The sequence below is a fragment of the Silene latifolia genome, chromosome Y, assembly GCF_048544455.1.
Source record: "Silene latifolia isolate original U9 population chromosome Y, ASM4854445v1, whole genome shotgun sequence".
Classification (NCBI taxonomy): Eukaryota; Viridiplantae; Streptophyta; class Magnoliopsida; order Caryophyllales; family Caryophyllaceae; genus Silene; species Silene latifolia.
The window spans coordinates 366,642,301-366,714,389 of NC_133538.1; the positions used below are offsets into that span (position 1 = coordinate 366,642,301).

General features: G+C 37.4%; 3 protein-coding genes across 3 annotated transcripts; 1 reads left to right on the forward strand and 2 right to left on the reverse strand.

Annotated features, from left to right (window-relative positions):
* Positions 1-17,594: 17,594 nt before the first annotated feature.
* Positions 17,595-18,056, reverse strand: LOC141631790 (uncharacterized). Its single transcript, XM_074444413.1, has one exon. The coding sequence runs from the start codon at positions 18,054-18,056 to the stop codon at positions 17,595-17,597; it is 462 nt and encodes a 153-aa protein (XP_074300514.1).
* Positions 18,057-18,081: 25 nt separating this feature from the next.
* On the reverse strand, positions 18,082-18,693 carry LOC141631791 (putative mitochondrial protein AtMg00860). The gene has a single exon (XM_074444415.1). The coding sequence runs from the start codon at positions 18,691-18,693 to the stop codon at positions 18,082-18,084; it is 612 nt and encodes a 203-aa protein (XP_074300516.1).
* A 19,874-nt stretch (positions 18,694-38,567) lies between these two features.
* Positions 38,568-42,846, forward strand: LOC141627255 (histone-lysine N-methyltransferase ATXR2-like). The gene is made up of 6 exons (XM_074440616.1): positions 38,568-38,757; positions 38,882-38,960; positions 39,423-39,508; positions 39,605-39,933; positions 42,607-42,719; positions 42,800-42,846. Exons 1-6 carry the CDS (start codon positions 38,674-38,676, stop codon positions 42,844-42,846), a joined length of 738 nt encoding a protein of 245 aa, XP_074296717.1. The 5' UTR covers positions 38,568-38,673.
* The last annotated feature ends 29,243 nt before the right edge of the window (positions 42,847-72,089 follow it).

Here is a 72,089-nt window from a genome sequence, read left to right on the forward strand (position 1 = left end):
AGCCGTCTTCTTGTACAATTGCCCGTCATCGGTCTTGATGAATTGGGCGGATAACATTCGCAGAGCGCCCTTCCTACGCATGTTAAGGTCGGGAGGATACTCTCCTGTTTCCTTGAAATACAAAATGGTTGTGTACCAGGGTTCCGTTTCACCTTCCTCGGCATCATCGATTGCGTTCACATAGGCAGGTGACGATCTTCTTTCGACACATATTGGCATACTGTCTACGTGGTCAGGAATGTTGATCAAGGCAGCTGATACGTCTGTCGTGTAACTATCAAAAATAAACTAACTAAACTAACTATATTGCTAGGGAAGTCAGGTCGATCTCCTCAGGGAGGCAAGATATCTGTAGAAGTCTGTCTATTTGGTCACAAATGGGGGGGTTGTTTGAATTGTTTTCTAAAATACAAAGTTTAAAGGAAGAGGAGTAGAGAGAAGAGCAGTAAGGCAAGAAAATAGGATTAAACTATCAGATAGATAAGGGACATGTCGGGAATTCGGTTCACTACGGTAGTCCAGTGACTCAGCTGTAAACAACTCAGACGAATTAATGCAAGACGGATGTGGAAAGGTCCTTTCGGTCCACTTTCTATCCTAAAATACCACTAACTTAACTTTCATTCTCGTCAGGGTAGTCTACTGTTCATAGCAGGCCTATTTAGTCCAATCTTTCGATCTAGGATTAATTTTAGCCAGATTAAAGAGGTGACTCAGAAGCGTGCACTCAACTAAGTCGAAAAATACAATTAAATTGCTATGGTGACAGAATCTCACAATTAATTCATCTATTTCATTTACTACATTGTCACATTCCTACCGCAGATCCCCTAATCCCAACATGCATTAAATTTAGCTACTCATATCGCTATCAATATCAAAACTAATAACAAATGACGAATTAACAATAAACATAATGAAATAAATAATAAAATGCATAAAAGATAATTAGGGCAAAGGAATAAATCAAGTAAACAAGGAATTAAAACAAACAAACGATTGATTATTATTATTAAGAGAAGAGAAAGGAATTACAATCGTGCGAATCCGGCGTAAAGAACAATCGAATCCGAGCAAAGTAAATCCCAAAGTAAAGTTACAGTGAAGAGGAATGTAGAACGCGGTAAAGTTTGATAGATAAAAGCTAAGTAAAATGATAGATAATGAATGATTCGATACCTCATAACCTAGTAAATGCGTGCTTAAATAGAAAAACAACATAGTTTAGCGAAATAAAACAACTCACGGGCTAATTAAAGCCCACGCCAGCAGAAACCACTCGATCGAGTGGAATAAAACCACTTGATCGAGCAAACCTCAGCACAATCTACTCGATCGAGTAGAATAGTTACTCGATCGAGTAACTCTCTTTTCAGCACCTGTTGATCGAGCATAGTAACCACTCGATTGACCAACTGGGACTCTGAAAACCACTCGATCGAGTGGTAAAACTACTCGATCGAGTCTTCTGTCTTCAATTCAGCTCAAGTCCACGTCCGACTGCCTCGTTATCTGTGCCTTGACGCACTCCAATGCAGTATCTCACTCTGGAAAATCTCGTCTCCTCTAAATGCATGCTAAAAGGACGAAAAAGGGTACGATTCCACTACTTTCGCGTTCATTTCTACAAAAAGGACAAAACGAACCAAAGCAGCCAATTCGGGGCAAAATACTATAAAAACAATATAAAAATGCATAGAAATACGTGCTGAAATAGGCTAAAAAGACTATACATTAGGCACGTATCAAATATCCCCAAACCGAACCTTTACTCGTTGATGCGGTCGTTCTACACCAAAAATAAAATACCTAGATTACTGCTAACAGAAGTCAGCGGCAAGTAGGGTCGATCTCCACAGGGAGGCGGTGTACTATCTATTTGTCTATTCTATCCGTCTAAATGTCACAATTGGGGGTTTTGAATTGATTTAACTAACTAGAGACTAAAGCGAGGGAAAAAGATGAGAGAAATTAACAATAAGAGAAAGGGAGTATGCTAGGAGTCGGTCCACCGTGGCAGCTATCAGATCTTATATTATCAAGAATACTAAGGCGATTAGACTATTGATAAGAAGAGCTATGGTCGTCACCTTTCGGTCCTTAAACCGCCCTAGAGCGTAAACAGCTTAACTTTCGTCCTCACTGCAATACCCTATTGTAATTAAGCAAGCCTTCCCTTCCAATCTTTCGATCTAGGTCGGGGTTAACTAAATTTATGGTCTCCTGCATGCATTCATTCGACCGGATAACAGTTAAATTGCCTAATACAATTCCTATCGCAAGACTAATCTATTTAATACAATTAAAGCATCGCTACCACGGCTTCCCTAATCCTAACATACCAGGGGATTTAGCTAGACATGGAATAAGTAAGAACAAGAATTAAAGCAAGAATAATAAGCATTAAATAATAATTAAAAAAGAAAAGAGAAGAAAGAATTACTGAATTAAGTCCGGAAATGAAGAAATAAAAGTAACAGTGAAAGTGACAGAAGAAAAGTAGCGAAGTGGAGTGTGTGAGAGAGTTTACAATGACAAACTGACTTCCTATTTATAAGAAAATAGGATTAGCTAAACCTAATTAACGAATTAAAGCTTAAAAGCCCAACCCGTCAGTAAAGCCACTCGATCGAGTAACTAAATCACTCGATCGAGCAAAAGCATAAAAGGAACTGGTCGATCGAAAGGAAAATTAGTCGATCGAATACTTATTCATCCTAAAACCACTCGATCGAGAAGAAGTGTCCCTCGATCGAGCAAATGGGCTCTCGATCAAACAGAAATAGTTCTCGATCGAGCACCTCTCAGCGCGTAATTCCTGCTTCGCGCACTGAACTTCAAACGGCTGCCATTTCTTCGTTACTTGGGCAAATAGGGCGTGGTTGGTGGCGTTGGAAAGCTAAGAGGATAAGCTTTCACCTCCAACTGGAATCACCTTAATAGCTATTGTAGAACTCGAGATATGGCTCTTACAAGCAGGAACTAGCAAATTGAAGCGCTCTCTTGGCTCGCCTAACTTCCTTACTCCAATGCGCATCTCAAAATAGTACTTTCCAAGCTCCGACTCAACTCATCTCCTAAATGCATGCGTAGGGACATGTTTTAGGCTTGTTTTCACTCCTTTCGGGTTCATTCCTGCAAATAAGACAAAATAACCCAAAGTAGCATATTCGGGGCATTTCGTAGCATAAAACCACGATAAAAGCATAGAAATACGTGCATAAAATAGGCTAAAAAGACTATATAAAATGCACGTATCAAATCTCCCCAAACCAAACCTTTACTCGTCCCCGAGTAAACTAAAATGCAACTAAAGGAACGGAAAAAGATAACTCAGAGCCAGCTATAAATGCCCACTTAAGCCAATTTAATGCAAGCAAACTAACACTTATAGCAGACAGTCAAATGCAAACGAGTTATAGGATGTTTATAAATAAAGCTGAACCGTCAACCTTGCAAGACCTTTAATAATGGACTCTCACGGATCACTCTTTCTCTCATGAAGCAAAGGGTGAACATATATATGTAAGAGAGAAAGGAAAATAGTCGCTCACCTAGACTACGACTCACATAACATGCATGCAACTAATATGATAGACAATTCTAACTACCGTACATACATTCCAACCAAACAAGGTCCGTCACAGCCGAGGGCTTACAAAAATATGGTAAAGTGAGGCAATGGGTAAGAAAAGGCAAAACAATTATGGGAATGTGGAGGTATAGGTGATCAAGCTAGTACCTAAACAAAACCATATATCAACATCCGATTCTTAAGCAATTATGGGATTAAGCACATGCCCTTCATTTGGCATAAAATCTCACCAAACCAAACTAGAAACACTCCTCATATGATATAGAATAGAACATAGGAGCAGAAACCGTCAACTAACAACTTCTTTTTTTTTTTCGAATTCTTTTTTTTTTTTCAACTTCTTTTTCACGTCTTTTTTCAACTCTTTTGTTTTCTATTTTCCTCCTTTTCTTCATAAATTACCAACTCCAAAACAATAGATATGAGCCAAACTTGATACAATGGACAGTATACCGCAAAAACAATCTAAACTAGCTTGACAAGGCAGGCTAAATTTGGATGTAGCTAAGGGTCAACTGGCAAATTTGGCTAATGTGGAGTTTATGGGTAAAAATGAAAGAAAGGGAAAATGTAAGCACCTCCATGCATGTGACACCAACCACTAACCCGAATGTATGACGGCAAAAAGCAATTGAATTTCATATATGTGCAAATTGATGAACATGTTATGCAAGGAGTAACTACTCACAATCCTACATGAAACTGGTCATAAATGACACCAGTTTATAAGGCTCTAATCCTTAGAAATTATAAGTAGGTTGCCAAAATTTCAGGTCAAGTCTATTCGTTCAGCTAAATTTAAACATAAACTCGTAGATATGCAATAAGACAATGCTAAAAGATAACAGTTTAATGCAAGGCTTAAGCGAAAAGACAAATGCAAAGTGCAATTTCATCACGGAAATCGACCGTTCCGACTCAACCTATATGCTAAAATAAACGTGAATTTTTTTTGAATTTTAACAATTTTTTTTAATTTTTTATGGAATTTGATTTTTTTTGAAATAAAAAACAATGCAAACAGAAAATTAAACGTGATAACTGAAATGCAAATAAAAACAATATGCAGACACAGATATGGGTGCATAACCTCCCCAAACCAAACCGTACAATGCCCCCATTGTACCAAAACATGGAAAGGAAATGCAAACCAAGGAGAAAAAGAGTAAATGCGGAAAACTCACAAGATTGCGCGAATAAGGGGACCTCCCCAAACCGACCATGAAATGGGAGGTTGCTAAAGGCCCGGAAAACCGTCTCAGGAGGCTAATCCAAGTCAAATACACTCGATGTCCGTCCAACAGTGGTCGATCGAGTGGTTGGGCATCCCAAAAACCGCTCGATCGAAGAGGGTACCACGATCGATCGAGTGGTTCTGTTCTGCAGTGGTCGATCGAGTGGATCTCAGCGTGTTCCTGCAAAATGCAATAAAAACAGCCCGCAAACTAACAAGACAAGCATACTGATAAAGTTTTATGGTACGAAGACCATTTATTACAACTGAAATTAAACTAAAAAAGCAAAATAAAATCGCCGGGTTGCCTCCCGGTAGCGCTAGCTTCGGACAGTCCCGGCTCGACCTTCTTTTTCTTCGAGCCACTATAATTAGTTACAATCAAAGCAACTCAAAGCGCGCAACTTTGTCAAATAGCTGCGCATGTGCTACACAACAAAGATAAGTAGCACCAAAGTGGAATACAGAAATAGGAAATGAAATTATGTAAGCATTTAAGTCTAACAAATTTCCTATGTGAGCTCCTAAATTTATCCACAAAATAAAGGAGCGCGGGAGCAATTGTCAATATATGGGGGTTCCGATTCGATTAACGTTTTGAGATGATAAGGACGGTGAAAATTCTTTAAATTGATCGACCATATGAGAGGAGGTATAACTTTAAAAGAAACAACGAGTCAAATGAGGCAAAATACTATTAGAACAAACAATAATAAAATTATCGTTTACTACCTCAGATCGGTCGCTCTCAATGACGGAATCATAGGTAAAAGAGCTTATTACCTCTTCCGTGCTAGGAGCAATTACCGTCTCAATCGCTTCTTCATCAACCTCCTCGGTGGAATCCATCCCGTAAATCGCACTTCAAGTGTATCCGACTCGGCCGTGAATAGGGAGGTTTACCGTAACCTTCATCATCGTCAGACTCGTCATCCAAATCAAACCAAAATGACGAACCAAAGCTCCCAATGGCCATTTCGATCGATCGAGCGGAATAATCACTCGATCGACCAACTTCCTCCCGCATCTCACTCGATCGAGTAACAACATCACTCGATCGAGAACTATCCTCCTGCATGTCACTCGATCGAGAAGGGATATTACTCGATCGAGGACTGTCTTCTGGAAATTCACTCGATCGACCATTATAAGTCACTCGATCGAGTGATTCTTCCTGCATAGAGCTGAAATCTTCACGTGGGGCAGTGAAATATGAAAGGAACTCGTCGTCCGAGTCATAGAAGTTATCCTCATCATTGGGCAACACGGTTTCCTCGGAGAAAAACCGCTCTCGGAAGGTAAACCTCTTCTTCTTGCATCTCACCGCTAACCGAGCTATTTGTGACTCCAGTTCAGGGATTCGAGCGTCCATATACCTATCACTCTCTTGCATTTGTGATACAAGCATTCTCATTAAATATGTCACTCATGACTTCTTCTCTCTCCATCTCAGCTGCTAATTGAGCAACTGCAGACTCGAGCTCATCAAATCGCGAGACATATTCTTGCACTTGGAATGCCAGTGCCTCCATCAAGGATTTCAGCTCCGCAATGTCTTCTTCTTGTATATCAGGGGAATCTTGTTGCGGTGGCCATTGATAGGGCGGATGTGGCGGCACAATTACAGCTGCATTGTGCTCAGCAGAACCACATCTCCGTAGAGATCACCTACTGTTCCATATAATGGGACATCGGTGATGGGTCAAAGGTACTCAAGCCTTCCCTTTGTCTGTCTTTCACCTAGAACTGTCTAGGTAGTACCTGTAAGGCCTATCAAAACAAAGACTAAACAAAAGATTAAAACGGCCTCAAGGGAAAAATCCCCGAGGCTAAAAAAAAAAGATAAAATTTAACAAATAAATAAATAGATTGCCTCCCCGGCAACGGCGCCAAAATTTGATGCGGTCGTTCTACACCAAAAATAAAATACCTAGATTACTGCTAACAGAAGTCAGCGGCAAGTAGGGTCGATCTCCACAGGGAGGCGGTGTACTATCTATTTGTCTATTCTATCCGTCTAAATGTCACAATTGGGGGTTTTGAATTGATTTAACTAACTAGAGACTAAAGCGAGGGAAAAAGATGAGAGAAATTAACAATAAGAGAAAGGGAGTATGCTAGGAGTCGGTCCACCGTGGCAGCTATCAGATCTTATATTATCAAGAATACTAAGGCGATTAGACTATTGATAAGAAGAGCTATGGTCGTCACCTTTCGGTCCTTAAACCGCCCTAGAGCGTAAAATGCCTTTAACTTTCGTCCTCACTGCAATACCCTATTGTAATTAAGCAAGCCTTCCCTTCCAATCTTTCGATCTAGGTCGGGGTTAACTAAATTTATGGTCTCCTGCATGCATTCATTCGACCGGATAACGATTAAATTGCCTAATACAATTCCTATCGCAAGACTAATCTATTTAATACAATTAAAGCATCGCTACCACGGCTTCCCTAATCCTAACATACCAGGGGATTTAGCTAGACATGGAATAAGTAAGAACAAGAATTAAAGCAAGAATAATAAGCATTAAATAATAATTAAAAAAGAAAAGAGAAGAAAGAATTACTTGAATTAAGTCCTAAATGAAGAAATAAAAGTAACATGAAAGTGACAAAGAAAAGTAGCGAAGTGGAGTGTGTGAGAGAGTTTACAATGACAAACTGACTTCCTATTTATAAGAAAATAGGATTAGCTACACCTAATTAACGAATTAAAGCTTAAAAGCCCAACCCGTCAAGAAAGCCACTCGATCGAGTAACTAAATCACTCGATCGAGCAAAAGCATAAAAGGAACTGGTCGATCGAAAGGAAAATTAGTCGATCGAATACTTATTCATCCTAAAACCACTCGATCGAGAAGAAGTGTCCCTCGATCGAGCAAATGGGCTCTCGATCAAACAGAAATAGTTCTCGATCGAGCACCTCTCAGCGCGTAATTCCTGCTTCGCGCACTGAACTTCAAACGGCTGCCATTTCTTCGTTACTTGGGCAAATAGGGCGTGGTTGGTGGCGTTGGAAAGCTAAGAGGATAAGCTTTCACCTCCAACTGGAATCACCTTAATAGCTATTGTAGAACTCGAGATATGGCTCTTACAAGCAGGAACTAGCAAATTGAAGCGCTCTCTTGGCTCGCCTAACTTCCTTACTCCAATGCGCATCTCAAAATAGTACTTTCCAAGCTCCGACTCAACTCATCTCCTAAATGCATGCGTAGGGACATGTTTTAGGCTTGTTTTCACTCCTTTCGGGTTCATTCCTGCAAATAAGACAAAATAACCCAAAGTAGCATATTCGGGGCATTTCGTAGCATAAAACCACGATAAAAGCATAGAAATACGTGCATAAAATAGGCTAAAAAGACTATATAAAATGCACGTATTACTCGTCCTCAAGTAAACTAAAATGCAACTAATGGAACGGAAATGAAAACTCGGAGCTAGCTTAACTTGTCTACTTGAACCAGTTTAATGCAACAAAAACTAACAGTTAAAGCTAAGCGATCGAGACGCAAAACGAGTTATAAGTCGTTCGAAATATAGCCAACCTATCGACCTTGCAAGACCAACAAAATCGGACTCTCTCGTGGTCACTCTTCTCTCATGAAGCAAAGGGTAAATGTTATATGTAAAAGAGAGAAGAAAAGACAGACACTCACCTAACTGCGACCTACATAGCATGCATGCAACAAAAATGAAAGACAATTCAAGTACTAATGCACACACTCCAACCAATAATGTCCGTCACAGCCGAGGGCTTACAAATAATATGGGAATAGTGAGGTTCAGGTGAGAAAAGGCAAAACAAGTTATGGAAATATGGAGGTAAAAGCGTCAAGCTAGTTCCTAACAGGACCATAATAAACCATCTGAATCTCAACTGACTGAAAAACTAGGTACAAGTGCCCTTCATTTGGCACACAACTCACTAAACTCAAACACAATCTCCTCAAAAATATAGAATAAGAATGGAGGATTCAGACGGTCACAAACTTCCTTTTTTTAACACCGTCTGAATGAATCACAACAAACAAATCAACACTTTTTTTTCTCAAACTTCTTTTTTCTTCTATTTCACGTGAACTCTTTCTTTTTTTTCTTCATTTTTCATTTTTTTTTTCTTTTTCTTTCTCTTTCACGTTTTCCTCTTTTTTTTCTTTTTCAATTCTTTTTTTTTCCTTCCTTAATTTCCACCAACTCCATACAAAAGATACGGGCCAAACTGCAGACGAAAAATTATACCACAAAAGACATACTAAACTAGCTTGACTAGGCAGGCTTAATTTGGGATGTAGCTAATGGGTCAAAAAGGCAAGTTTTGGCTTATGTGGAGCTAAATGGGTGAAAAAAATATAAGGAAAAGGGAAAATTTGCAAGCACCTCCCTGCATGTGTCACCAACCACAAACCCGAATATGTGCATTTGACAAGAAATTGAATGTCATAAAAGTGCAAAAATGATGAACATGCTATGCAGGGAGTACTACTCTCAATTCCTAATGAACTGGTCATGAATGTCACCAGTTATGGGCTCTAAAACTCAGAATTTATCAAGTAGTTTGCCAATTCATCAGGTCAACTCTAAACAGTCAGCTATATTTGAACAGAAACTCGTAGACTATGCGTATGACAAAGCTAATAACTATAAAAAAAAGTGCAAGGCTCAAGTGAAATGACAAGTTATAGTGCATTATCATCACGGAAATCTACCATTCCGACTTAACCTATATGCAAAAATAAACGTGAAATTTTTGGATTTTTGAAATTTTTCTAATTTTTTGGAATTTTTTTTTGTATTTTAAAGAAATAAAAAACAATGCAAAGCTGAAAAATAAACGTGAATGCAAAACAAATGCAAATGCAGACTCAAAAGGATGCAATACCCTCCCCAAACCAAAACGGACAACGTCCTCGTTGTCCTCCAGCATACACCAGCAGATTTATACAGGGGAACGGGAATATACAACCAATAAATAAATAAAAACAAGAAATAGAAAGGAGACAAAATAAAAGAGAAAGAGATACATACCAAATGCGAACTTCCCCAAACCAGCCAGAAAACTGAGGAAGTGATTAGACCAGTAGCTACTCATCGGCGTCGTCGTCCACCATCGTGAACTTCGGATCAGCCTCCTCCTCTCTCCTCCTCCGCTCCTCAACTCGAGCTCTCTCCACTGCCACCTCTGGGTCCTCGTCCTCCTCCTCCTCAGCAGACTCCGGGTACCCCTCAGCTGGGTACCGGTAGAAGGAAGGGTGTGGTCAGCCCTCTGAGATCGGACGGTATCGCCTCAAGTGGTACTCGTACAGAGGGTGTAAGGTAAGAGCTAAGTCCCTCTCCATACGATCCTGTCGCTCTACAATCTCAAGCAACAAACCGTCACGGCGCCCTTGGTCCATGACCGCGGACGCCACAAAGGGCGGAGGTGGTACGAAAGTAGCCGGAAAAACCGGCTGAGCCTGTGTCTGGTCGGTGGGAGTGGGAGTAGGAGTAGGGGTCGGGATGGGAGTAGCCGTGGAAGGCTGGGTACTCCCTGAAGGTGTGGACCCCTCTCCAGTCTCAACTCTACGCCGCTTCTTGGCGGCGGGTACAGTGGGAGGTGGTCGGAGTGGAAGGTGGAAAGCAGGTGGAGGTGGCAGTCGGGCACCCCTAGCAACAGTAGGCAAGGGGTCTAGACGGGGGGGAGTGTCACAAGGTAAGTCCACAGACAAGGAACCGTCTATCTTCCATGTCCGGTAGTCTGGGGTCAGCCAATGCTGAGAAAGCATGGCATCCAAACTCAGTAACCTCTCTCCCTCAAGGTACTGAAAGTCACGAGGCCCGACGGGGAAGAGGAAACGAGCAAGAATGGTGGCTATGCCACCGCAAGCAATAGATCCCGTCTCCTTCAGCCCCTGGGAATGAAAGTACTGGGCGGTCAAGTAAGCTATGTTGAGGGTAAAAGGACCTTCACAGTAAACGTTCAGGTAACCGCCCAGGATGGAGAGCTCGGTGTTTGTGATGTTGTTCGGCTTCGTTCGGCCGAAGATGGTGCTCGCCATCAACCTAAGAGAATAATGGGCAGGGGGAAGGTGGACCTGGGCGAGCTTTCGCTCGGTAAAAGTGGTCTGGGCCAGGGTCCGCCAAAGCTGAAGAATGACCCTCCTAGGGGCGGTAGTGTCGCCCGTAGAGGAGAGGCCAAGTCTCCTACCAAACTCTTCTAAAGTCATCTGAAAAGTCCGGTTAAACAACTGGAAAGACACTAAAGAACTAGCGGGGTCAGTATCGTATGCCCCGGAGGAGAAGGTGAAGAAGCTGAGGAACTTAAGACTCAGCTCCAGAAAGGTACGACCGCTCATAGTAATGAGGCCAGTCATCCCCATGCCCCGTAGTAAATCACAAACCGACTCGTAAAAACCGAGTCTCTCAAGTGCAGGTTTATCTAAAAACCGGGAAGGTACAAACTCGCAGCCTAGGAGGTGATAAAACCTCTTACGATGAAAGGCGTTAACAAAAATTACCTGCGTATAGTCTGGGTGAGAGTCGAGGGATGTGTCCCCTCGAACAATAACCGTGCCAGAAGTAGAAGGAGCAGCTGAAGTAGAAGGTACAACAGAATTAGAGGTAGCAGGGGCTGATGTAAAACGGTAACGTCCACGACCTCGTCCCCGGCCCCTAGAACCCAAAGTAGAAGCCCGCTCAGTGATGGTGCGAGGGACTAGGGCCGCTCTAAAGGCAGCTGCAATTGCCGGCGAGTCTGCCACAAATGTGAAAATGGCGGCTGGAGTAGTAGTAGTGGCTGTTGTGGCCACCACTGACGAAGAAAGGCTAGCAGTGGTGGTGGCCGTAACGGAAGTGGCAGTCGAAACCGAGCTAGCAGCAGAGCTAGCTGGGGTGAAAACGGTACCGGCGGCTGAAACTAGGAAAACAGGAGCTGCGGTACTAACTAAAGCGGAGGCAATGGCAACAGCAGGGGCCACCGTCTCAGACAGGGATGGACTAGAAGACGAGCTGGTGGAAGGCAGTGAGCTAGAATCCATCCTGTATATAAGGGGGCAGGGGACATGATAAGATAACAGTAGCTAACAGCAAGAAAAACCAGCATGTGACAGCATGACAGTCCCCATATAGTCGAAAAATTTTGACTTCAGCCCAAAAAATTCCCAAATTCCTCAAAATTTTCGAATGGCAGCATGCAAACGGCGATAAGGGCTGGATAGCAGGTATTAACAGCAGCAATTAAACAACAACTGAGGCGAATTAAGCATGAAATCATGAAGACTCAGTATGACAGTCGAAAACCCAGTATGACAGTCGAAAAATTCAACTGAAATAGCCCTAATCGCGAATTTCGCGCAAAGTCCGAATTAAACATGCAACAAACAGCGAGGAAACGGGAATGATCATCAAGTAAGATAAGTAAGGGCAAACAATGTCAATTAAAGTCGAAAAATTCGACTAAACAGAGAATTTCGAAACCTTAATTTCAAATTACCTCATAAAAATGCAAAATTAATTAAATTGAAATGCAATGAGGTAAAGAAATCACTTACTTGATGAGAAGAAACCTAAAAATTGCAATTAATCTTCAATAACAAGCAAAGATGGCGATTTTTGTTCGAAAAAACGCAAACCCTAAACCCGCTATAAAACCGTGTAAACTAGCACAAATCAAGGGGGAAATAGAGGGCTTTGAAAGATTAATTAGCAAGCAAGAGAATGTAGGTGACGGATTTGGTATTTAGAGCAATTAAAATGGGGATTTGGGGATTTTTTGTCGTAATTAGGGGAAGAGGGACGAAATAATTGGGGTTAAATGAAATTAGAATAAAAAACAAAGAAGTTAAGGAAGAAACTCCCTGCGTCCTTTCCCAATCTACTCGATCGAGTGGTTTATAACCGCTCGATCGAGCACTTTGATTATTCATTTACTCGATCGAGTAAAAATCTACTCGATCGAGAATTCCTCATAAGTGCTTTACTCGATCGACTGAACAGGAACCACTCAATCGTCCACTTTTCACTCGATCGAGTACAAAAAGTACTCGATCGAGCTCTTTTCTCGCGTAAGCTCTTTAATTTCGTCTTTCTTCCTTTGAACTTGCGTAAAAATTCCCTAAACCTGCATAAAAAAACGTGCAAAGATATCCCAAAATACCAAATAAGCATAGTAACAGTCTATAGTCTTAAATCTACGCTAAAAAAAATGTCTAAAAATCTAATTGTCCTAATTAAAAGCAATAAAAGAAATTCAACGGAAAATTCAAAAATTGGTTTTTACAAGGTGTTACACGGGGCATTTCCCCGCTCACTTCCCAATGCAATTCAGTAGCCCCTTGGAGGTCTCCTGACTGAAGGACGTTATCTCAGCAACATTGAATGTCCTCTTCAGCTTCCATGAGCATGAATTTGAATCATTTAATTCTTTAGGAGGGGAATAGTTCACATCCACATATGCACGAACTTTCCTCATCCTTGCTCCTTTATCACCGGCTTTAGCATCGTCATTCCCAATTTGATTGACCTTAATTGCACAATGCCATTTGACCGCCCCTACCTGAAAAGTCAACGTCTTACCCCCGACGTCTATTACTGCACGGGCAGTAGACAAAAATGGTCTCCCTAAAATAATAGGGGTGTGTGCATCTTCGGAGATGTCTAAAACAACGAAGTCAACGGGAATAAAGAACCTCCCGATCTTAACAGGTACATCTTCTATTACACCTAGTGGCCGTGATATACTACGATCGGCCATCTGGACAGTCATGTTGGTGCAATTAAACTTTGTCAAACCAAGTCTCTTAACCAGAGACAACGGTAAGATACTCACGCTAGCGCCTAGATCGCATAGCGCGTTATCAATCAAATGGGTACCGATATGACACGAAATTGAGAAACTACCCGGATCTGACTGTTTTGGAGGTAACTTATTTGAACTAGGGCCGTCCCTACCTCAGTCAAAGCTACTGTCTCATTATCACTAATATTCCTCTTACGTGTTAAAATTTCTTTCATAAACTTAAGGTAAGAGGGTACCTCTGTCAGCAGTTCGGCGAATGGTACAGTGACCTGCAAGCTTCTCAAGATTTTGGCAAATTTGCCAAATTGTTGGTTAGCTTTAGTATTTTGTAGACGCCTCGGGAAGGGAACCGTGATGGGTATCTCGAGTCCCTTGTTTCTCTCTTCTAATGTGTCTGCCGGAGCAAGCTCTGTATCCTTTGGACGATTCTTTCCTCTTGAACGAGGTCTTTCAGGTGATTTATCGCTTAATTGAGCACTAACAGGCTCTCGACTAAGCTGCCCGTCATCCAAACTACTCGATAGAACAAAATTCCCATTCGATCGAGTAGTTTCTTCAAAAATATCACTCGATTGAGCAGTTGCCTTTTCCTGTTCACTCGATCGAGTAGAAAATCCACTCGATCGAGTACTTTGACCATCAAAACTGCTCGATCGACCTCCAGAAACCAGTCGATCGAGCACTTTCTTAGCCGTCAGCTCATTTCCTTCGCCAGAACACTGTTCATCAGCAGTTATAGCCTTCCTTGGGTTTGATTTTTGCATTTCCGGTCCCTCATATGAACGACCGCTTCTCAAATTTATCAAATTTACCGTCTCATGTGGATTTTTATCATTTTGAGTCGTTAATTGACCTTGTTTTCTTGTGGATTGATTCATGGCTAATTGGGCAACTTGAGTTTCAAGTGCCTTAATGGACGCATCTTTCTGTTGATCACTCAGCCGCCACTGCTTTGTAAAAGACTGCAACATAGACTTTAGCTCACCTATTTCACTCACCCCACCGGAAGATGATGCACCATGATTGGGAGGAGGGAAGGAAGGAGGCTTCTGAAAGCCTTGTTGATTCTTATGTGGAGGAACATACGGCTGCTGCTGGTGCGGAGGAGGGGTAGGATTGAGTACATTTTGACTAGTCCACCTCAAATTGGGATGGACTGCCCCTTGGTTGTTGTAATAGGAACCCCCTCCTTGCCTATATTGTTGAAAGGCAAGGACTTGTTCCTTCTCCGTAAGACAACCAACAGCAGTGTGGCCATCATTGCTCCCACACCTCTCACATGTGACGGTCTCCCCTCTAGTAAGAACATGGACCGTGTGAGGCTCCCCAGCAGCATGTAACTCCAACTTGTCAAATCTAGCATTCATGGCTTCCAGCTGGGCCACAACCTGCTTATCGACTGCATGAACTGTTCTTATACTATCCCTCGGGTTTCCATACTCAGCACTGTGATTCGCCATCTCTTCAATAAGGGCCCATCCCTTATCATCATCTGTATTTTCCTGGAATCTCCCATTCGATGCCGCATCAAGTATGGCTCTGTGGTCGTCATACAACCCATTGTAAAACTGATTAGCTATAAAACATGGGTCAAAACCATGGTGAGGAATAGACCTCACCAACTTCTTGAATCGTGACCACGCCTCATATAAAGTCTCATCGGGAGCCTGCTTGAAACTGGTAATCTTGGCCCTCAGCAGATTGGTGCGCTGTGGAGGGAAATATCTCTTGTAAAAGGCAAGAGCAAGAGACTCCCAATCTGTAACCCCTACAGCTGTGTGGTCCAAGTCAGTCAGCCACTCCCTAGCTGAATCAGTCAAAGAAAAAGGAAACAGAACCTCCTTAATCTTGTCTTGAGTTACCCCCTTAGTGGCGGGGATAGTAGAACAATAGTCTGTAAAGACCTCCATGTGCTTCCTCGGGTCTTCACCTGCCACACCTCTATAAAGATTTCTCTTTACCAGATTTATGTAGGAAGGACGGATGTCGAATGTATTCTCATCCTCAGTCTGAAGATTGAAACCCTTTGGAATTGAGGTTGCTTTAGGCACCGAATGACTAGAAAGTTTTGGCATCTTTACTTGTTGATCGGCAGAAATAGGAATGTCTTCTGCGAAAAGAGAATGATCTAGCTCTGGCTTGAAAGTACTCAAGTCTTCCTTTCGCGATTTTCTTTGCAGACGGAGTCTATGCCTGAACAATCTCTCTGGTTCTCGAATCACCAAAACTAACTCAAACCCGTCGACCCGGGCATAAACAACACTGAAAGAAAATAAATAAGAACTGCCTCAAGGAATAAAAATTCCCTGAGACAGATAAAATAAACGAAACAAAGACAGATAGGGCAATTGCCTCCTCGGCAACGGCGCCAAAATTTGATACGTCTGTCGTGTACCTATTAAAAATAAACTAACTAAACTAACTATATAGCTAGGGAAGTCAGGTCGATCTCCTCAGGGAGGCAAGATATCTGTAGAAGTCCGTCTATTTGGTCATAAATGGGGGGGTTGTTTGAATTGTTTTCTAAACTACAAAGTTTAAAGGAAGAGAAGTAGAGACAAGAGCAGTAAGGCAAGAAAATAGGATTAAACTATCAGATAGAGAAGGGACATGTCGGGAATTATGTTCACTACGGTAGTCCAGTGACTCAGCTGTAAACAACTCAGACGAATTAATGCAAGACGGATGTGGAAAGGTCCTTTCGGTCCACTTTCTATCCTAAAATACCACTAACTTAACTTTCATTCTCGTCAGGGTAGTCTACTGTTCATAGCAGGCCTATTTAGTCCAATCTTTCGATCTAGGATTAATTTTAGCCAGATTAAAGAGGTGACTCAGAAGCGTGCAATCAACTAAGTCGATAAATATAATTAAATTGCTATGGTGACAGAATCTCACAATTAATTCATCTATTTCATTTACTACATCGTCACATTCCTACCGCAGATCCCCTAATCCCAACATGCATTAAATTTAGCTACTCGTAACGCTATCAATATCAAAACTAATAACAAATGACGAATTAATAATAAACATAATGAAATAAATAATAAAATGCATAAAAGAGAATTAGGGCAAAGGACTAAATCAAGTAAACAAGGAATTAAAACAAACAAAGGATTGATTATTATTAAGAGAAGAGAAAGGAATTACAATCGTGGGAATCCGGCGTAAAGAACAATCGAATCCGAGCAAAGTAAATCCCAAAGTAAAGTTACAGTGAAGAGGAATGTAGAACGCAGTAAAGTTTGATAGATAAAAGCTAAGTAAAATGATAGATAATGAATGATTAGATACCTAATAACCTAGTAAATGCGTGCTTAAATAGAAAAACAACTTAGTTTATAAAACAACTCACGGGCTAATTAAAGCCCACGCCAGCAGAAACCACTCGATCGAGTGGAATAAAACCACTCGATCGAGCAAACCTCAGCACAATCTACTCGATTGAGTAGAATAGTTACTCGATCGAGTAACTCTCTTTTCAGCACCTGTCGATCGAGCATAGTAACCACTCGATCGACCAACTAGGACTCTGAAAACCACTCGATCGAGTGGTAAAACTACTCGATCGAGTCTTCTGTCTTCAATTCAGCTCAAGTCCACATCTGACTGCCTCGTAATCCGTGCCTTGACGCACTCCAATGCAGTATCTCACTCTGGAAAATCCCATCTCCTCTAAATGCATGCTAAAAGGACGAAAAAGGGTACGATTCCACTACTTTCGCGTTCATTTCTACAAAAAGGACAAAACGAACCAAAGTAGCCAATTCGGGGCAAAATACTATAAAAACAGTATAAAAATGCATAGAAATACGTGCTGAAATAGGCTAAAAAGACTATACATTAGGCACGTATCAGCAGCTAGCTTAGACAACGCATCTACAAACTGATTTTCTTCTCTCGGGAGGTGAACCTATCGAATATCCTCGAAGTACTTTTCCAATTCTTCGATCTTGGTTTGATATGGGGCCAAACTTTGGCTCTTAATTTTCATGACCCACCCACTTGATTGATCACAAGGGACGAGTCTCCATGTACTAACAACTTCTTCACACCCAAGTCTAGAGCACTGCGTAAACCAAGCAAACATGCTTCATATTTAGCGACGTTGTTTATGACATTGAAATCTAGATTGATGGGCACGGGCACGTGTTCACCTGTTGGCAAGATAAGGTGAATGCCCACTCCATATCCTATATTGTTTGATGCTCCATCAAAATACAAATCCCATACGTCATTCTCGACATGTACCACGTCTTCGTCGGGAAATGACCAAGTGTCGACGACTTTTGTTTCTTCGATTGGATTGTTGGCGAGGAAATCGGCAACCGCCCTTCCCTTAATCACTTTAAAAGGTACATATTTGAGATCGAACTCTGATAACATGAGGGTCCATCTCGACATTCTTCCATTCAGCACTGGTTTTTCAAACAAGTACTTGATTGGATCCATTTTGGAGTAGACACTTACACTGTAGCTAAGCATGTAATGTCTTAATTTTTTCCTTGCCCAGACTAAGGCCAAACACGTCCTTTTCAAGAGGTGTATACTTTACTTCATAGTCTAAGCACTTTTTACTGATGTAGTAAATAGCTTTTTCTTCTTTGTCAACTGTTTGGGCTAACATAGCCTCCATTGTTGCATCCGTAACAGTTAGATACAGTGATAATAGCAACCCCGCTACTGGTGGGCTTAAAACTGATGGAGAAGACAACACTTCCTTTACTTTATCGAACGCGGCCTGACACTGGTCATCCCACATCACATGTTCTTCGACCTTCAGTTTCTTGAAGATTGGTTCACAAATCATCGTCAACTTCGCGACGAAATGGCTTATGTATTGAACTCTTCCCAGGAAACCTCGAATTTCTTTCTCGGTCTCGGGATGGGGCATTTCCATAATGGCTTTTATCTTTGATGGGTCTACTTCGATGCCACGGTGGCTAACGATATGACCCAATAGTTTGCCAGAGGTGATCCCGAAAGCACACTTCTGTGGATTCAGTCTCATGTTGTACTTTCGCAATCTTTGAAAGAATTTTCGTATCGCCCCAAGATTACCACTACGTTCCTTTGACTTGAATATCATGTCATCGACATAAACTTCAACTTCTTTGTGCATCATATCATGTAGCAACGTCGTTGTTGTTCTCTGGTACGTTGCCCCGGCATTTATGAAACTGAAAGGCATTACCGTGTAACAATAAGTTCCCCATTGTGACGTAAATGTTGTCTTATTCATGTCTTCCTCGGCCATCTTAATTCGATTGTAACCGGCATATTCATCCATGAAAGATAGTAATGCATGATTTGAGGTAATGTCAACCAAGATAACGATGTGAGGTAACGGAAAGTCGCCCTTCGGACTAGCTTTGTTTAGGTCCCGAAAGTGATGTGACTCCTACTTACGCACATTTAGTCCCCCAACTAACCTAGTTCCTATGCTTTTTAGTATGTATTAGGGTTGTTTCTTGTCTTTAGCCTCCTTCTATGCATACTCTATGAGGTTTGGTGTCCTTTGTATGAGAAGAGCACTAACTTGACTAGATGAAGTAAAGCGGAGCTAAATTGTTAGCATGTAACGACCAAGCACCAAAGAGGAAACCAGTACTAAAGGCCTAAGTCAATAAAACAAGTGATTGGGCAATGACTAAGGATCCCCACAACCTATGAAGGATCCCCAAGGATTGGAAGGGAGCCATTACAAGAACAAATTGCTTAGAACCAAACCAAGAGTTACTTGTCTGGCTCTGAAAATATTCTAGATGAAACGGCGTCGAAAAATAAAGTAGTCTAGGCTTTTGAATCACTCCAATAAAAGTCCGGATGAGGAAATGACGTCCGTTTTACAATCCGAGCTCAAATAGACAAGCTGGGCAGAAAGTCGCCCGACCTGAGCAAAGAGTCGCCCGACCTAAGACCCAGGACGCCCGACCCCTCAATGATCCCCACGGATCTTGAGGCAGTCAAAGAAGAAGAAACCACTGGCTCACAATCCGGGCGTTTCATACCCAGTCCGGGCGTCTCAGTGACCAATCTGAGCGTCCCGAGCATAGGACGAGCGTCTGTCTCTGCACAAGATGTGGGGCTCCTCCTGAGACTTGCAAGGCTCTAATCTCCTTCTAAAAGGGTCTAATCGTCATTTAAGCCCTTAGTTAACCTAATCCTTGTATTACTATAAAAACCCCATTTGTAATAATCAAGAGATTAACCCCTCTTAGTGGAGGCAAAGCTTTCTTAGATTAGATTAGGAGTAGATTAGAAAAGATTAGCCTTTAATCATTCCACAAATTACAATTTAATCTCTCCTCAACTATTTCTCAAACAATCATAGATTTAGCTTTGTACTTGAAGAATTCTTGGGTTTGTTTTGGGGAATTGACAACTCTCCACCATTAATCAAAGGGTTTCTTCTATTGTTCTTCCATTTCCTTTGTTCAATTCAAGTTGTTTACATTCGGATCTCTTGGGTATGTATTTGATGATTAAGTGACAAGTCTTAATATTTATTCAAGGATTCTTCTTTATTTATATTCATTTTTACTCTCCAAGTTGGTAACACTCTTAATCCCTCTTTATTTACTTGTTAATCTCTTGTTTATTATCTTGCTTAATCATCATGTTCACTTGTGTTGTGATGTTTGACACCATTGCTAGCATAATAATCATGATGAGTAGTAAGTAGTCTCTTAGCTAGGAAAAGTGGGGGATTAGGGGAGCTACAACATGGGGGTAGATCCATCCTTAATCTAATATGTTATCATAAGATTGCTTGCTTGTTGAAGTATCATCATATGCACATGTTATGTTTGATAAAATGCTTGACTATGAAACCTTGCATTTACACATCTCTTATCTATTCAACAAGACTTGTAAGATATAAACTAACTTGAGTCTTGTTAGACCATGCATAGAAGTGAATAGAAGGAAAGTAAGTCGACTTGTAGGTGTTGCACAGTCTTGATCGACTCGGCTCCGGGACCCAAATCTTCCTATGAATTGTAAGACATAAACTAACTCGATTCCACTACAACAATAATTTCCTTGCAACTATGTAAACATGTTTGTATGATCACCGTAATGAATCCCCTATGAACCCATGACATCCTAGTGCTTTTAATCATTTGTTTACATCCTTTAATTTGTTGCTTGCATTGCCTTTCATTGCTTTCATTAGTTTAGAATCATCAACCCAACCAATTGTGACAAATCTAATGCAACTACAATTAGATTGAACAATTTGAGTTCCCCCCCGTCCTTTGGGTTTGACCCCGACTTGCTTGCTATGCTAGTAGTTGGGTATAAATGTGTTTGAGAGCGTACAACGACAAGCTCATAAGAAAGTCCACGCACACGCAAACTTTACCATCTTTTTTTGGTACTGCACTACATTGGCGACCCAATCCAAATATTCTGACACCTTGATGAACCCGGCTTTGAGCTGTTTATCAATTTCCTCCTTAACCTTTAAAGACCACTTCGAACGCATTCTGCGTAGCTTCTGCTTTACTGGTTTGAACCCTGGTTTGATCGGGATCCTGTGCTCTGCAATTTCCCTATCAATTCCCGGCATGTCTTTATAAGAGCATGCGAAAAAAATCTTTGAACTCACCCAGAAGGTCAAAGAACACTTGTCTCTCTACGGGATCTAAGGTAGTTCCTATCTTAAGCTTTTGTGGTTCTAGGGTGGTTTCCACATTGGTAGTTTCAGTATCTTCGATCACCGAGTTTCTTTGGTCATATTCTTCTAACCCTCTAACCAATTGTAGAGGTGGTTCTACCTCCTCTTCTTCTTCTTCAACCTGTTCACCTTCGGCCTCATTCTCAATGTCACTACTAAAACAATTATTTTCAAAAATTGAATTGCAATGTAAATAAAACAAGTCGTAAGCAAACTGGTTCATCTTATTATTATTGATTTGAAACTGCGCGAAATGTGGTAACATTTGAGCCAACTGATCGGAGGTCAGCGGCGAGACAACAGAGGTGCCCGAGACAGACCCCGGGATACCAGAATTAGAAAGGGGTGCATTGAAAGGAAAGTCTTGGGAGAGGGTGGCTTCGACACCTGACTCCTTAGACTCAAACTTGGGACTCTTATCAGACTCGGGCTCAGACTCAGACTCGGAACCGTCATCTAGCTCGAATATTTCTCCTTCTAAGGGCAGTAGAACTTCTGGTCTGTGATGCAGTAGTAATCTATACCCACCCTTGTTTTCTCCTCTAGGTAAGACATCCTTCTTGCTGATCTAAACCACCACTGATGCCAAGCCTTGGTTACCTTGCTCACCTCTGTGGCATCCTAACCACAACGTGGCAATATGTATCCTACCATTAGGACTTCTAAGGACCCAACCTTATATGCGGGCGAGTTCTCGTCCGTGCCATTGAGGATTATTTATTAGGGAGGATACTTGATGAATGCTAGATAGTTAGAGGTTAACTTCTTCCTGTTTTCCTCTCTCTCTTGCTGCAATTTCAAGAACCAGGGTTGGGAGTATCTTTCCCTCATTACTATGTTCATCTCTTCATCGATTCTTATTGCCGAATTTCGGATTCCTAGGAAGTTCATAGCAGTAGTGAGTTTTTTATTGGTGTCTTTCATTGTTTGGTGTTTAAGATAACTCGAGATCGGTTTCCTAGTAGTGTCATCTGTCTTAGTCTTTTGGAACTGCTTAATGAGGGAAGCCTCTGAGGTTGACCCTTCACTAAGTGCCTCGACTAAAGTAGGTTCTTTTGAGGATCCCTTATCTGGAACATCCTTGGCAATAGCAGTGTGGTTCGTCTTCTCAATTCGGTAGTGTAATACCCCGTATTTTTATATAATAAATTAAACGGATATTATTGAATTAAACGGATATTATTAAACGGATATTATTATATATTAATTATTATACATTTTATATTACTAATTAAGGCGGGATAATTGCTGAGTCGATAATTACGTAAATTATTTTAATTAACCGCGTTGTATCGATATAAGTTAATTGTGACGGGATATATATGGAATTCGAAATGTGAGTCTAACCTTTCTCGACCTATCATATTTTGACAACACATTCTACTTTTATTAAAATATATCTTTATTATATATATTATTATTATTCTAATATTATTATTACATTATTACTACTACCCTACCTAGCTTTCCTCTTTCCTTCTTTACTCTTCTTCCCATGTGCTTGTCCCTCCCTTTTCATCAGCCCAAATCATCAACCTCACGCATAAAGAGAGAGAGAGAGTGAGCTTGGGTAGTGTCGGTGCAGCAGGGAAGAGATAGGAGCGGTGGTCGACGGCCGTGGGTGGCCCTGGTGGCTGTTTTGGTGGCGGTTTAGGTAAGCATTCAACACCCCTTTTCTATTTTCATTGTTTATGTCGTGGGTTTTGGGTGTTGTTCGTGTCTTAGGGTGGGGATGCTGGTGGTTGGTGTCTGGGTATAGGTAATGGGTGGTAAGGGGCGAGTGTATTGGTGGTGTTTAGGGTGGTTGTTGGTGGTGATAATGGCGGAAAAAGGCAACAGCGACATGGGTGGTAGAAACGGGTTATTACACGGGTTTTCAGGGGAGTTTAGACAGGTGGGTTTTGGGTGGCACCACCGTGGACTAGGGGGAGGTCGAGACGGTGGTGCTGTGATGTCGGTGTTCGTGGGATGACGGAGAGCAAGGTCGTGGTGGTTGGCAGGGGTAAGGTTGTTGGCTGCGGTGGTGGTCAGGAGAGGAAATAGGGCGGTTGGTGATGCTCGGTGGTGAACTGGCCAGGTTGGCAGCCCTGGTTCGACTCGCCGGCGGCAGTCGACCAGGGTGGGGTTGGTTTCCGGTGGTGGGGTTGAAGTGGGTAGCACGGCTGGTGGTGGACGCGGTGGTTCAGGCGATGTGTGGTGAGTTTGGGTGAGAGTGAAGGGCGTGTGTTTAGTCGGGTTGTATTCGTTTTCTTTATTATTTAAATTATCGTGTTTAGTAGTTAAATTAACTTCCGAGTTATTTAAAGACGGGTTTTCATAATTTAATCGTTATATTTCGTAATGGGTCGTATTCTTAATTAATTAATCTAATCCCGAGTTATTTAAATAATTAAAGACGAGTTTAAGTCGGGTTGTGAGTTGTTCAATATTTGATTCGGGTTTTTCTTAATCGAATGATTCGTTTAATCTTTTAATTATCATATAGGTTATTTAGTTTAATTCCCGAGACATTTAATAATTCAAGTCGGGTTTGAGTCGGGTTTGTTAAAAGAGAAAAGTTACTATATCGGGAAAGTTTCCATTTTAAGAAATTCTACTTTATTAACTTTCTATTTTGGGAAGTTGGGTCAAATACTAATCGGGTTATTTTAGCTATCAATTGGGCATAAGTTGGTGTCGGGATTGTATTTCGGGAACTTATATTTTGGGAGATTGATATATTTGGTAGTTAGTAATCATAAATATTATAATTGTTTTAGGTGAAGGATTCGTGATGGATCGATAATCAAATTCATTGCTTTACTTTCTGGACTGCTTAACTGCTTAATTGGAATTACTGGCACTTTGAGGTCGGGAAATACACTTGTCCTATTATCGTCATTGTTGAATTGTGTTGACTTGATTCCTGGTTGTTGCTTTACGTTATCATTTATATTCGGAAAAGTGATTGACTGATTTGATCGTACTGAGCATGATATCACAACATCGGGTAACTGGCATGATTTTATGATTCATCAGTTCATTGATTTATATATATATTGCATCACTTTCTTTTGAGCATTCATATGCATTGGAGATGGAGGATGTGGTGGTGATGCGGTGTGATGATGACGATGTTGTGATAAGGCCCAGGCGGGTTCTGCAGGACCTGCCCTGGATAACCTCAGCTGTTGAGCTGGTATATCGACGACGGTCGATTGATAGTCTGCCGGGGATCGGTATGGCTGGGCGTTCCGGGGATGTGTGTGATGAGTTGAGATGGCGATGGAGGTGACGGAGTATCATGCATATCATATTTACTGTTTTATTGTTTTCCCTACTCAACCTCGCGGTTGACCCTGTGTATTCGTGAACGCCTGTGATGAACCGTTTTATGGGGAGCAGACTTGACAGGTTTAAGAGATAGGACGGGAGCTGGATGGGCGTGAGACACTGGATCAGACGACTTAGTAGCTAGATCATCATCTAGAAGACTTTCACTTTTATTTATAGTTCTTTTTAATTTGACGTAAAAGAGGTTTTGTAATAATTAAGTTAAAATATTATATAAATTGCCTTGGAGTTTAATTTGTTATTCACTACCTCGGGAAACCGGGATGGTAACAGTCCGTTTTATTAGGGAATGTCTTGACGAGGACTTCTTTTATAAACCGGGGTGTTACAAAGTGGTATCAGAGCGAACGATCCTCAGGCCTAAACCAATGAGCCCAATGAACATAGGACGTGTCTAATTAAAATGAACCCCGGGATAGAACTGTTAGGAGCACACTGAGGTAAGGTATGAGTTAGGGGCCCCCTCACACCGAACCAGTGGTCCTCTCAGTTGAACCGGAAACCATGAGTGTATACGAGAGAAAGGGTAGAATAGTTGCTTGAGGATGAACAGGAAATTCATATATCGTTGCCTAAGTGTTAATTGATTGATACATTGATTATTGCAGGATAACGCTACGGTAAGTAATTTGTATGAATGATGTGTTGATAGCACTACTATATCTAGTAATATGCGGTTATGTGATCCCAAAGCCATGCTAGTATAGTCTTGTGATAGTAATTAGAAACACTATTGAATTGCACGTTTATAGTCATAGCAATCGTGATTAGATATACGGAATAGATCGAGATGCGAAGGGATTCTACGGGATAGATGATTACGTAAGTACAGTGTGAGATTTAAGTTAGGATGGATTAGTATCGATAGTATAGTTATAAGAATTGGAACATAGAAAATGAATAACTTAGTGATAAAACTCGTTCTGGTTGGTGTTACCCTTTAATTGACCTTACTACCATTTCTTTTCTGTTTATTGCCTATCAATGAAAATTTTATGGGAAGTAGCCTCGTGAGTTAGTGTTCATTTGGTGTCGGTTTCATGCTTATATGATAAACGGATCAGGAGTAATAAATACTTTAGTGAGCTGTGGTTAGGAAGTTCCTGTGCAGTGGTGTTTTGACCAACAATTTTGTAAAAAAATCCTTATTTAAAGTGTATTAATAATTTTCGCATAATTCCAACTCCATCAATCGTAAAATTCACATATGTGTTCAAATTGATAAGTCCCTAAAAATCTTGATGTCTCAATATTAAATAATAAGTTTAGCAAACTGAGTTGTAAAATTCTTTAAAAATGGAATTCTCGTGCCTTAAACCTAATTCTTTTTCCCTGTGTTTTTAACTCTCTGTGTTTTGTAAAAATAATATGAATCAAGTTTTAATCGAACGGTTATTTAATCGTGATCTTTGAAAATTACAACATGAATCATGACTTGTAAAATGTGTATTCTAGGTTGAGTTTTCATACAATTGTTTGGTTAATTCATGAGCTTTAATAATGTGAATTTATAATATTTTATATGACGATAGTAGCACGCATGTTCAGTAATTAGGTATCTTAACAAGTGATAAAATTAAAACTTAGTTGATACATTGTTGGCATGATAGTATGAGTAAAAATTGAATAGCTTAAATTAATTTGTAATCAAGGGTGAAATATTTTATACGAGTCCAGTTGTTTGCATATTTTATATACATTTGGCATGATGTAATATCGCTGGTGTGTTCATCATATATAAAAATAAAACTATATTGTCATATCTTGGTAAAGTTGATGGCGTTAAATGATAAATTGATTGTTCTAATATACTCACATGAAGGTTTATAATAATTATGTTTAATTGTTTACACATGGATGGTAGTAATGAATGTGTCTAAAATGTTCACACGGGTAGGATGTCATCTGAGTTCTAAGGTCTTTTATGTGAGTCGGTGTGCCTATAGTTATACTTATTGCTTTCATTGCATTAAATTATTTTAGTGAACCTAAACCGAGGACATGATAATAAACAGTGTTGTTATTTCTTATTGGATATGTTCGCAATTATATCGTCATAAAATGCTAAAGGGATTCTTGCAATTATAGGAGCATGATATAAAGGAAGTTGTTGATATAATACGACATTTGGTATATCTATATTCCCGAGTCATTACTATCAATTATATTTTAAATAAAGATTGTTTATGATAATTATATTAGCAATTATAATGGGATAACCCTTTTTATGATTCACATGATATATATTGGTTTAAATGATAGTCGTTATAGTTACGTTTAATTGAGCCGTGAATATAACTGAGTAAAGAAGTGCAACTAAAATCCTGATGATTGAGGTAATAGTCGTTCATTAGTAAAGATAGGACTGAAATGAATAAGATGAACCTGTAAATTACGATATATGAGTCGACACCTAAGCTTGTTTTGTTTAAAGGAATTGAATTAAGTTTATCTGCTTTTGAGTTTCGCAGTAAGCTGTAAATGGATTCTATGACGGCCATGTTATAAGATTATGTTAAGAAAGTTATTCACCGTCCAGTATGAAAGTAAAAGCTTTGAAAATGAAGTTAAATTTTGTCGTGAGTATACATTCGGAAGGAGATTTCCAGCCAATGTCTGGTTGTATGGTTCATGATAATTGCAAGTCTGGAGTAATGAAACTAGAACGGAGTCACAAGTAGTGAGTTAATTTAGTCATGATTGTTCGTTCATATAACGAATTGGTGGGTTGTGGTTAAGTACGAATGTCAAAACGGGAAATGTAATGTGGTGATTCAAATGAGTTATGTGTTAACACGGTATGTTGATATTAGCATGACAGGTAACGAATACTTGTAAAATTTGTGTAATTAAATACATTAATCTTTTATGTCATTGTGTTGGAGGCAGTTTAAATATGTTTAATAGCAAGAACAAAATTTTATGTATGATAGTCTTATATGTTAACTTTTCAATATCACCGTTTACTCGCTTGTTTGACTCGACCAATCAATTTGTAAAATTTGCCAATCAAGGTGCATTCGTCATTCGTGAATAAACCCCAAACCCTTTTGGTTAGAGGATTAAAAATATTTCTAGGTGATAAGTCTTTAAACCGATTGTCTTTGGTAAGGATTAGTTAACTTAAGCGAGAGTTGAGAATCTTTTATCCTTTTAAGTTGCTAGCAGTAGTTTGAGAACGTTGTTATAATAATGAAGGTTACGAGGACGTAACCATGTTTCTAGTTGGGGAGGATTGTAAAATCTTGATGCTTAATTTGCACTTGTTTGTAGGTTATAGTTGACCAAGTTGACCTTTAGTTGTGGAGTACCTATGCGGATGAGTTCGATATGTTTTGTTCCTACTTCGGTTAGTTAATTGATGTGTAAAAGGAGAGTGTGATTAAACTACTGGTAATGTGTTATGAGTTAGCCTATGAGCTGAGTTATGTTTACGGGAGATACGTTGGCGGTCCAGTGCGACCCTGGTTAATGAGTTTATGTTGAGTTTGAGATCGGAATTGAGATGGAAAGATGATGGTGTTCTCAGATGATTATATAGTGTTATACATTTGTGTTCGCATGTAGTTATTAGTTGTAGTTAATTGGATTAAGAAAAAGATGAGTTAAACTTCGGGACAAAGTTTATTTTTAGGAGGGCAGAATGTAACATTCCGTATTTGTTACGTTTAATTGATGAGTCAAAAGTGTGTTAACCGTGTTAGAATTGCGTGACGTTCGTAAGAACAATATACAATACATTTCTGTTGTTGAGTATGGGAGCGAACTTCGGGACGAAGTTCATTTTAAGGGGGGAAGACTGTAATACCCCGTATTTTTATATAATAAATTAAACGGATATTATTGAATTAAACGGATATTATTATATATTAATTATTATACATTTTATATTACTAATTAAGGCGGGATAATTGCTGAGTCGATAATTACGTAAATTATTTTAATTAACCGCGTTGTATCGATATAAGTTAATTGTGACGGGTTTATATAGAATTCGAGATGTGAGTCTAACCTTTCTCGACCTATCATATTTTGACAACACATTCTACTTTTATTAAAATATATCTTTATTATATATATTATTATTATTCTAATATTATTATTACATTATTACTACTACCCTACCTAGCTTTCCTCTTTCCTTCTTTACTCTTCTTCCCATGTGCTTGTCCCTCCCTTTTCATCAGCCCAAATCATCAACCTCACGCATAAAGAGAGAGAGAGAGAGTGAGCTTGGGTAGTGTCGGTGCAGCAGGGAAGAGATAGGAGCGGTGGTCGACGGCCGTGGGTGGCCCTGGTGGCTGTTTTGGTGGCGGTTTAGGTAAGCATTCAACACCCCTTTTCTGTTTTCATTGTTTATGTCGTGGGTTTTGGGTGTTGTTCGTGTCTTAGGGTGGGGATGCTGGTGGTTGGTGTCTGGGTATAGGTAATGGGTGGTAAGGGGCGAGTGTATTGGTGGTGTTTAGGGTGGTTGTTGGTGGTGATAATGGCGGAAAAAGGCAGCAGCGACATGGGTGGTAGAAACGGGTTATTACACGGGTTTTCGGGGAGTTTAGGCAATGGGTTTTGGGTGGCACCACCGTGGACTAGGGAGAGGTCGAGACGGTGGTCTTTGTGATGTCGGTGTTCGTGGGATGACGGAGAGCAAGGTCGTGGTGGTTGGCGGGGGTAAGGTTGTTGGTCATGCGGTGGTGGTCAGGAGAGGAAATAGGGCGGTTGGTGATGCTCGGTGGTGAATCGCGGCGGGTTGGCAGCCCTGTTCGACTTCGCCGGCGATCGACGAGGGTGGGGTTGGTTTCCGGTGGTGGGGTTGAAGTGGGTAGCACGGCTGGTGGTGGACGCGGTGGTTCAGGCGATGTGTGGTGAGTTTGGGTGAGAGTGAAGGGCGTGTGTTTAGTCGGGTTGTATTCGTTTTCTTTATTATTTAAATTATCGTGTTTAGTAGTTAAATTAACTTCCGAGTTATTTAAAGACGGGTTTTCATAATTTAATCGTTATATTTCGTAATGGGTCGTATTCTTAATTAATTAATCTAATCCCGAGTTATTTAAATAATTAAAGACGAGTTTAAGTCGGGTTGTGAGTTGTTCAATATTTGATTCGGGTTTTTCTTAATCGAATGATTCGTTTAATCTTTTAATTATCATATAGGTTATTTAGTTTAATTCCCGAGACATTTAATAATTCAAGTCGGGTTTGAGTCGGGTTTGTTAAAAGAGAAAAGTTACTATATCGGGAAAGTTTCCATTTTAAGAAATTCTACTTTATTAACTTTCTATTTTGGGAAGTTGGGTCAAATACTAATCGGGTTATTTTAGCTATCAATTGGGCATAAGTTGGTGTCGGGATTGTATTTCGGGAACTTATATTTTGGGAGATTGATATATTTGGTAGTTAGTAATCATAAATATTATAATTGTTTTAGGTGAAGGATTCGTGATGGATCGATAATCAAATTCATTGCTTTACTTTCTGGACTGCTTAACTGCTTAATTGGAATTACTGGCACTTTGAGGTAGGGAAATACACTTGTCCTATTATCGTCATTGTTGAATTGTGTTGACTTGATTCCTGGTTGTTGCTTTACGTTATCATTTATATTCGGAAAAGTGATTGACTGATTTGATCGTACTGAGCATGATATCACAACATCGGGTAACTGGCATGATTTTATGATTCATCAGTTCATTGATTTATATATATATTGCATCACTTTCTTTTGAGCATTCATATGCATTGGAGATGGAGGATGTGGTGGTGATGCGGTGTGATGATGACGATGTTGTGATAAGGCCCAGGCGGGTTCTGCAGGACCTGCCCTGGATAACCTCAGCTGTTGAGCTGGTATATCGACGACGGTCGATTGATAGTCTGCCGGGGATCGGTATGGCTGGGCGTTCCGGGGATGTGTGTGATGAGTTGAGATGGCGATGGAGGTGACGGAGTATCATGCATATCATATTTACTGTTTTATTGTTTTCCCTACTCAACCTCGCGGTTGACCCTGTGTATTCGTGAACGCCTGTGATGAACCGTTTTATGGGGAGCAGACTTGACAGGTTTAAGAGATAGGACGGGAGCTGGATGGGCGTGAGACACTGGATCAGACGACTTAGTAGCTAGATCATCATCTAGAAGACTTTCACTTTTATTTATAGTTCTTTTTAATTTGACGTAAAAGAGGTTTTGTAATAATTAAGTTAAAATATTATATAAATTGCCTTGGAGTTTAATTTGTTATTCACTACCTCGGGAAACCGAGATGGTAACAGTCCGTTTTATTAGGGAATGTCTTGACGAGGACTTCTTTTATAAACCGGGGTGTTACAGGTAGGGGCGCCCGGATCGAGTCAAATGATTAGACTAAAGGACATATTTCCTTAGCTTCAAGATTTCATCTTGGGTTCGTGGGACGATTGCTCCTTTGGCAAGGTAAATATCATCTTCATTATCGTCCCAAATTCCAATGACTCCATTCCCACTCCGGAGAACGTATGGTGTGCAGTCGATACCGAAATCCCCAAATCGAACTTCGTTCTTCGGGCCTGGAAGGTACTCTGGGCAACTCACAAGTACTTTTTCTACAAAGATATTTTTGGACCGATGGTGGTCCTGGGCCGGAGGGTCATAGCGGATATTTTCTGAGAGTTTCAGTCGGCTTTGCATGAGCGCGATTCGTTTCCCAAGTTTAGATATTTCCGATGGGTCAGTTATAGCTTTTTCCCCATTCATCTTTTCTGCAATAGCTTCTAATCGAGCTATCATCAACTCCACAGTTTCACTCAGCTTAGTGACGGCGGCTTCCATTCCTTTTCTTCGGGTTTTAGGCGGCCTTTCTACAAGAAAAACCCCGAGCCAATCAATACTCGAATCAAAATCCCCTGCAGGGCTCGACTCACAGACTTGACCTTTGACTCAAACTTGACTCAAAGACAGAACTAGACCCAGGAAATGAGCTAGGTGGCTCACTTGTAAGGGGTCACATGGGAGAGGGGTCTAGACCTATCAAGGGCTATGAATCGACTCATCTAACTTCATGACTTGAACTTGACATCGACCTGGTGTGACTAACCCCTGACTGAACCAAACGTGGTTCATGGGCTCATGGAAAACGTCCTAGGTGGCCTAGGATGGACATTCTGTGGTTTGACTTTGACCAAAATGGTCGACACGCTTGACTTGGACCCAAGAGGTGGCTTGGCGACCCACTAGGGTCGTGTAATTGACACGGTTCACTTGAACTCTTAACATGACTAGACTTGACTCGAAACATATTCTATGCTCGGGAAAGGTGAGAAATCATTTCAGAATTGATTTGAAAATGGATGATTTGAAAATGAGATTTTAAATGGGCAGCATGTCGGCTATAAAAAGCTCATTTTGGTCGAAAAAAACCTACATCTATTTCGGCAGCATTCCGAGTTTGAAAACATGCTTGATTTGAAGACGTTTTTTCGAAAAAACGGTTTTGACAAAACAGCTTGAAATTTTCGAAAAAAGCATGGAGGATGATCACATAGAACATAAGCATTCGCATATTAATCGTGCATGAATCTAGACTCTTCTAAGTCTCGGTCGGTCCTCTAATTGGGTATTTGCCAATGATCCACCTTATCAAAGAAAGGCAAGCCTCCCATAAGCAGAAGTGTGAAACATGGTAGGAGCAAGTACTTAAAGATCTCGGTGGTACCATCTTGATAATTAAATCAGCATAGTGGACGTCACCTCCTAACCATTGAAATCGACCCAATGGGTGAGGTGGTCCTCCTAAAGTCTCAAATGGGTGATGCATGTATGCAAAACAAATCATAGTGTTAGTCCTATTAGCCATCATTTTCCTTTTCAAGTTAATACTCCGCAGCGGAGTCGCCAAAATGTGGATGTGGGGATTTGATCATAATCCACTGGGTTGAAAATCGTTTGGAGTCGCCATCAAATTTAAGGAAATTTGGGAACCATTTTTGAAAAAAGATTTGAGTTCGTTGTTGAAAGTATGTGGTGAGAAGTTCGTTAATAAAACACCCACCCCCGCCCGTTGCAATAATGGCCTCTACTTGGGACTATAATGGCTAATTGGACAAGACTACGATTGTTGTATGAGAGTGCAAAACACCGTTTTAAACCTATCATGTGATCTTGGTTTGTAATCGTTTAATGCATCTAATCTACTTTGTCAAAGTGATTTAGCATGTGAGGTTGATTTGAACTATACTAACAAGCATTCACGACATGGCTTAGATGGGAGTGAGGGAGCCGTTGAGGAGCTAAACTATTACAACCTAGACGATTCTCGTCGACTCGATTTGCAAACAATTGAATTAAAGATACAACTCGATCTAAATACAATTGCTAAACATGGACACTTGACTCACGCTTGACACGCCTATCTAAGCGTCTTGAAAAAATGTGTCAATGATGAGGCCACGCCTCACAAAGGACTTCGTCCGTAGCCTCCTCATCGTTTTGCGCACTCACTTCGATTTAATTGATTAAATACTTCAATTTAACCAACTAAAATAAAGGTTTTGTAAAATCATTTTGACTGAAAATAAAGGACTAACTTGACCCATATTTAAAGTACAAATTACATTGCTTGAAATGAATTACAATAATTACAACGATTAAATTACAATAACAATTGAAATAAAACCGCAATAATTAAACAAAACAAACAAACCGAACCAAAGTGGCACGAAGGCCGAGACAAAAGGGCACGGAGGCCGAGGCATCACACGGCCAAAACGGGTGGTCAAGGTTGACTATTCTAGTCATCGAGTGTCATGAATCGGATGCTAAGCATGCACGATTCAACTAGCGAAAAATCGTCATAAGATGAGATGAATTCATTAAATTCTTTAAAGAAACTCATTTAAAATCCTATGCCGGGTTTTGTATGAGCTATGAATGTCTAATTCAATTAACATGCTTTCAACATATTAATTTGGCCAAGTTGTGATTTAACAACGATAAACGATACAAATAAATATACATGTATCATAAATCAAATAAAGCAAATCTAGCATGTGATTCAATCTTAACTATTTCATAATTAAAACTAATACAAGTCATTACAACATGTGAAAATGATCTAATTACTTCGTAATTAAAATTAGGCATAAGCAAATCATGTGAGAATGAAATAAACTAACTAAAATTTCATTTTAATTAATTTAAAACATGTTATCGTCGTACAAATAACAAATTATTTCATTTATAATTAAACATGATAATTATTCTAACTAAACATGTTATCGTCATAAATTGAAAAACAAGCATATGATCGACATACTATTATTCTAACAGCAATTAAACCAACATTGACATTATAATTACAAAACATTAACTAATGAAACGATAATTAACGAACGATGCAATAAACGAGACAAAAAGACCATGAGGCCGTGACATACACGAGAAAAAGGAGAGGGAAAGAGACGGGATTTTGTGCACCCTCAACTTACATGTAAACTTGGACACCACTCGGGATCCCGTATGCAAGTGTTGCTTAGAAAGGGCGTCTTTGATGATTGTAAAACAAATATCGAAACAATTTAACAAAATCAATTTCGAAAAATAAAACAATTTTCTCGCGTAAAAGGCACTTCGTGCAGCGATTTTCTAATGAAGATATGACTTCGTTTCTTAGTCAAATTTAAATCCGAAAGATTTTCTGGAATCCTTATAATCTAAAGATTCAAACTTTAGCAAAAAAACAGAGGTAAAAACGGTTAAAACATGACTCAAAACGGATGAGAATAGGTGTTGTCCTGAATGCGAGAGAACACGAATAAGAGAGCAAATCGATGCTCTAATGTTCGTCTTTTCTCTTGTGTGAACTTTGTGCTTTGTTTCTGGGTATGAGAGGAGTTTAGGGTTGCTTTTTTACATGAGAAAGGAAGGCAATGGCTAGGGTTTCGAGAGCTCTCAAAACTGTGTTGTTTTGTCCCCTTTTTCGATGTGTGTGGTTTTTGTTTATATAGGAAACGGGAATGGGGTTCTAGGATTAGGTTATTTGTTTGGTATGGAGGCTTAGGATTTGGCTTATGGAAGGGATAAACGAATTTGGTTGAGGTATGGAGTATAGAAGGATATAGTTTCGGTTTTGGAAAGGATAAAGAATGAGATTGTGTTCGGTTTTTGTGGAGATTTCGTGAGCTGATTTGATCTGTGGAAATATCTTTATTTACTTGGGGAGTAAGTAAGAAAAGATAGGGGAATGATTTGGTTGGGATGGGGCTCGAAAAGGGACTCGGAAAGTCCCTGTTTTGATGCGGCAAAATAGGGCACGGGTTTGGGTTGTTGGGTGCGATTTTGGGCATGGGTTAGGGCTAGGATGAGTATTGGGTTAGTGGGCTAGGTGGTGGTGTGGTCTAAGCTGGGTTGGGTGGTAGTATGGGTGTCGGGTTGGGCTTCGAAAAACAGGGGAAGGGGTGTTGGTTGGGTGTCGGGTTTGGGGAAGAAAAAGGAGGGGGAAGGGTGGTGGTATGGGGGATCGAACCCGGGACCTTGGGGATGGGTTTGCACCAAAGCAATGCCTCGAAACTCGTGTCCAAAACCGTTCAAAAATCGAGCTTTAAATCGTCTCAAAAAACCTCGTTTAAAACCGCTTTTAAATCTAATTTTTCAAATTAAATAAAGCGATAAAACACGAAACCGTCACATATCTCATTTCAAATAAATCTAAAATAAAAACTTTGAATAATAATTTATTTTTCAAATAAATTATAAAAGTTTTAAATTTTAAATAAACTCGAAAATAAAGAAAACCGATGAAATAGAATTCATTTATTTCGAAATAATTTAAATTTAATTTAAATTATAAAACCGTCAAATAACGGTTGTCCCGCATCACAAAACAAAATCCGCTAACGAGCAATATAAGTAAACATGTGTCCTATCATCATCGGGTGTTTTGTCGGGATTTCTGTAAATTCTAATATCGACGGATACGGGTATCTACAAGTTATCTTAGGAATTTTAAGTCTACTTTTAGTCACAGGGATTGGCTGAGAAGGAGTCATAGTCACAGCTGAAAGTTGAATTGCAGGGGTTGAATTCAATCTTGTACTTCTTTTAGGAGAAGCTGAGTGAATGACAATGGCATTATTAACTTGACTAGCATGGGTTTCTGTGAGTTCTTGACTTTTAGCAGGGGAACTAGCTGCAGTTAGCCTTGCACTTCTTTTGGGAGAGGTTGATGTAATTACAGTTGCAGGTTCTTGAATGTTAGGATGAGATGTGATAGGGGTAGCATCAATTTGAATTTTAGGTTGGGGTTATGGTTTGAGCTTGAGCTGACTTGAGTTCCTTATAAATGGTAATTTCTCCCTAAATGGGACATGCTTATCAGCAGAAATGGACACTACTTGTTCAACAGGTTTTGCCCCATTATTACAAGCTCTCACTGATCTTGCTCTTAGCAGAGTATTGCATGGAATAGTCTCTGACCCAAGCCAAATATCAATTTCTTTCTTATACCCAACCTAGAGCTGTTCATGGGTCATACCGCCCGATAACCCGACCCTTATTTTTAGCGGGCTTGGACACAAAATTTTCTAAAAAATGGGTCGTGGGCTGGACAAGCCCGGCCCAATTAAGTAAATGGGCCGGACCTGGACACGAGCTTTTGCAAACGGACCAACCCGCCCGGCCCACTAAAAACATAAGATAATAAACTTGTGTATATTAATTGTTTTATATTAGAAATAATGATTTTTTTTAATTTAAGAAAATAAAAACATATTTTCTCCATGCTAATTAAAATTTGATTATCTTTCAAATAGGCGCATATATTCAAAACACAACTAATTACTGTGTATCACAAGTTACAATAATGTATATGTCTAATCTCTATCTCTACCCTTATATGTATTCCTTCATTATCCATATGACCATATATATATTATACATTTAACTTCAAATTTCAAATCAAGTTATGAGATATAAAAAGTAGTTTAAATTGAAGCCATTCTATACTGAATACGTAATTAACAGTTAAAGTTTAACGTTGGCCCATAATTCTGACCCGCCCCGCCCACTATAGTCTTAAAGGGCAACTTTATTCTTCACGGCCCGGCCCATGTCCGGGTCAAACTCGCATTTGAACAGCTCTAACTCAACCCTATCAAACATGGTCATAAGGTCTTTGTCTTCTCTTAGGTACACATGTTTCATTTTGAAACTATAACCTAAAGAAGGGTGCTTGGGTAAAGGAACCTCATGTTTCTCTGCCTCATCGTACATGTCATTATACACATCAATAAGCAAACATCTGTCTGTATCTTCAACCCTAACATCAACTGAGTTGCCCATATAATGCATTTTCAACACATTATTCTCCATTCTGAAATTTATTTTACAAAAAAAAAAAAAAAAACATCAAAATTCAAGAGGGTACATACTAAAAACCAACAATATAAAGGTAATACACCCAACAATAAACATGCTATGTACAGTTACAACTCTTTCTAACACAAAAGATTCAAACTTTGGCGTTTTTTTGACATAATTCATCAATTAAATAACACAACTATTATCAAATTAAGGTTCATGCAAAGGTTTAACATCATACAAAACGACAGAAAAATTAGGGCAAATTAAAAGGTTAAAAAAAAAAGGAAGATTATCAACATACCTGCTTCAATCTTAGGTAGAGAAGAAGAATTAGGCGCTGTTTGGTAAACAGCATATTGCATAAATTTCAGCATATTTGACCCAATTAGCATATTTGACCAATCAATATGCTATTTGGGGTGTTTGGGAAACGACATATTGAAATAGTAGATTTGAGCCCAATCTACTATTTTAGAATATGCTGCTCCCACTAGCATATTCAAAGAGTAGATTAGAGAAAAAAATATTCACCTTTTTACCCTTTAAAAAAATATAACCCTACCTTTATTTCTCCATTGTTCCTCCTTCACTTCATCTCTGGAAAAAGGTACGTTTTTTTTTTTCTCAAACTTGTTTTTTCACTTTTTCTTTAAAGTATTGCATACATATTGGCTTGCATACATACATACTCCATACTCCATGCGTTCTCTCTTTTTTTTTGCTTTGATTTTTCTTTACTCAAAATTTAAGTAATTGGTTTCCGATTAGCAAGTTGAAAGGTCATTATTACTGTTTTGTTATTATGTGAACACTTGCACAAAGGAGTGTTATTCATTTGTGGCTAATCATTCCTCGCAACAAGTAACCGAGTCTTCGGAAACTAAAGAAATCTCAACTATTCGCGATAACATTACTTCTAGTTTGATGGCTAGTAGAAGAAATCGACATTAGTCATTAAAGTTGTTTGTGTGATGTATTTTGACAAATACTAGTCAATAATTTAATCATGTCCTTTTTTGTCATTTTACAAAGGAATGAGCTAATCTGCTAATTTAATTCTGCTAATTACCAAACACCTTTGACAAATTCTGCTAATTGAATATGCTAGTCAAATCTGCCAACAAATTCTGCTAATTACAATCTGCTTTTACAATCTGCTTCTCTCAATATTAATCCGCTGTTTACCAAACAGGGCCTTAAGCAGATGGAGAGCACGCTTGATGAAGGATGTGAAGGTTGGAAGAGATGGGCGAAGGAGAAAGAGAGAGAAATAAAGGGAAATTGGATGGTTTTTGAAGTTGTTTTTGATCTTATTGTTGATTAAAAACAAAGAGGCAGATTTTACTAGGTTAAGTAGATAAATCCAACTCATTGAAAAGTCGTTGCTTAGTCATTGCCAAGTCAAGCTAACTAATATCCAGTCATTGCCAAGTTAAGCCAACAAATCACACTCAACGGCAATACTTAACCAAATTTGACGGTAATTAGAGGTAAGGTCACACCTAGTAATTTTTAAATAAAGTTAGGGATATCACATCGGTTTAAAAAAGTGTAGTAACATATAGAAAATAAAAAAATACAGTTAATCCTATATTTTTTGTTTAACACTGAACATGGTCTAAAGTTGAGGGAAGCCAAAACCCTTGAGGCAAGTCTCTGTGCGTAAAAGTGTAAAACCCTGAAAGGTGTCTCCAGAAATCTGAATCTTTCATCCCCATATTAATGGAGATCATTTGTAGTGTTGATAAGCAATTCGCAACTGAAATCGCTGCTCTTCTCAAAACTCCTGCTACTCATCATGCCCAGGTTCATATATAATCTAATATCTCTCTTATACCTATATATATATATATATATATATATGCTTTTTTTTTTTTTTTGTTAATCACCCTCTTAATTACTTATTTGCTGTATGTTTGTGTTAATGTAGGACTATTTTGATGATCTTATTGCAAAAAAGGAGTGCAGTACAAGACTCAAAGTCATTGTTGATGGCCAGTTTGGAAAAGGTATGCACTTTCATTCATTGCTTTCTGCATTTCTGCAATCGTTCATGCTTTAGTTTGAGGGAAATGATAGACTAGGTCGTATTCAATCCCATAGTCTGGCTTAGAGACGGACCCCGAGCTTTCTATTTCATCGTATTGAACGGGATTTCTTCATTGGGCTGGCTCATTGTGGATCATCGAGGGTACAAATTTTCGTAGTTATTGTACCAAGCTCTATTAATGTGGACGGCGTGACGAAAGAGCTTAAGAGTTAAAATGTGTTTTAATAATCATCTCCTATGATAGGAGACTCTGCTGAGAATTATATGCTTCTAAAGGTCTCTAACCTCCGCGGTCCTTGTTTTACTGTTTGAAAAGGAAACTAATGTGTCCAATTTTTAGGTGTTTATGAACCCATTTACTCTAGTGTTCTTATAAAATCTCATGCTCGTCTACCTTCTCTGCTTCACACTTGTGATGCAGGATTATATGCTGACACTGACTTCAAAGAGGCAGAACTTGTTCTGAAAGACCAAATGCTTCTTGGTTCTCAGCACCCTGCCAACAAGGTCTCATTAATATGACTAATGGGCTCCATTCTTTGTTTCTGTTGAGTTTGTAATTCTCAAAGCACGTGTGACACTATGTTTAATTGAACTTTGTAGATGGACTGCTTTGTGTGTTCTTGCTGCTTTTATTTTCTTGGTTCTATTGAACTTCAAATTGGAAGAAAACTCTACCTTCAAAGTCTTGGTCTTTGCTCGGGCGTTCAGTGCCATAGTGATTCATTGGATGGTGAACATGACTCTTGTGTTCTTGAAGATGCTAATCTAGGAGAGTGTTCCACATCTGCTTCAAAGGCCACCATTTCATTACCAGAGGAAGTTATTGAATCACTGACCAACACCCAAATGTTGCTACCTTACTCTGAAAAATTTGCCTTGCCATCTGATTGCCCATGCTCTGGGGGATGTGGAGAAGAGTTCTACTGCAGGTATAAAGCTAAAACTTTTCCTGGCAAAAAAAAATTCTCTCCTTTTATGAGTAGATTATTTGCAACTACCTGTAGAGCTTAATCTTAGTTAATGCAGCCTGTTAAACAAAATATATCGATTTATGGCGTCTCCTTCTGTTGTGTATGGGCAAAATATGGTGCTAGCCTTGCCACTTGAGATGTGGATGTGATGTTTCTACAACACATCCACATCTGAGAACTTACCTCCTACTCACCAATACAAATTATGGGATTAGAACAAGTTTAGACTTCGCTCACCTAGCACCTAGACAATACTTGCCTCATCAATGAGTTAAACCTAGAAGACCTTGCCTCTATATAAATCTATTGACTTCCATCTAGCAAACAAAAGCCTAACAAAATATTATATACGTTCTGTTTCAAGATTGGTTTTCAAACTTAAAACTCTCAAAACAATAGTAGGTCATATCTACGCTTCAGTAACCCAAAAGACCAGAACCCAAAATGATGAATCCTTTGCTCTATTGGGGATGGAAAAATGGAAGACTTTGAGATAAGTCAATAAATTAAATGAATTTGAATGCACAAATTCAAATCATCCAATACTTAGGCCCTGTTCTTTTGGACTTAAAGTCACCCCCTTTAAGTTCAATTCAGTTCTTATAAGTTCAGTTCAGTTCTTATAAGTTCAGTTCAGTTCCTATAAGTTCAATTCAGTTTAGCTCTTATAAGTTAAGTTCAATTCAGTTCCTATAAGTTCAGTTTAGCTCCTATACGCTCAGTTTAGACAAGTTCATACAACTTATATTAACTACAAATTCATACCCGTTTTCTAATATTGACAAATTGAAAAAAAAAGGGTTATTTCATAACAATAATCCATTCTATTGATGGTATACAATAATCACTCCATCCTATCAATAATCTCAATTAAATCCAACCTAAGCAACATACCTTCTAATAACGAACCAGCTGATATTTTTTTATGTTTATGTGTATCAAATAAACCAAGTACTTGATTCATCACTTGAAAATATTACACATAAACATCACATATACCAGCTAGGTTGTCCAAAAACTATCAAATATTCCAACATAAATTTTAAAAAATATCAGCTGGTTCGTTATTAGAAAGTATGGGGCTTAGATTGGATTTAATAGGGATTATTGATAGGATGGAGTGATTATTGTAGACCACCAATAAGATGGATTATTGTTATGAAATAACCCAAAAAAAAAAATAGTACGCTTTTCATTTAAATCAATGCAAAAAAATCTAATATTAAAATTATCCAATACACATTATTCTTAAATAAAAAACAAAAAACAAAAAAAAAATGATACTTATAATTTGTTTATGCTAAACCGCCTACTCATTACTTATTCACAAGTCCACCTATCTCATTAATATTTTTACTCTTATTTCACATATACCTCATTAATCTCAACAGATTGAGACATGTCGGAAACAAAGCGTAAGAAAGCTATGTACAAGGTACGAAATAACATAGTAAAAGACATTTGGCGAGACAATGGAGTCGATGATGTCAGTGAAAATGAAGATGAAAGTGACGAGGAGGATGATAATATGGAAATAGATGGTTAGAAAAAAAAAATGTAATATGTAATTTATTTTTTTACTGTAATGTATTGTAGTACTTGTATACAAAATTTGCTTATATAAAACGCAAAAATTTTATAAGTTCAGTTCGACTTCTCTAAGTTCAGCTCTATAAGTTCAGTTCGGCTCTTATAAGTTCAGTTCAGCTTCTATAAGTTCAGTTCAATTCAGTTCTTATAAGTTCAGTCCAGTTCAGCTCCTATAAGTTCAGTTCAGCTCTTATAAGTTAAGCTCAGTTCAGTTAAGCTTCTATAAGTTCAGTTCAATTCAGCAACTTGAAATCCAAAAGAATAGGGCCTTACAAGGTAGAGATTTCAACTTATTTCAGGCTTTATTCACCTTGAAGGCTAGAATGCCTAATTAATGGGCTAACTAATCTTAGAAGACCTTGCCTATTAATATATTGATTTTCAGCCACCAACTAGAAGACCAACAAAGGAATTGGTGTACTCTCAAATTAGGCTGGTGTTCAAACTTGGAACTAAGATTCATATAAATTAGGATATGGAGAGTACAAGTCCTTCAAACCTAAGCATGATATACTTTGGTAGTTTGGCGTATACCTTTGTGCCTCATTGACCCATCTGAACTCTTATGAGGAGATTTTAGTTATAGATGAATAAGAGTACTCCCTATGACTTGGAAGCCATATTAATTAACTTGGAAATAATCCATTTATAAGATATGAACTTAATGCAGAATTAACTCCATTGATATATTAACATATTTAACAGTTGGTCACTATACACTCAAATGTTAAGTTGCTCCTTAATGTTGTTCATCACTTGAGTTACAACATAGCATTACCTAGTCACTTCCTAACAGAAGCCATATTGATTAACTTGGCAATGATCCATTTATAAGATTTGAAATTCAGAATTAAGTCCATTGATTTATTAAACATATTTAGCAATTTGTCACTATATAATCATACGCTTAGTTGGTCAGTACGAGATAGCATTATGGTATTCATAATAAGCCGGACACACTTCTATTTTGGTTCTGTATATCAATATACTCATTAGTGTTCATTTTTAGGAAAATGATTTCTAGTAATTGTCAGTTTAAAGTGAAATGTGTGCAGCAAGGGACTGGGAAACCTGCCATTCTTTACTATGTACTGGAGAGAAATCAAAGGCATCACGTCCTGAAGCTTTGTCCAAGTTTTTGGAACATGCAAATAGTAAGGTTCTTACTTGTTGGATTTTATGCTTTCTTTTGTTGACGCTTATTGCTGTTCTCACTTTTATCTTTATATTCCAGATACAAATGATATCTTTATCCTTGCTGCCAAGGTAAGTCCCACATAATCACCCTCTCCCTGTTTCATTATGTTGTAGACAATGCAATGTGTTAGGGTGCAAACCCCTGTCCCACATCGGTAGAATAAAGATGAAAACTCATCTTTATAAGTGTCTACAAAATATAATAGTACGAGGCCTTTTGGGAAGGAGCCCAAAAGTAAATCCGTGAGGGCTTGGCCCAAAGCGGACAATATCGTACTATTATGGGTTGTGGACATATATGCAGCAAAGGCCCAACACGGGATATTCACGCTTCCGCACAACTCGAAAAGTAAGAAGAATTTCTGGACTAGGAAGCGGTTAACACTACGAAGGATTAGTAATCTTAACTTCAAGATAACGCCCTTCTAATTCTGAGATTTAGCAACTTAGCCTGGGCCATCTCATTGGTGGAAAAAGGGTCGGACAATAAATGTACTCATTTTCATGAAGGGCGAAAAAATTCTACGGCAGATGAATATGTTATTTTCTTATTTAAAAGTGGCTTGTATACCTTCCACATTGCGATTGGACTATTGTAGTTGGTGTGTCTTTAATTATTTTGTAACCAGTTTATGTTTCGTATCAATCAGACCATTTCTATGTGATGCAATTCACAAAGAATCAGCAATTGGCGCACATGAGAATTCAAAAGAGGAGGGAATATTAGACTTGGTGATCAAGGAAACTAATAACATGAATAACTATAATGAAATACAATAAAGAAATGTGAAGTACTGGTAAATTAATGATGCAATTCTGAGAAAGTAGGAATAAAGCTGTTCAATTTAGAGCAATTGATAGGCTTTAGTGACATAGGCAGAAATGCAGCAACAAAAATAGAAAGGTTGCTTGGTTTCTAGCCCAAAATAAACATTCAGAGGATTAAGACAAGGAAATAGGATTTTCATTCATAATCCCAATTGATTACATACTCAATTATTTATAGTGCATAATTAACCAGCTAATGCATAATATCCCATAACTAATTGCCACAAGAAGACAAATGTGAAGTGCTGGCACCATGTGCTCCAACGTCCATAATCTTATCCTCAGCTTGGTTAAAAGATTCCTTAGTGGTTAATCTTTGGTGACTCACCCTTCCCTTATAGTTATTCATGTTATTAGTTTCCTTGATCACCAAGTCTAATATTCCCTCCTCTTTTGAATTCTCATGTGCGCCAATTGCTGATTCTTTGTGAATTGCATCATTACCTTCCCCTTCAAAAGATCCTTGACCCCAAGGATCGAACTCAGGATATGCTCGTTGCAAGTCATACAAGAATTCCCAAGTAGCATCTTCTACTTCAGAGTTGGTCCATTTGATCAAGACCTTTGTTGCACTCACTCTCCCTCTTTTAACAGTTTTTCTAGCAAGTGCCATCTCTGGTTCCTTCTTAATTTTTTGATCCATAGGGTAACTTGGTTCCACAGGAGGATCACCATAGCACCTTTTCAGTAGTGACACATGGAATGTATGGTGGATCTTTGCTGAAGGTGGTAATTCCAGCTTGTAAGCCACAGGGCCTACTTTACTCAGAATCTTATACGGGCCATAATACCTCTTGGCTAGCTTTTGATTGCTCCTGTAACCAACCGAGACCTGCCTATAAGGCTGCAGCTTGAGATAAACGTAGTCCCCTGGGGAAAATTCTCTGTCACTCCTCTTCTTGTTAGCTTGTTGCTTCATTCTGTTTTGTGCCCTTGCTAAATTCAGCTTAATTCCCTGCAAAGCTTCCTCTCTATCTAGAAGGCTCTTTTCCACAGCTTCCACTTTGCTATCTCCACTTAAGTACGGGATGTGTATGGGAGGGGGTTGACCATACAACACTTCATAGGGAGAGGTCTTCAATGAGGTGTGATAGCAAGTATTATACTAATACTCAGCTGCAGGGAGCCACTTGCACCAATCTGTTGGGGTTTCATTGCAGAAGCATCTTAGGTAGGTCTCTAAGCATCTGTTTACTACTTCAGTCTGGCCATCTGACTGTGGATGGTAGGCTGTTGACATGCTGAGATTTACTCCTTGGACAGCAAATAGTTCCTGCCAGAAGTTACGAGAAAAATTGCATCTCTGTCTGAAACAATGCTTTGGGGCATCCCGTGATGCTTATAGACATGATCGAAATATGCTTGGGCAACCACTGGTGCAGAGTAAGGGTGCCTAAGGGGGATGAAGTGTGCTGATTTGGATAGTCTATCTACAACCACCATTATGGAATCATTTCCCATTGACTTAGGTAATCCGTCTATAAAATCCATGCTTACATCAGTCCAAAGAGAGGAAGGGATTGGCAAAGGCTGTAACTTCCCTGGGTATGCTACTGCCTCATACTTGCATTGTTGGCAAACTGAACATTCCTGGATATATTCTTGTACAGTTCTCTTCATTTTATTCCAGTAAAATTTTTGTTTTAGCCTCTGATAGGTGGCTTCAATTCCTGAGTGACCAGCCTGCAAATTATCATGCATTAGGGAGATAATTTTTCTAGGCAACCCCTCATAATTCCCAACCACCAATTTCCCCTTTCTTTTCAGCTGATCTTCCTTCCACACAAAGTGCTTATGTGAGTTGGGTTCCTTTTTTAGATCCTTAATTAGTGTCACCATGACTGGATCCTTCTTCCAAGACTCCTGGATTAATTCATATAAATTAGTACTAATGGTACTGACATATAGCTGGAACAGTTCTGAACTTTTTGCCCTTGACAAAGCATCTGCTACAGTGTTCTCCTTCCCCCTTTTGTAGACTATTTCATAGTCGTATCCCAAAAGTTTGGCCAACCACTTCTGCTGGAGGGGATTACTTATCCTCTGGTCCAGCAGGTATTTAAGACTCTGGTGATCAGTTTTAATGATGAATTGTCTTTCCACCAAATATTGGCTCCACTTAGTCACAGCATGGATTATAGCCAGCAACTCTTTTTCATAGATAGATAGGGCCTGATGCTTGAGAGATAAGGACTTGCTGATATATGCTATGGGGTGGTTCTCTTGCATTAATACTGCCCCAATACCTTCTCCTGAGGCATCTGTTTCTATGATGAAAGGCTTTGAGAAGTTGGGCATAGCCAGGACTGGTGTAGTGGTCATGGCATCTTTCAAGCTATCAAAGGCAGATTGGGCTGTGTCACTCCAAAGGAAAGTATTCCTTTTTAGCAAGTTTGTTAGTGGCTTACTTATGACACCATAGCCTTTAACAAACCTTCTGTAATAACCCGTCAAGCCTAGAAACCCTCTTAGTTGTTTCAGAGTTTTAGGGACATGCCATTCCTTCACAGCTGCAATCTTTGCGGGGTCAGTTGCCACCCCTTCTCTGGAAATTATATGTCCCAGATACTCCAGCCTAGTGGCTCCAAAGCAACACTTGTTGCCCTTTGCATAGAGGTCATTTGTCTTCATGAGGTCTAGAACTGCTTTAATATGCTCAAGGTGCTCCACCCAATTGGTGCTATAAATTAGGATATCATCAAAAAACACCAACACAAATCTCCTTAAGTAAGGCTGAAAGACCTTGTTCATGAGGCTCTGGAAGGTTGAGGGTGCATTTGTTAAGCCAAAAGGCATAACCAAGTACTCATAGTGACCATTATGGGTCCTAAAAGCAGTCTTGGACACGTCTTCAGGGCACATTCTAATTTGGTGGAATCCAGCTCGTAAGTCTATTTTAGAATAGAACTTGGATCCATGTAACTCGTCCAACAACTCTTCAATGAGTGGAATAGGGAATTTATCCTTTATGGTTTGCTTATTGAGTGCCCTATAATCCACACACATCCTCCATGAACCATCTTTTTTCTTTACCAGCACCACTGGCAAAGCATAGGGGCTAGTACTATGCTTAATCACTCCATTTTCCAGTAACTCCTTGGTCAAAGATTCAATAATGTCTTTTTGCACCATAGGAAACCTGTAAGGCCTCATGTTAACAGGCTCAGCTCCTGCCTTCAAGACAATTTTATGATCATGCCCTTCTCTTAATGGGGGGAGGCTTTTTGGTTCTTCAAACACCTCAGAAAATTGGTTCAGCAAGGTCTGAACTTCAGCTTGACTCCCATCTTCTTGTGTCAGCTGTAAAGCAAAGAACTCGACAGTAGGATCATTAAGCTGAATAATTGCCAATTGTGCCCCATCTTCCACATCCTTACCCATATGCTTTTGCATTTTCATACTTACTGGTTGAGCTCCCTTTAGGAGGTGATTTCTCCCCTCAAAACAAAACTGCATGGTCAGCTGCTTGAAATCCCAGGTGATAGGCCCTAGGGTTTCCAACCATTGTATGCCCAACACGGCATCACAACTCCCCAAGGGTATTACATAGAAATCTGCCTCAAATTCAGTATTCCTAATTTTCCATTTGAGCCTATGGATAATATGGGAACACATTAACCTGCCTCCATTGGCCACTGCAATGTTAAAGCTAGGAATGTATTCCATTTGTAAGCCCAACCTCCTGGCTACGCCTCCATCAAGGAAGTTATGTGAGCTGCCACTGTCTACAAGGATACTCAATGTTTTCCTCCCAATCTGTCCAGGGATCCTCATTGTTTGACAGTGGGATTTGACTGCGCCCGCCAAGGCTTGAATAGAGATTTGAGCAATCTGAGGTTCATCCTCCTCCTCATGCTCCTCAATCTCTTCCTCCTCCTCCACTTCTTCTTCCAACACAAAGAGTTGCCTCTTGTTTTTGCACACATGCTGAGGTGTAAACCTCTCATCACAGTAAAAACACAAACCCTTGGATTTTTTTTCCTCCATTTCAGCATTGTAAGGTCTGTACCTTTGGGGTGGTTTGGGATTTGAAGATGAGGGTTGGAAAGGCCTTTTGTGAGGAGTGAAGGGTGTTTTTGTGGGGTTATTGGTTTTTGTGGGAGTGGGTAGTATAGCAGGTTTGGAAGAATTAAAATGGGAAAGGTTATTTTTGTAGTTGGGTTTAGACTGTAAGGACAGAGCTGTTTCTTGTAGCTTAGCCAACCCATATGCCTCAGCAATAGTCTTAGGTTTCAACATCCTCACCATCAAAGCTATTTTTTCATCCAAACCGGTTAGGAAGCAACTTAGTGCATAATCAGGCTGTAAATCCAATTTACTAATTAAAACATCGAAAGCATCATGATATGACTGAACAGAAGATTTTTGTTTTAAACCCAAGAAGATTTTTGTTTTAAACCCAAAAGCTCAGACATGGGATCCTCATGGGTATCCCCAAATCTGGCTTTGACAGCCTCCTGATACTCTTCCCATCCCAAAGGTCCCTCCTTTTTCCTATTTTTGGTAAAGGCTTGATGCCAAGACAGAGCCTTAGATTCTAAGTGCATAGCAGCGTAAGTGACCTTAGTTGTGCTATCAACATCAGTAACGGAGAAGAATTGTGTGCATTTAAATAACCAGTCATCTACCTCATCTCCATTAAAAGTAGGGAATTTTATGGTGGGAGATCTTACCATAGTGTTTGGTCCTCCAAGGTTTCTCGCCAGATTGAGTGACGAGTTGACAGTGTCTCTATCAGGCGCTCACCTGCTCCTGGAGCGTCTTGACGTCTGTTTCCAGGTTTGGATTGGCCATGGTTACTCTTCTGTTTGTGTTTGTATAGATGGTGGGAATAACAAATGAAGAATTGAATATTCTGGTATTTTTCTTGGGGTTTATACGCAGGATTTCTCTAATTTTTTTTTTTTTTTTTTTTTTTAAGGTTCACAGGTCAGAGGAACGTGGCTCTGATAACCAAATGATGCTACTTGCACTATTTATAATGAAATACAATAAAGAAATGTGAAGTACTGGTAAATTAATGATGCAATTCTGAGAAAGTAGGAATAAAGCTGTTCAATTTAGAGCAATTGATAGGCTTTAGTGACATAGGCAGAAATGCAGCAACAAAAATAGAAAGGTTGCTTGGTTTCTAGCCCAAAATAAACATTCAGAGGATTAAGACAAGGAAATAGGATTTTCATTCATAATCCCAATTGATTACATACTCAATTATTTATAGTGCATAATTAACCAGCTAATGCATAATATCCCATAACTAATTGCCACAAGAAGACAAATGTGAAGTGCTGGCACCATGTGCTCCAACGTCCATAATCTTATCCTCAGCTTGGTTAAAAGATTCCTTAGTGGTTAATCTTTGGTGACTCACCCTTCCCTTATAGTTATTCATGTTATTAGTTTCCTTGATCACCAAGTCTAATATTCCCTCCTCTTTTGAATTCTCATGTGCGCCAATTGCCGATTCTTTGTGAATTGCATCACTATGACGCTTTTGAAGTACAAGTTTCTCAAGAAAGCTCATCTCCGAGAAGGGTATATTACATCAAATGCTGCAGCTATAGATTTGTCCTTACTTCAGGAGGCATGGAAGCCATTTTCTATGGGGTATAAGAGGAGGTAACTAGAAAGTTTTATGTAAACGATTTTGCCAATTATGAATATTTGACCCTTAAAACAGAATGAAACCCATTAGAACTTTGACAGTATTAGGTTTTAAGATGTTATGATCCATATAGTTAGTTGTGCTTCCATGAGGGTCTTCCGTTGCAATGTATTACTCCCTTCATTCTTTTTTGTTTCTCCCATTTGCTTTATCACGGTATCCTATACGACGCATTGACCATGCATTATTATAGTTATATATTGTTATTTTTTGTTGGAAATATAATTTCTTGAAAGATTTTTCAATAACAAATGTAATTATGCGACCATCATGGTATACAATTTTATATTTTTGGGTATAATTGTTGGGAAATGTGTCCTCAACAATAGTGCGATCACATGATTTAAATATCATTATTAAATCTCATTTTAAGAATACAATTGGGAAGTAATATTGTTCTCAAATCGGTCAACATATATCGGTAATGATTGGGTGACGAGTTTGACATTACTTGTCGTGTGACGACGTGGTGATCGATTGACCCCTAGGTCATACCTAAAGGGCAATACTCTTAATTGATTATTTAATTAATCGTATAATGTTACGAGTTAATTAAATTACTTGAAAATTGACGGACAATTTTGGAAGTAAAATTTACGTATCATATTGAAATGTGATTAAATAAGATACGGTCTGAGTAATTGAATTGTATCATTACTCGGATGAAATTATTGTTTAAAGAAACAATCGGAATTGAATGATTTATTATAAATACAATCTGTTGTGATTTATAAATTGGTAAAATATTTTGGCACAAGTAATTATGATATTACTAAGTCGATTTTTGTATGTGACGTATTTTTATTAATACGTTGATTTTTAATATGTTAAAAATACATAACATATTTATGTCACATATGACATGTGACACATTGACAATTGACAAAAATAATATGGGATCCATATTATGTAAAGTGCCGAAAAATTGGGGAGCATTAAGCTAGTTAATTGTTTTATTTAGTTGATAAAACATAATGATGAAAAAGCAAGTCTAGGCATGCAAGCCTATTGTTCCTTGTGAAGAACAATTTTTCCATGCATTGGCTCCCCAATAGCTCTCCTCTTACACGGTTTTTGGGAAGAAAAACTATCATTGTTTTTCTATAATTTTTACCTAATAATATACTAAGTGTAGTGTATTATTTTCATTCTAACATTATCATCCAAAATTAAGTTCTAGAGAGAAGAAAAATCCTCCTCATCTTCTCTCATAAAACCGAAATAATATAAGTGTTTTATAAATTTTTGGTTCAATTTTCTACCTAGATTAATATTATACTAGCTCAAATAATATTAATTAGATTAAGAGGAAGCCTTGGGTATAATACATAGGGAGAGATCTTACACTTAGATCTTTGTTCTTCCATTGAAAAGCTCAAGAACAAGAAGAGAAAGGTGATCTCTCTTGTGCCCTAATAGCCGAAATCTACTATGTAAGGACATGATTTCTCCTCTATTTATATTATCGTTTGCATGCATAAGATCCGTTTTAATTTTATGACAAATTAGTTTTGACATATTTGAGTATGTTAACATGTATATGAATCTACATTTCCTTCAATCGGTATCAAGAGCCACGGTTGTTTGCATGCAAATTGGTTAAAAGTTTTTCCGAGTTATATGAATAACAAAATAAAACTTGTAAAATTTGTGTTATTATGATATATCACGAAATTATTACATGCATGTTAATATTTCTGGTCCTAAAGTGTTTTAGGATATTTTGGTTAATTTTTCGGATTTTTATTGTTCATAATTTACAATAATGGCATTTAAATGTGATTTTATGAGTAAAAATGTCATTTTTGGTCTAAAAATAGCTATATACTCGAATTTTCACTTGGTTTTTGGATATGTTGTTACATATATTATTTTGAGATAACCTGTAGATTTTCATAATTTTTGGACTTGTTATGCTCGAAAAATGAATTTTTCTTTATTAAATTCGGATTTAAGTGAAAAATAGGTTAATATGAGTTAAATTTCGAATCTGGTCATAGAAAATTAATATGTTGTCACATGAAATTTTACAAGATGTGTGTAAAATAATTGGCTATAAAGAAGTCTTTTTGCATGATTTATGAATTTTTGAAGAAAAATGGCATAAATAGTGACATTATTAGTGAAAATTAATTAAAACATAATCTATGACTTAGGAAAAACGTCTAATGTTGCATTTTATTATATTTTTCAGATCTAAAATTGAAAAGTTAATGAAAATAATTTTTCCCTTTGTTTTATGATTATTTTATTAAATATCGATAAACCGCAACATTGTTTTTCCCGGAAAAATTTCAAATTTTTAACCTAAGATTTTGAACATTATGAGTGTCATGGAATTTTTCCAGAATGTTCATGAATTTAAATTTCAAATTTTGAATTTATTTGAAATTTTTAGATTTATTTGAAGTTTAATGGCTTATTTTTGTAATTTTTGGTCCATTTTTGAACAATTTTATAAATAAAGGTTAATTATGGTCAAATTATTAGTGAAGACTATATTTTGTGTCCTAAGAGGTTAGGGTAATTAACTTATGCATAAATATGAGTTTATGCATTTTTGTGATTATAAAATGTTGAAATCACGCAAATCCGTAAAAACCGAGTAATATACGATATTGGCTAATTAAAAGGCGATTTAGCATAAAAATTGAGCATGTTCATACATATTATATTGCTGCATTTTTCCTTTATGATTGTCATAATTTTAATTTATGTAATTTTGAATTATGTAATTTTACTTAGTATGGCCTTAGATTTTAATTGGTATTTCCCGAAATGTATGGGAATATCGATTCGGTTGTAATTTATTATTGTGATCTCGTATCACCGTTTTGTAATTTAATAGATTTATTTTATTTTAGTTACAAATGTATAATAGGAAATTATGTAATTTATTATGTAATTTTATTCATTCCGGAGTTCCAAAAGACGGATTACTTCAAGAATGGCAATACATAAAGACGGTGTTACCTCAAGATGCGTGCCACAACCGAAGTTCAAGGGACCAATGGAGTTGGTTTCCGAATATGTAATAGATTAATAGTTTTTCTATTTTAGGAAAGGCCATACTAGGATTTATTTATCTTTATGCTTGCATTTTATTTTATGTCACATGCATCGCTAAATCGCCATAACTAAACATGCATTGTCTTTTATCGAGTTTATCGACCGTGTCAATTAGAATTATCGTAGTTCACCGCTTTAGTTCACTTAAAACGTGATAGATAATAAATTGACACGACCTCTCGCTAAAACAACTAATTGAGACATAGCCTTACCAAATAGTAGAAACCATGAAAACCTATTTCGCGAGGGAGTGCACTCGGCTACCCCGGGGTACAAACCTTGTTACGTAGGGGAAGTGGGTGATAAATGTCAAATCCACCGAATTCATATTGATGAGGGTTTCATCGGTTACCCCGTGCCTAAATTAATGTGGGTTTGGACAATGGACACATTTATTCGAAATTTGGATTGAACTCAACAAAAGTAATTGATAAGGGTTTCATCGGCTACCCCGTGCCCTTGTTGATGTGTTTTGGGCTATAGATAAATATTAGAGTAATTTTATCGACCAAGAGTTCTAAAAGTAGAATCGATTAAAAGGTTAATCCACCGAGTTATATTGATGAGGGTTTCATCGGCTACCCCGTGCCTAAGTTGATATGAATTTGGGTCTTGGAATCATTTATTATAGTTGGGTAGAGGTCACTATATAAATGTTCATATCTTGTTAAATTTGCAAGTATGATTTAAAAAGACAAATGTTAATATTTCCTTTCCTCCATATTTGTAGTGCATTACAATGAATCCATTAAATGCTACCGCACCGATAACCATTGAGTCATATCACCATGTTCTTGACGACGTATGCTCCAACAATAATTTCGATACAACTAGAGAACTTCATTTCGGGATAGGTTCGGATGGAAACCTTAATTTCATCACCACTTCTAAACCACCCACTACTACTAGACCTCGTGTGAGTCCGTCTCAGGAAGACTACCTCATACGATCTATAGGGTCTTTATCTCTGAAAGATAAGGATGCCAAAGCTAGTGGGAGCTCTAGCAATCAAGTTCTTGCTTCAAAGGGCAAGAGGTTCAAGAAGAAAGGAAAGAAAATCAAAAACTTCAAGCAAGTTAATGATGAGTGCCATTATTGCTATGGCATGGGACATTGGCTTAGGAATTGCCCTATGTATTTGCGAAATATAAAGGAAGGACTCATTACTCCAAAAGGTACAATTCCTAAAGAAATTTATGTTATTGATATAAATTATACTTCCACTACGACATGGGTACTAGATACCGGTTGTGGTTCTCACCTTTGTAATCATTTACAAGGTTTAAGAGATGTGGAGAAGCTTAGCAAGGGAGATGTGGATCTTCGACTTGGAAATGGAGCTCGGGTAGCGGTCGAATCCAAAGGAACTTATGTTCTAGCTTTGCCAAACGGTTTTGAGTTGTATTTGCATAATTGTTTTTATGTTCCTACGCTCTCTAAAAACATTATTTCAATCGCCATGCTAGACATGGACGGTTTTTGTTTTGTCATTAAGAACAATCGTTGCTCTATTTCTAGGAATGATTTGGTTATTGGCCAAGCTTCTTCCATAAATGGCATTTACATTTTAGAGACCTCAAAACCGACTAATGATATTTATAACATTCAATCAAAGAAACTCAAAACAAGTGACCCAAGTGAAGCGTTCATTTGGCATTGTCGATTAGGTCACATAAACGAGAATCGCATCAAAAGATTAATTTCAACTAATGTGATTACACCTTTTGATTATCAATCATTTGGTACATGCGAATATTGCCTACTTGGCAAAATGACTCGTAATCCTTTTAGCGGTAAAGGGACACGAGCTAGTGAGCTATTGGGACTCATACACACCGATGTATGCGGACCAATGAGTATCACCGCTCGTGGTAATTATGACTACTTTATAACCTTCACCGATGACTTGAGTAGATATGGGTATATCTATTTAATGAAACACAAGAGTGAAGCATTTGAGAAATTCAAGGAATTCCAAAACGAAGTAGAGAACCAATTGAACAAAAGGATTAAGGCACTACGATCCGATCGTGGTGGTGAATACCTTAGTCTTGAATTTGATTCACACTTGAAAGGTTGTGGCATTATATCACAACTTTCTCCACCCAGAACACCACAACTGAATGGTGTTGCCGAAAGGAGGAATCGAACCCTACTTGATATGGTTCGATCCATGATGAGTCAAACCGAGTTACCGAACTCGTTTTGGGGATTTGCAATCCAAACTGCAATTCTATCTTTAAATAATAGTCCCACTAAGGCCACCGAAAAGACTCCATTTGAGACATGGAAAGGAAGGGTTCCTAATCTATCCTATATGAAAATTTGGGGATGTGATGCTTACGTCAAGGCTAAACCCGACAATAAGCTTGCCCCAAGATCCGAAAAATGCATCTTTGTAGGTTATCCTTTGACCTCTCGAGGTTACTACTTCTACAAACCTCAAGAAAACAAAGTGTTTGTGTCTAGTGAGTCTGTCTTCTTAGAAAGTCAATTTTATTTCTAAGAGACAGAGTGGGAGAAATTTTGAACTTGACGAAGTTCAAGAGCCACAAACCGAGGTAGAGACGCAAGAAGATGTTCCTTCGTCGTCTAACGCGGTTGTACCTCCTCCACTAAGAAGGACGGGCCGAGTCATTCGCCATCCCGATCGATATGTGGGACTTATCGAAGAAGATGGAACGCTCGATGTGTTGCTTATGGAAAGTGACGAGCCCGCCACCTACAAGGCCGCAATCTCTAGTCCTAATTCCACCTTATGGCTTGAAGCCATGAAGTCCGAAATGGATTCTATGCTTGAAAACCAAGTTTGGGACTTGGTAGATTTGCCTAAAGGGGAAAGACCCCTCCAATACAAATGGATATTCAAGGTCAAAAATGGCATAGAAGGACATGACGATGTCTACAAAGCTAGGCTAGTGGCAAAAGGATTTACCCAAGTCCAAGGTCTCCATTATGATGAGACCTTCGCCCCGTAGCCATGCTAAGATCCATACGGATTTTGTTAGCGATCGCCGCATTTCATGATTATGAAATTTGGCAAATGGATGTCAAAACCGCTTTTCTAAATGGGCATTTAGAAGAGGAGGTGTACATGATACAACCCGAAGGTTTTGTTGATTCTAAAAATCCTAACAAAGTGTGCAAGCTTAAGAGATCCATTTATGGTCTTAAGCAAGCATCTAGAAGTTGGAATCATCGATTCAATCATGTTATAAAAGAAAATGGTTTCACTCGAAATGTTGAGGAACCATGTTTATACATGAAATTTAGTGGGAGCAATGTTGTGTTCTAATCTTGTATGTCGATGACATACTACTCATTGGAAATGATATTCCAATGTTGTCTTCTGTTAAGAAGTGGTTAGGTAACCACTTCCAAATGAAGGATTTAGGAGAGGCACAACGCATATTAGGTATCCGGATCTATAGAGATAGACCCAAGAGGATATTGGCACTAAGTCAAGAGTCTTATGTTGATAAGATTCTTTGACGATTCAGCATGGACAAATCCAAAAGGGGTTTGGTACCTATGGTAACCGGAACGATATTGAGCAGGACTCAATGTCCCTCCGAACCCCATGATGTTGAACGCATGAAGTTGATCCCTTACGCTTCCGCTGTTGGATCAATCATGTATGCCATGATATGCACACGTCCTGATGTCTCGTATGCCTTGAGCATGACGAGTAGATATCAAGGAAATCCAGGTGAGAGTCACTGGATTGCTGTCAAGAACATCCTTAAGTACTTGAGAAGAACTAAGGACTCTATCCTTGTGTTTGGAGGAGACACCGAGTTGCGTGTTAAGGGATACACGGACTCAAGTTTTCAAACAGATAGAGATGACATGAAATCACAAGTCGGTTTTGTTTTCATGCTCAATGGTGGTGCCGTAAGTGGAGAAGCTTCAAGGAAGTCAGAATCATGGATTCGACAACGGAGGTGAGTACATAGCAAAGATCGAAGCGCCAAGGAAGCTATGTGGATCAAGCAATTCACGGAAGGTCTAAAAGTAGTACCTACCGCCGATGATCCCATCACTCTCTATTGTGATAATAGTGGGACGATCTTCCAAGCTAAGGAGCCAAAGTCTAGTAATAGATCTAGACATGTACTTAGAAAGTATCATGTAATAAGAGATTTCATTGAAAGAAAGGAAATTGCGATTTGTAAGGTTGGGACGGATGACAACATAGCCGATCCGCTCACCAAGCCTTTATCGCAGCTAAGTGATGGGCATGTTGCGTCCATGGGACTTAAACGTGTACCAAATTTTTGTTAGATTTTGAAATGAAATAAAAGTGTTGTTTTTGTTCATGTTCATAATCGCATTGGTCTTTTATCCTTAATTTATACTTTGTTACATCCAAACGGGTTGTAGAGACAATTGAACCCCGTTAAAGTGAACATGGATTAACATTGTTTTGCCCATAGTTACTTATATGAGGTGACGTCTCGAAGTGACTAGAGTGTGAGGCGATTGATGGCAAGTTCAAGTGCCATACAGTCATGTGAGATGACTAGTCGATCACATAGGCATCGTTAGGAACATTTTGTCGGGCCTTATGACCGCTTATAGAGTTCTGGCAAATTTATATAGCCTGGTCGTGGCGAGAGCTACTATAGTATTCGAATGAGTCGATTCTTTTGACTAGAGACTATTCGCCTAAGATGGCACAGTTTCAGATTAACTTTGATTTGTGTTACTACGACCTTCGTAAATGGGGTCAAATGGGCATATTTTGGGTTATGATGGCTGTGGCTAGTCGAAGGGAATGAGTGCGATAGGAATTGTCCACCCCTTGTCGTGGTTATAACAATATCTCGGGGCCACTCGAGGAGCAATGAATCGAAATGCGTGGCACGCTCGGAAGGTATCCCGAGTGGATAAATCCGGTCAATCAGTTATTCTCCAGATCGAGGAAACCACTCTCGATATGATCACTTGCAAGTACGACCCGAAAGACACCTTGCATTGAGTGGGAGATAGTAATAGGACAAGAGAATTGGTGACGCACACTTGTCGAGGACAAGTGGGAGATTGTTGGGAAATGTGTCCTCAACAATAGTGCGATCACATGATTTAAATATCATTATTAAATCTCATTTTAAGAATACAATTGGGAAGTAATATTGTTACTCTCAACTGGTCAACATATATCGGTAATGATTGGCTGACTAGAGTTTGACATTACTGTCGTGTGACGGTGGTGATCAGTTGACCCCCTAGGTCATACCTAAAGGGCAATACTCTTAATTGATTATTTAATTAATCGTATAATGTTACGAGTTAATTAAATTACTTGAAAATTGACGGACAATTTTGGAAGTAAAATTTACGTATCATATTGAAATGTGATTAAATAAGATACGGTCTGAGTAATTGAATTGTATCATTACTCGGATGAAATTATTGTTTAAAGAAACAATCGGAATTGAATGATTTATTATAAATACAATCTGTTGTGATTTATAAATTGGTAAAATATTTTGGCACAAGTAATTATGATATTACTAAGTCGATTTTTGTATGTGACGTATTTTTATTAATACGTTGATTTTTAATATGTTAAAAATACATATCATATTTATGTAACATATGACATGTGACACATTGACAATTGACAAAAATAATATGGGATCCATATTATGTAAAGTGCCGAAAAATTGGGGAGCATTAAGCTAGTTAATTGTTTTATTTAGTTGATAAAACATAATGATGAAAAAGCAAGTCTAGGCATGCAAGCCTATTGTTCCTTGTGAAGAACAATTTTTCCATGCATTGGCTCCCCAATAGCTCTCCTCTTACACGGTTTTGGGGAAGAAAAACTATCATTGTTTTTCTATAATTTTTACCTAATAATATACTAAGTGTAGTGTATTATTTTCATTCTAACATTATCATCCAAAATTAAGTTCTAGAGAGAAGAAAAATCCTCCTCATCTTCTCTCATAAAACCGAAATAATATAAGTGTTTTATAAATTTTTGGTTCAATTTTCTACCTAGATTAATATTATACTAGCTCAAATAATATTAATTAGATTAAGAGGAAGCCTTGGGTATAATACATAGGGAGAGATCTTACACTTAGATCTTTGTTCTTCCATTGGAAAAGCTCAAGAACAAGAAGAGAAAGGTGATCTCTCTTGTGCCCTAATAGCCGAAATCTACTATGTAAGGACATGATTTCTCCTCTATTTATATTATCGTTTGCATGCATAAGATCCGTTTTAATTTTATGACAAATTAGTTTTGACATATTTGAGTATGTTAACATGTATATGAATCTACATTTCCTTCAATAATTATGGTCAAAGTTTGGAAACTTTGACCTCTAAAAGACAAATGGGAAGAACAAAAAAGAATGGAGGGAGTGGGTATTAAGATTCATGAAGCAGTGCTTGTCTGCTCATCGACCATTAGCTTCCCCTGTGATCCAATAATCACAAGAGCTCTGACAATTGGGTGTATTTGTATCTTTCATATTCTTTTTTTTTTTTTTTTTTTTTGTCAGAGGTGAAAAGATGTATTACATAAGGTTCAGACTCTCCGAGCCCATAATACATCCACTAATAAAAGCTAAAACAATATCAGTAATACAAACTAATAAACGTAAGATAGAATGGAATAAAACGGAATATGGATAACGAGCATTTGCACCACCACCTTCACAATCGACTTCCAAAGACCGTTGGCACATACGAGCCGGGGGTGACAATAACACGGTGTACTTACGCTCTTGCGAAAAGAACGTAGATAAAAAGGGTGAAAAGCAAGACGACGAAGTCTGCCATCGGTGGAGATTACTCTCCTACACCATAGTAATCGTACCCATTGATCATAGGACCAACAAACCAATAAAACCAGCCTGTAGATAAATGAGAACAAAGGCAGTCCCGCAGCCAAACTCCATTCCACAGGGTCCAAAAGGCACCGACCTTGATTCCAAGACTGAAGCAAAACCCAAACGGTAGCGGGACAGGACACCCTAGACCATTGAAGGGGACGCTTTCTCAAGGAGATCTTTATTGAGGAAAATGATAAGAAAATTAAACTGACTAAAACAAACATGACACTTATGACTAAAAACATGTAAAATAAGAGGAAAAAACCACCACAACCACCCTACCCAACACTACAATCCGCCCCAAAATGAAACTCGCCATATCGGACAACACCCCAAACCAATAACTTTGATGAACCCGTGTCAAACGACGTAAGACAAGAGTCTCCCGAAACACCAACAAGATCGATCAAAATCTCCCACAATGTACCCAAGCCAATGCACGAAACCCAAAACAACAAAACCCGACTACCCCGAAGCCCCATTCGAACCTTAATGTAAATACCAACATACAACAATCGACCCTTAACACCAAATGGACAAGCAAAACCCGAAAGGTGGGCGACACACTACAAAGCCACCCTTTTCACCAACCGACTCCTCCCAGGACCTCCGCCACAACGGCGAACAGACTGAACAAAAAACGACACTGACAGACACTATTGGAAAAGGAAAAGGGACCGATAGGTGGGGGAATGGGGGATCACCATATCTCGACCCAAAACACGACCACATAGGACGACAATGCAATGCATTTGATGAGCTATACTCATCAAAACAGGGAAACAAAACCAAGAAAACCAACCCGGAGATGGGGAAATGGGGGATCACCCCCGGGAGGAAATCCAAAGACACGGAGACAGGACAAGGAGACGGGGGAGGGGGCATGCAAGACCACTAAACACCGGGGAAGGACATGCAAGACCATCAAGACCCGAGACAAGGAACGAAACCGGCGAAGAGGAAGACCGTGCAACAACAAAGACCCAAACTTGAAGGATCGGACAAGGGAAGACAAAAGAGACCGGAAAAAAGATCCGATCGTTGCCGGCGTCGGAGAAACAGAAACCCATCCGAAGAAAACCAATCGGGTATCAAAGTGAAAGGTTGTTAAGCAAGAGATGAAGGTACGACCTCCGGAGACAGGCCAAAGAATGGCCACATCTCCGGAGAGGCAGTTTTAAAGTAGAGGGATGTAGATGAGTAGGCGGCTAGTGGTGGATCAAGATGGAGAGATTGGGGATTTTTTAAGGATTTTTGAGAGGAAATTTAGAGAGAGAAAGGAGATATATCTTTGTTTAAATACTCGTATCTTTCATATTCTGTGCTTTATTTAAGGGTGGAACTTAGGGTAGCCTTTGAGTTGTTTTCCTTCAATTGTAAAGTATCAAACTATCAACTTTTTGAGAAATGCTTTTAGACAAAAGGGAAGAAAGAAAAAGGTTTTTGGTCCCTGTACAGGAAATTGAATTAATAATCTAAATCCACCTTTGTGTTATTGAAATTTTATAAATGTTTGAATAATAATTTCTTTGGTCTTTCAGGTATGAAGTTCTAGCTCTCTCTCTCTCTCTCTCTCTCTCTTTCTGTCTCTCTTTTTTTTGGGTTACAACCCCCCCCCCCCCCAAATTGATCCTACACAAGTGAACTTCAATACTTCATTTTTGGTCATTCCTCACTTTGAACTATATCCTCTCTCTAGATGGTGGGACTGCATTGCATTGCCTGAATATGTAGACAAAAGTGATGAAGTTGCCTTTAGAAGACAGATAAAGGAGATGGCGTTTGAGGTAATTCCTTTATTTAGCATGATTTTTCACACTATTTTACGTGCTCTTTAGGTTCTGTCCATGTCGATGTACATTTCAATTATGACGTGTTTTGTATATATGTAATTGCTGCAAGTTTTTTGCTAGGATATGCATACCAATTTGTTTATATCATTCCAAATTGAGATCCTATATGATTTTAAGTGAAAGTAAGACCTATCGAAAGATATTAATTGGTCAATCCTTCCCCTACCATATGAGGGGTTATGTAGTTATAATTTATGATATATTTTCCACATGTGTAGGATAGATGAAAGTGTCAAAGATTTCCTCTTGATACTATATTGATGAATTTTGCTTTCTTTTTAATCTGTGCCAAATGAGAAGCGATTTCTTCCATGTAGGTGCTCTTGCCATATTGTTGTCATTGTACTGTATTCATAACATTTACATTCTTTAATGTTCTTAAAAGCTTTCAGTTTGTGAGCTTCATTTCTACTTATGATGCAATATATCATTCACAACTTGCATTGCTTGAATCGTAGGGCAAATTTTGCCATCAAATGAAAACGTGTCATTAAAATTTTACTATTAATCAGCGTGTTTTATCAATCTATGCAAACATAATGGCAGGTTATTGGTATTTCGTTGATCTCTTTCAAGATACGGAATTCTAGCATTGAATTTGTTTTCCTGGTTTGGAAAGTGTCTTTCAAACGATCCTTTCATATATTAATGCTTTTATCGTGTTCAAGACACTTGAGTCAATGCTCTCTCCTATTACAAGACGCTTCACTCATTCTCAAGTACTCCTCACACATGGGTACAAACACTTGTACTTTATTCTAGGTGAAAAGGAGGATTGCCTACTCTATCTATCTATATTACTTGTATAAACAATAACTATTTTCTAAATATATATGAATACATAATTTAAATATACTAATTTCAAATATAGGTTACATATTATGTGAAATCTTTTAATATAAAACAAGAAATAAAATATATTGCAATTAGATCATGGAGTTTAATATAGTTAGATCATTAAAAACTTCCATCGTAAGGTTTTTGATATGGACATTCATTTGTGTACCATGTTTAATGCCTTTAAACAAATAAATATCATAAAAACTACTCACTTGCAATAAGGTCTTTTAGCAGTGGTGGTGGGAGATTATAGTTTCTAAGACTTTTGGCTTACAATACAAATTTTGGGGTCAATTGTTTTTTGTATCAAGTAATTGTTTCACAAAGTGAACCATGGGCGTTTGGTTCAATAGCATGGAATGGAATGGATTGGAATATGAATCCATAATGGTATGGGGTTTTAAATCCATTCCCTCATAAACTTGTTTGGTTCATCTTAAAATTGTAAAAGGGTGGAATGGAGTTTGATACCAAGGGTGGAAGTTGGGTATGAGATTCTAGGGGGATGGAATGGAGTTAGAATCCATTGGGTATCTAACTCCATTCCAAAAGACTCCAACCAAACATTGGAATTGAGCAAATCCATTCCAATCCATTCCAATCCATTCCAAGAGAGCCAACCAAACACCCCCGCTTAATGCATGTTTTATATGGCTTGATTTATCTCACTAAAGCAACTTTTGGTGCGTGGAGATATGTATAGGTAGTCCAGGTTTGACTACGCACCAAACCTAGCTCTATATGTATTCATATTATCTGATACATGACAAGAACAAATTCGATTAATGCATAGGTTTGAGCAAACACCATGATACTAATGTGCTCGAAGCAATTCATGATTAGCTAAGGGGTGAGTGAGTCTAATAATCAAGGTCAAATAATTATAACCGTTCTTCATACAAATATTTGATGCGTCATTTTAGGTAAAAAACAAGGTGGTACATAATATCCGATTCTTGATATGCATTCTTTTTCATAGGCTTTACTCAAGAGCCTTGCAATATTACCCGCTAAATGATTCACGATGGGCGAGGGTTTTGAGCGGATCTAGAATCCAAACCTGCAACCTCTTCACCAATTACAGTTTATAAAATCCTCAATTTCATCTCTCGATTGAAATTTAATGCAATATACATAATTAATTTCATATTGACTCCAGAATCTCATCCTCAATTGCAAATCTGGAGCTCAAATTCCGGAAAATTGAATCACATGACATTCTCGGCAATTAAAAAGAATTTATTGATCTTCGCTCTCATATTCTTAGTGATCAACCAAAACGATGTCGCTACACAGCAGGATTGAGTAATAATAAGTTTCGAAATCGGACTGCTGCGAATGATGAAGCTGCGTACCCTAATTTGTCAGTTTTATACAATTTGTGTGTTTTAATGAGATTAATCTTGTGCGAAAAAGATCAACCACAAGATTGTTCGCGAGCAATAGAAGGTGAAAGAAGTGATCAATGAGGAAGAATGGTGAGGTTCATCAATGGCATCTTCAAGAACAAGTGAGGTATTAATGGAGATTAGATGAAAAAGTAAGGAAAAAAAAGGTAAGAAAATTTACAGGAAAAAGAAAAGATAGATGAAAATGGTTTACAAAGAATGGTGACCTCCTTATTAGGTCGCCGGTCAAACTATTATAGTATGAGCGAATGAGTATATAATTGTTGGTTTTATTGGTAGTTAAAACATAATTTAGAGTATTTTGAGCAGTATCGTCATAGTTCAGAGTATTTTTTATCAATTAATCCTTCATAATAATACTAGGTTTGGTGCTCGGCCCCGATCGACCTCTATTTACCATTTAAATTTTATTTTCTATGAAATGTAATTGTGTTAGACTTGTTTAACACATACATTTACAATTTATAACATATTATTCTATAATACATCTTGAAATTATGATGAGATGTAAAATTTATCAACAAATTATGAGACATATTCACTACTCGCGCTGTTAATATTATTATTATTACTTTCACGACATTCCCTATTAATATTATTACGTTCACTTACTGTTGTTTATTTGACTAATCCCGCTATATTTTATGGTTAAATTACTATTCCTGTTAATTTTATCAAACCCATATTTAAATTAATAAAATATTTTCCGTAAATCGAATTGTTAGCTAATTTTTCATACTTTCTCCATTGTTCCTACTGTTACTTTTGTTACATTTCTTATCACTACTGTTACTTTCACTACTCCCGCCGTCATTATTTTCTCTTTCACTATTCCCACAGTTAATATTGTTAATTTCACTACTCTCATTCTTACTACCATGAGTTTCACTATTCTGATTGTTATTATTGTCACTTCTACCACTCAAATAGGTGTTACTATCATATTTACTACATCAAATGTTGCTACAATTATTTTTCACTATTAATAGAGTTACTTTTTTAGTTTTTCTACTTAAAAACAATTTAATAAATATATCAAATATTTGCTTTAAATCTTTCTGTTACTTAATTTTACCAAATTAGATTTTATGTTAGTTGATTATCTAACTGTATTAGAGAGATATATATATATATATATAAATAAATATGAAATATTAGATTAGAATATTATTTAAGAGCGATCATTATTTTTCACTAATTAAAGTACAAATCTAATGAATTATGGAAATTCTATATTTGGGAATCTTGATTTTATTTATATCTTTATAATGTCCAAAACCCATTTTATTATATTTGTATGTTAGACAATTAACTTCTTTATACATCAAAACTATATAGTATGTGAATTTTTATAACTTTATGTAATTACATTGAAGTCTCTTGATTTCCGGATCTTATATATATATATATATATATATATATATATATATATATATAACTGGGTTGAAGTGCTGTGGATGTGCCACGTGTCAACCCAGCTTTAAATACAATTATTAATTACAGCTTAACATTAAATATAAACATAATAAATGCTGTATAAATCTCAGCAACATATTCATTATAGCTTAATAAATTTTATTATAAAATTACATTAAATAATTACGGTGAATTGATTTAAAATTTATTAAAAAATTATTTTGAGAAAAAATCCCAAAATGTAAATAATTACGTTTATTGCGAAAAATGCTTCAAATTGAGTATAATTTTCATTATATTTATTGAAATATTTTGATTTGTAGAGATGATTAAAGTGAGTGTCTCATAATATTTTATGTTTACGTAAAAAGACATTTTGAGAAAGTTATAAAACTTAGACAATTAAATCCTAAGAAAAATATATTTAGAATGAGTCATTATATTTCTTAAAAACATAATTTAAAGAAAAAAATAAGAGGTAAGTTTTTATGTGGGAATGAAAAAAAATTATATTGCGAGAAATTGAATATATATGAGATTTTGATAGCTTTAAATAGTGTGATAACGAGTATGTATACGAGTATGTATGTACACAGTAATCGCGAATGCATTTGAATAATCAAAACAAAAGTAATGATTATTAAATATCCCTCATATTCGGGGTTTTCTTCCCCTTTGATGTGGGCACAAGATTTTAGGAGATGATTAAAGAATGAATAAAGGAAGATGGTGGAGTTTGTGGATTGGAGAGAGGAACGAATAATTAGGAATTAAATAAGGAATAGTGAGTTAGGTGGGGGTTTGGTGATAGGAGAGATGGATGAATAAAATAAGAGTAAAAGTTGGGTGGGGTTTGATTATAGAAGAGATAGATGAATAAAATAAGAGTAAAAGTTTCCAAAATAAGAAGGGGGAAAAAAACCTGAATAATCCGTTTAAGGAAATAGGGAAGAAAATAGTGAATAGGAGGGAGTATAGTATTGTAAAAGACATGAAAAGTAGAAAAAAAACATTACATTTTTCTTTAATATTTTCAATTAAAATACGTATACGTCAAGTATAAATATTGATTATAACTAGCTAAATATTACGTTTAGTTAAATATTTTATATGTTATATTTTAAATACTTTGAAGTTAAACCTCAAAAAATATTATTTGATGAAGTTTAACCTATTTTATTTAAAGGTAAACTCTTAAACATCATTTATATATAGTTGTTTAAAAATACAAAATGTGCAATTTTTATAGATATGTTTGACACATAACACATGCAAAACACAATCAAAACATTTGAATTAGTTGAGTTTGAACTCTATATGTTTGATACATAAATATCACACGTTATACATAAAAAACTTAAAAATTACATAAAATTATATTCACATCATTTTGAACAAATATTAATTGATTTGGAACCTAACGTATTGTGAAATGATATAATTTGAGAACTTAATGTTGATTGTTGCATTATCCGAATAAATTTTATTTTAATTAATATGATATTTGCTCAGTCACAAAATAATTTATAAAACATTGATCAGCATAATTAATTATCACTTATTAGTTTTAATTAAAATTGTATGTATTTTATTTTAAAATATTGAAAATAAACCTAAAAAAATTAAATTTGAGAAAAATTAATTTATTTTTATTTATAAGTAAAAATATTAAAGGTCGTATATAAATTATGTTATTTTTCTTCAATTATAATAATTAAATTTTAAAACAGGTCACGCGAAGCGCGGGATACTACCTAGTTATATACTCCCTCCTATTCATTTTAACTCTCCCCTTTCAAAAGGGCACGCAAATTAAGGGGAGGATTATTTTATTGTAAAGTATTGTGGAGGTGTAAGGTAATTGGAGAGAAGGAAGGTATTATTGTGGGGTAAGATGATTAAAATAAGTATTGTTGTGGGGTAAGGTGATTAAAATAAGATAAAGTATGAGTATTGTGGGGTATTGTTGTGGGGTAAGGTGATTAAAATAAGTATAAAACTTTACTAAATAAGGAAAGGGGAAGAGTTATATGAATAGATGAAAAAAGAAAGGGGAGAGTTAAAATGAATAGGAGGGAGTATATAGTATAGATTTCATGGAGGCGTTAGCTTCTAGTGTATACACTATTCCGTCTGCCTCCACTGTGTTTGGCTTTTTGAATTGGTTCGGCCAACACTCTAAGGGTCTAAGTCCAATCTTCTTTTTATTGCTTTAATTAAGTGATCTACTCCGACTACTTAAAAAACCCTTACAATAAAAAAGAACCAATAACCTACTCTGGTTGCGACTTGAGCTTGAGTTCAAAGACTATTCCGTCTAAGAGACTCGACACAATATCTTAGAATGTTTACAAGATCAAGGTTCCTATGACTTATTCCCTAAAAGAATTGAAGAGGAGAGCTTATAGATCAAACAATTCTAGATAAGAGAGTACAATATTTAATACTGTATCACTTGAAGACTTAGGCCCTGTTCTTTCTTGCTTATTTTCAGCTCTATTCAGCTCAGCTTCACTAAATTCAGCTCATCTTAAACTTAATACTCCCTCCAATTTCCTATTATCTTATATCTTTCCTTTTTCACACTAGTTTGATTATCTTCTCTCTTTCCTTTTTTTGGTAAGTTTTGTTCATTCTTTGTTATTTTCTCTCTCATTAAAAATCAACAAGTTCCACTACTTCATTCATTCTTTATTCTTTCTTTATTCATTATTCATTCTTTATTACTTTCTCTTTCCTATAAATCTTACAACTTACACTATTATATTAATTCTTTCCATTCTTTCTTCTCCTTTCTTATTTTTTGTGCCCAAAAGAATGGGGAAGATAATAGGAACTTGGAGGGAGTAGTTTTTATTAATATTATTTTATTATTATTATTGTTGTTATTATAATGAATACTAGTGGATAGCCCGTGCGATGCACGAGGCTCTCATTAAGAATATCTAAAAAAATATACCCGTTACGTGTTCAGATAATTTCTTGAACAAAAGATTATAAACGTTGATTTACATAGTGTGACGATCCGCACACTTCGAACCCTTAGATTTATTTATGCTTATGTAATTTCATTTTCCTCGTACATTTGTAGTAAGTATTTTTTTAGTAGTTTTAGAATAGGTTTCCATAAATAGGTATATCGCTATTCTGAACTAAATTTGTAAATTCAATGTCTCCTGCTACCAGGATGTAATAATCAAATTTCCCTCTTTAGGGAGTACTAGTGAATGAAAATCTACTTCCTACCTTGTGCCTTCGTATTGCTTGTTGTTGCTTTTTTGTGAACGACTCTTAGCCTTCACTTTACTAACAAGCCGTGTTTGTGGGATCGACACTAGGATCCCGACTCACACCCCCGAGACCGATTACGAGTGCCTAGTGCCTGACAAACACTAGAGCCTAACGCTCTCGTTGCATCCTGTCGTGTGTTGCCGAGACCCGAGTAACGTGCTAGTGAGCGATCCATCACTAGTTCGAAGATCCTTGTCGCTTGCATCTTGCCTTGAGACGGGCAAGGGTGCGCGCCACGATCCGGCAAAAGTAGCGGACCGTGACACATAGCCATGGTTTAGTAATAAATTTCAGCTAAGTTGATTAAAAAAAAAATTCAACTATGTTGAAAATCAGATCAAACAAAATTTCGGGGTTAATATAGTTCATTATTGATGAATCATCCGCCTTTAACATAAAAGTTACACCATTTGGTATTAAATTAGTTATATCAATTGTATCACATTTAGAGACATAGTTTAATAATGTAGTTATCTTTTTTGATTGTTGCTTGCACCACCATTTTCTGGTTAATATAAAACACTATTGTCGGAAACGAAGTTTAATTCCTCAAAATGAACACGTGATAACTGAATACTTAAAAGAGTAAATCATATGAATGAACAAATGAATGAACAGTGGGTAGTAATAAATGATAAATTAAATGACCAATCATATTTACGCATCTATGCAAAACTAATAAGGGACCCACTTTGACATGGATAATACACGAAAGATATCTGATGGCATGTATATGACGAACTGAGCCATTAAAATTTCATATATGGTTTATAGACAGATGTATATTTATAACTTATTTTTTTTACTTGATACATTAATTTTAACAAATTCAAGTCTTATCTTACATTGTTATTCTACCCCTTATTTATAGAGAGTTTCAGTTTTTTGAAAATTGTTTTAAATACTAAATATATACTCCCTCAATCCCTCAGTCCAGGTTATTTGTTTGTATTTGGTTTTGGCACAAAGACCAAGGAAATAGGAAGGGGTAATTATTATATGACATGTGAACCAAACTGAGTGTGAAAGATCCAATTGCTCATCAAAGGCATCCCTAAAATAGAAGGACAAACAATTGACTGCACCCCAATATGGAATAGGCAAACAAATGACCAAGATAGAAGGAGCATTTATACAATCAGTGTACTTCTCAACTGATATATATGCGCAATTAGTTGTTTTTATCCCAAGGTCAAGACTCGTAAGATTGAACAAAAATCCCGATTTACTAAAGCCATATGGGATACCGTATAGTTAACCATTGACGGAAAAAATATGAAACACTACTGTAAAACTATTGCACCATACAATTATTGCATGACAAAGTAATATCGGCTATATGGAGACCAGTTAATGATTAAGCAAAAAAAAAAAGCATAAATGAAATTAGAAAAGTAGAAATGGATGTCACCACATATTTTGTATATTTGGGACTTCAATATATTTTTAGCGTCAACTATGGGTTTGGGATATATTTGAGACATAAATCCCATTAATTTTGACGATAAACTTCGGCGATATAATACCAGCTTATATATTGTTCACATACTCCCTCTCATCCAAACCAAAGGTAACACTTGCTTTTTGGCACTATTCATGATCGTAGGAAATCTTTAATATTACGCTTAATCTATAAGACAAAATATAGTCATGTGAGATCTTGTTTGATTTGTCGTCATGAATGTTATAAGAATATCAAATTTTTATAATTTTTAATAATGTGTAACTAAAGATATTCACGTTGCAAAACGTGTCTCGACAAAGGTGATAAAGCAACTGTTACTTTTGGTTTGGATGAAAGAGAGTATTTCTCTATATATTTATCATACATTAAGTTTATTCGGCTTATTCATATTTATTCTACATCAAGTATAATATATATTTATTTTAGGTGTTTTTAAACATAAAATCGTAATTGTTGACATTCGTTCATTTGTATATAATTTTTTTAACTGATAAAATATGATTTTAAGATTTATTTAATATTTTAAAATGCTAGCTCGGATTTTTACCTTTTATGTGAATATTATTGGTAATTTAAGCATACACATTTGATACGTTACAGAAACTCATAGTTGAAACTATTCCATACCATCACTGTAGTTTTTTATTTTTAATATTGTCGTTTCTGATCTATTGTTATGGTAAAAGCAAAATGTTAAGTAGATGTCATTCTTTAATTACCTTTACCTACTATTACAAATTGTTTTTTTTCCTCAAGTATTCTTTTTAAATAAAAAATCGTTTTTTTCCTAAGGTTTTCTTAGATAATTAGGGGTTTGGTTACAGTTATTTTTTTACCATAACTTTTTAAATATTTGGAAAAATTTTAAAATAAAATTGTTTTTTTTTCTACACGACTTTCATTAAGTACTAAAAATTGAACAACTTAGATTTTTGACGATATTTTATATTTGTAAAACTTTAAGATCCCTTTTTTTCCTCATAAAAAGTAATTGTATGTCACATAATATGCAATCTCAACACTTTTAGGTGTTCTATCATATTTTTTTTCTTTATAAAATCTTTCTAAAATAAATATTCTTTATAAAGTTGTTTTTCTTTTATTTTAGTAAATAATAATAGATAAAAAGGTTTTCTATTGCTAATTTTGCTTAAATAAATATCTTGATTAATAGACCAAATATTTTTTTTTCTTTAAATCTAACTACCTCCTTTGTTTTTTTTATATATATGTCTTTCTCACTTTTTGAGACACTTATTTATCTCTTCAATATTTCTTAAATTATTGGGTTAAAATATCACGAAATGTATACTCATATGAAAGTTCTTTTCATAAGTAATTTAATGAAATGATTTTTATAATTTTTGCACTACTATATTTTTGTCATTCTAATGGATATAGAGTAATATATTTATAACATTATTTTTTTAAAAATTAATATCTAATGTCGGTAGTTTTTGTACCATTATTAATATACAATTTCTACTTCGAGTGAGAAGTCCGACCATCTAAATGGTTGTTATAGCTTAACAGTTAACACACTCTATGAGAATACCTTGCTTTAATGGGTTGGCAATTAGTGGTGGAGTTAGGGGGCTAGCAGGGGCGGCCGTTCTTCTGACGAATGAATTTTTTGAAGTTTTTAGTTAAATTTTTCGAAATTTTTTTGAGTATACCTTATGAAATTAGTTGTTCGCTCCCCCTAAAATTTTTCACCCCCTAAGTTCAAATCCTGGCCCTGTCACTGTTGGCAATTTAGCATAAAAGACTACCGAGCATTAGCTTATGGGGAAATTTTTTTGTGTAAAGCGGTTTTATTATACCATAAATTTGGAAAATGACTGATTTATTTTATATACACATAGATTAATAAGTTTGTTACATATAACCTCTGTCCTGATCATTTGTTTACCTATTCCATTTTTGGTGTCTAAGTTAGTTATAAACCTTTTATGTGACACCCCGCAATAACGCGGAAAATATAACTAATAAATTAAAGCGGAAATTTGTGATATTTTAAAAACTTTTAAAATTACTAGTTAAAGATTAACACGCGGGTGCCAAAATGAAATGAAGCAACTACATTAATAGACAAAATTAGGTTTTTACAACCCAAGTCTAGAAGGCGGGGAAAAGATATCCCACTAATAAACATATAAAGGGGTTTCTAAACTAGAAACTAAGGTCCAAGGGTTTAGTTCTCGCTAGCCCACACGTCTTCCTCACGTAAGCATCTTCACAACCTGTCATTCATGTAAACATAAACGCCACAGTCACTGGGGAGTAACACAAGGTTCTCCCAGCCACAATATGTCGAAACGAACATAATAAAGAACATAAACAAACATTCATATTAGATAAGACATGGGTGAATCGAATTATAACCAAACATGGGATCATACGTGTTTAAACCAACAAGAATAAAAGAAATGATGAAATAAACAAGTAAGGCATAAGCAACAATAAATAAATGGAGAAGAAAGACAAGGAAACAGACACGACCACTTAGCCACGAGCACGTATTTCAAGGAGATATGACTAAAGTAACCATCCAAATAATGCAAGACATTTATCACACTTAGACTGTAATTTCCCCGGGTAGGACTACGATAATAATACGGTCCTAGTCTAAATCTGCAG

What these genes read in the sequence shown, in the direction of transcription:
- LOC141631790 (XM_074444413.1), bottom strand. Translation starts at nt 18,056, where the DNA reads ATGGATCCAATCAAGTACTTGTTTGAAAAACCAGTGCTGAATGGAAGA.
- LOC141631791 (XM_074444415.1), bottom strand. Translation starts at nt 18,693, where the DNA reads ATGATATTCAAGTCAAAGGAACGTAGTGGTAATCTTGGGGCGATACGA.
- LOC141627255 (XM_074440616.1), top strand. Translation starts at nt 38,674, where the DNA reads ATGGAGATCATTTGTAGTGTTGATAAGCAATTCGCAACTGAAATCGCT. An exon ending in CTGCTACTCATCATGCCCAG is followed by an intron (nt 38,758 to 38,881) that starts GTTCATATATAA and finishes GTGTTAATGTAG; the next exon opens with GACTATTTTGATGATCTTAT. An exon ending in TGATGGCCAGTTTGGAAAAG is followed by an intron (nt 38,961 to 39,422) that starts GTATGCACTTTC and finishes CTTGTGATGCAG; the next exon opens with GATTATATGCTGACACTGAC.